At 42.8% G+C, this 72,089-nt stretch overlaps 1 protein-coding gene and 1 long non-coding RNA gene across 3 annotated transcripts; both read left to right on the top strand.

The window, feature by feature from the left end:
- Positions 1 to 26,885: 26,885 nt before the first annotated feature.
- TPBG (trophoblast glycoprotein) lies at positions 26,886 to 30,363 on the top strand. 2 transcript variants are annotated; one of them, XM_053602320.1, is made up of 2 exons: positions 26,886 to 27,304; positions 28,211 to 30,363. In XM_053602320.1, exon 2 carries the CDS (start codon positions 28,425 to 28,427, stop codon positions 29,697 to 29,699), a length of 1,275 nt encoding a protein of 424 aa, XP_053458295.1. In that variant the 5' UTR covers positions 26,886 to 27,304; positions 28,211 to 28,424; the 3' UTR covers positions 29,700 to 30,363. The 2 variants fall into 2 exon arrangements, with proteins under 2 accessions (XP_053458295.1, XP_053458296.1); XM_053602321.1 differs by lacking the exon at positions 26,886 to 27,304 and adding an exon at positions 27,842 to 27,903.
- Positions 30,364 to 43,456: 13,093 nt separating this feature from the next.
- On the top strand, positions 43,457 to 48,718 carry LOC128594081 (uncharacterized). The gene is made up of 3 exons (XR_008382488.1): positions 43,457 to 43,589; positions 45,551 to 45,995; positions 48,145 to 48,718. It is a non-coding gene; the product is annotated as an uncharacterized LOC128594081 (long non-coding RNA).
- The last annotated feature ends 23,371 nt before the right edge of the window (positions 48,719 to 72,089 follow it).

Below are 72,089 nucleotides of genomic sequence, written 5' to 3'. Positions count from 1 at the left end.
AACAAATTTAAAGACAAAACCACCAAAGACTTAGACACACTGAAGCAAGAACTTACAGCCCTCAAAGATATGAAAAATACAGTAGAATCCCTCAGTAACAGAATGGAGCAAGCAGAAGAAAGGATTTCTGACATTGAAGATAAAGTCTTCGAACACTCCCAATCTCTCAAAGAGGCAGAGAAATGGAGAGCAAAAACGGATCACTCACTCAGAGAACTCTCAGATAATTCGAAAAAAAGCAACATAAGGATTATAGGAATTTCTGAGAACGATGATGTGGCCTCCAAGGGCACAGAGGCCCTTCTGCATGAAATTATGAAAGAAAATTTTCCAGACATGCCTAGAGAATCTGAAATTCAGATAGCAGACAGCTTCAGAACCCCAGCACGATTCAACCCCAATAAGTCATCACCCAGACATATCATAATTAGTTTCACTAAAGTTAACATGAAAGAGAAGATTCTCAAAGCAGCCCGGCGAAAGAAAACTATAACGTACAAAGGTAAGAATATTAGAATAACTGCAGATCTCTCTGCTGAAACTTTTCAAGCCAGAAGAGGCTGGTAATCAACTTTTAATCTCCTAAAGCAAAAAAACTTTCGACCCAGGATCTTGTATCCAGCTAAACTGAGTTTCATCTATGATGGAGAAATTAAATACTTCAATGACATTCATATGTTGAAAAAATTTGCCATAAGTAAACCAGCTCTTCAGGATATTCTCAGACCTATCCTCCACAATGACCAACCCAATCCTATACCACAAAAGTAAACTCACTCATAAACTTCGGATCAAACTCCAACTTCCACACTGGCGAAAGGATTAAAAATGTCCACTGGACCTTTGAAAAACTCGATACCCAAAATTCCACCAGACTTATCAATACTCTCCATCAATGTGAATGGTTTAAACTGTCCTCTAAAGAGGCATAGGTTAGCTGACTGGATACAAAAACTCAAGCCAGATATTTGTTGCATACAAGAGTCACACCTCAACTTAAAAGACAAATACAGACTCAGGGTGAAAGGATGGTCATCCATATTTCAGGCAAATGGTAATCAGAAAAAAGCAGGTGTTGCAATTTTATTTGCAGATACAGTAGGCTTTAAACCATCAAAAGTAAGGAAGGACAAGAATGGTCACTTCATATTTGTTAAGGGTAATACTCAATATGATGAGATTTCAATTATTAATATCTATGCACCCAACCAGAATGCACCTCAATTTATAAGAGAAACTCTAACAGACATGAGCAACTTGATTTCCTCCAGCTCCATAATCGTCGGAGATTTCAACACTCCCTTGGCAGTGTTGGATCGATCCTCCAGAAAGAAGCTGAGCAAAGAAACCTTAGATTTAAACCTAACCATCCAATATTTAGATTTAGCAGACATCTACAGAACATTTCATCCCAACAAAACTGAATACACATACTTCTCATCAGCCCACGGAACTTCAAAATTGACCACATTTTAGGTCACAAGGCTAACCTCAGTAAATTTAAAGGAATAGAAATTATTCCATGCATCTTCTCGGACCATCATGGAATAAAACTTGAATTGAGTAACAACAGGAATCTGCATACCCATACAAAAACATGGAAGTTAAATAACCTTATGCTGAATGATAGCTGGGTCAGAGATGAGATTAAGAAAGAAATTGCCAATTTTTTGGAACAAAACGACAATGAAGACACAAACTATCAGAACCTCTGGGACACCGCAAAGGCAGTTCTAAGAGGGAAATTTATAGCACTGCAAGCCTTCCTCAAGAGAACGGAAAGAGAGGAAGTTAACAACTTAATGGGACATCTCACGCAACTGGAAAAGGAAGAACATTCCAACCCCAAACCCAGTAGAAGAAAAGAAATAACCAAAATTAGAGCAGAATTAAATGAAATTGAAAACAAAAGAATAATACAACAGATCAATAAATCAAAAAGCTGGTTTTTTGAAAAGGTCAATAAAATAGATAAACCTCTGGCCAACCTAATCAGGAAAAAAAGAGTAAAATCTCTAATATCATCAATCAGAAACAACAAAGACGAAATAACCACAGACTCATCAGAAATCCAAAAAATCCTTAATGAATATTACAAGAAACTTTATTCTCAGAAATATGAAAATCTGAAGGAAATAGACCGATACTTGGAAGCACGCCACCTTCCAAGACTTAGCCAGAATCAAGTGGAAATGTTGAACAGACCCATATCAAGTTCAGAAATAGCATCAACTATACAAAACCTCCCTAAAAAGAAAAGCCCGGGACCAGATGGTTTCACGTCAGAATTCTACCAAACCTTTAAAGAGGAATTAGTACCTATATTACTCAACCTGTTCCAAAATGTAGAAAAAGAAGGAAGACTACCCAACACGTTCTATGAAGCAAACATCACCCTGATCCCCAAACCAGGAAAAGACCCAACAAGAAAAGAAAATTATAGACCAATATCACTAATGAATATAGATGCAAAAATATTCAACAAGATCCTAACAAACAGAATCCAGCAACACATCAAACAAATTATACATCATGACCAAGTCGGTTTTATCCCAGGGTCTCAAGGCTGGTTCAATATACGTAAATCTATAAATGTAATTCAGCACATAAACAAATTAAAAAACAAAGACCATATGATTCTCTCAATTGATGCAGAAAAAGCTTTTGATAATATCCAGCATCCCTTCATGATCAGAACACTCAAGAAAATTGGTCTAGAAGGGACTTTTCTTAAACTGATAGAGGCTATCTACAGCAAACCCACAGCCAATATCATATTGAATGGAGTTAAATTGGAATCATTTCCACTCAGATCAGGAACCAGACAAGGCTGCCCATTGTCTCCATTGCTTTTCAACATTGTAATGGAAGTTTTAGCCACCGCAATTAGGGAAGAAAAGGCGATCAAGGGTATCCATATAGGGTCAGAAGAGATCAAACTTTCGCTCTTCGCAGATGATATGACTGTGTATCTGGGAAACACTAGGGACTCTACTACAAAACTCCTAGAAGTGATCAAGGAATACAGCAGCGTCTCAGGTTACAAAATCAACATTCATAAATCGGTAGCCTTTATATACACCAACAACAGTCAAATTGAAAAAGCAGTTAAGGACTCTATCCCATTCACAGTAGTACCAAAGAAGATGAAATATTTGGGAATTTACCTAACAAAAGACGTGAAAGATCTCTATAAAGAGAACTATGAAACTCTAAGAAAAGAAATAGCTGAAAATGTTAACAAATGGAAAAACATACCATGCTCATGGCTGGGAAGAATCAACATTATCAAAATGTCCATACTACCCAAAGCAATATATAATTTCAACGCACTCCCTATTAAAGCTCCACTGTCATATTTTAAAGATCTTGAAAAAACATTACTTCGTTTTATATGGAATCAGAAAAAACCTCGAATAGCCAAGACATTACTCAGAAATAAAAACAAAACAGGAGGAATCACACTACCAGACCTCAGACTTTACTACAAATCGATAGTGATCAAAACAGCATGGTATTGGCACAAAAACAGAGAAGTAGATATCTGGAACAGAATAGAGAACCAAGAGATAAATCCAGCTACTTACCGCTATTTGATTTTTGACAAGCCAATTAAAAACATTTAGTGGGGAAAAGATTCCCTATTTAACAAATGGTGCTGGCTGAACTGGCTGGCAACCTGCAGAAGACTGAAATTGGACCCACACCTTTCACCATTAACTAAGATAGACTCTCATTGGATTAAAGATTTAAACTTAAGACAAGAAACTATAAAAATACTAGAGGAGAATGCAGGGAAAACCCTTGAAGAAATTGGTCTGGGTGAGTATTTCATGAGGAGAACCCCCCGGGCAATTGAAGCAGCTTCAAAAATACACTACTGGGACTTGATCAAACTAAAAAGCTTCTGCACAGCTAAGAACACAGTAAGCAAAGCAAGCAGACAACCCTCAGAATGGGAGAAGATATTTGCAGGGTATATCTCTGACAAAGGTTTAATAACCAGAATCCACAGAGAACTCAAACGCATCAGCAAGAAAAAAACAAGGGATCCCATCGCAGGCTGGGCAAGGGACTTGAAGAGAAACTTCTCTGAAGAAGACAGGCGCACGGCCTTCAGACATATGAAAAAATGCTCATCATCTTTAATCACCAGAGAAATGCAAATCAAAACTACTTTGAGATATCATCTAACTCCAATGAGACTAGCCTATATCACAAAATCTCAAGACCAGAGATGTTGGCGTGGATGCGGAGAAAAGGGAACACTTTTGCACTGCTGGTGGGAATGCAAATTAATACATTCCTTTTGGAAAGATATATGGAGAACACTCAGAGATCTAAAAATAGATCTGCCATTCAATCCTGTAATTCCTCTGCTGGGCATATACCCAGAAGACCAAAAATCACAACATAACAAAGATATTTGTACCAGAATGTTTATTGCAGCCCAATTCATAATAGCTAAGTCATGGAAAAAGCCCAAGTGCCCATCGATCCACGAATGGATTAATAAATTGTGGTATATGTATACCATGGAATACTATGCAGCCTTAAAGAAAGATGGAGACTTTACCTCTTTCATGTTTACATGGATGGAGCTGGAACATATTCTTCTTAGTAAAGTATCTCAAGAATGGAAGAAAAAGTACCCAATGTACACAGCCCTACTATGAAACTAATTTGGGACTCTCACATGAAAGCTATAACCCAGCTACAACTTAACAATAGGGGGAAGTGGGAAAGGGAGGGGGGTGGGTAGAGGGAGGGGGATCGGTGGGATCACACCTGTGGTGCATCTTACAGGGGTATTTGCTGAGATAACTGAGATAACGCCGGAAAGGCTATGTTAACCACTGTGATAAAAATGTGTCAAATGGTTTATGAAGCGAGTGTATGATACCCCATGATCATATCAATGTATACAGTTATGATTTAATAAAAAAAAAAAAGAAAATCAAGCTCCTCAAAGCTCCATTTCATGTCCGCATGCCCAGCTGCTCTGTAATTTTCATATTAGGTGTGACCTGTAATCTGATAAGGGCATTTGTTTATTCTGTCCAGAGACACAAAAAACAATAATGACTTTTTTTCTGATAAAACCTATTTGTGAGACTGACCTACTGTCTCACATACTTAGAACATATATCAGACAACTCTTTAAACCATATTTCAGCAACAACCCTCAAATTAGTTATGTACACATTTTTTTCTTCATGTGAACTGTGCTAAGCTTTGTTTGACTTTCTAGGACTTCTGATAGCACTGAGCCCCTGTGGCGGTCCCAGGCTCAGCTCCAGTGCTCAGCACCAGGCCGCCCAGTCTCAAGCCTGCATCACAAAGTGCCTCATTCTCCTCTCAGCTTTTCTTTTGCAGAGAATGTTTGTTACAACCTTCAAAACTTCCTGTTTTCCTGCTGCCTCCACATCCCCCCAGAGAGTTTGCGAGTGCCCCACTCGGGCACGCTGGCCCCGGCTGTCCAGCTACCCTCCCGACTGTGACCTGGTGAGAAACGCCGGGGAACCCCCCTCATGCCTTTCCTTGTACTCCCGCTGAGCCCCAGGAAAGGCACTTGCCAGGGGTTCCCTTCCTCTCTCCTCCCCTCAGCTCTTCTTCCTGGGGACCCTCTTGCCCTTTGGCGCCTCTATCTCTGTGAGTGTGACAATCTTTGACTTCCCTGAGTCTCCTGTTTCTTCTTGTGGCCAAACTCAACTGATCATCTCGTAAAAGAAAAGCAAATAGAGTGATTCCCCCCGCCCCTTCTTTGGGAAAGAGAGTAAGAGAAAGACCACTTTCTATTAAACGGGCTAAACATTTGCTCAAACAGTTAAAAATTATTCTAAAATTATATTAACTAGGAAAGCATCAGATTGATTATTCAGGTATTTCAGTAGGATTGCAGTAGGATTACTCCATGTCCACATATTGAGCTGCTCTGAGCTGAGATTTTGTTGGCTAACTCATCGTTTATTCATCCATGCATCCATCCAGGTGTCCGGGTCTCCATCCAGGTATCCATGTCTCCATCCATGTATCTATGTCTCCATCCCTATATCCATGTATCCATCCATGTATCCGTGTATCCATCCCTGTATCCATGTCTCCATCCTTGTATCCATGTACCCATCTATGTATCCATCCCTATATCCGTGTATCCATCCCTGTATCCATGTATCCGTCCCTGTATCCATGCATCCGTCCCTGTATCCATGTACCCGTCCCTGTATCTGTGCCTCCGTCCCTGTATCTGTGTACCCGACCCTGTATCCATGTCTCCATCCCTGTATCCGTGTACCCATCCATGTATCCATGCATCCATCCCTGTATCCGTGTATCTGTCCCTGTATCCGTGTATCCATCCATGTATCTGTGTATCCATCCATGTATCCATCCCTGTATCCATGCATCCGTCCCTGTATCCGTGTATCTGTCCCTGTATCCGTGTATCCATCCCTGTATCCGTGTATCCATCTACCCCTGCACATCATCCTTCAGTAGATGCTTTCCTTGGCCCTGAAGACACAGAGAAGATGGAACACAAGGCGATGTGGAAGTCAGCCACGCAAACTAATAATCTCTGTACATGACAAGACCTCAGCAACGGAGGCTCACACCTCCCAACTCTTACTGGGAGGGCCGAGGGTAAAGTGGTGTTGGAGGTCAAGATCTTTCAAGAAAAGGTGAAGCTGAGCTGAGTATTATAGGTTGAATGTGAGGTTACCAGGCAAACAAAGAAGGCAGGTGCCTGGAAGGTGCTGAGCAAGGTGTTGAATGTACAGAAAACCCAAAGAACGAGAGAATTTGGCAGGTTTAGAGAACCACAGACTGCCCAGGACTGTGGCAGCAAAGTCAGGAGCAGCGGCGTGAGGCAGGTGCTGTGGGGCTGCGGACGTTATTCTGACAGGTCTGGGCCTTGTTCTGGAGGTGAGGAGCTGTGCTAGGCTTAAGGGGGAGAATTAACTGTTCAGAACTTTGTCTTTAGAAAGATCTCACAGTGACCATGTGGAGGGTGAATTAGAAAAAAGAGAGACTGGAATTACTGAGTTTAGCACGTATATTTTTATTCTCCACATGGAATGTCTTTGGTCCTTCCGTATCAGCCACTATGTGTATGAAGCTCTTTAATATGTGAGATTGAACATGTAATAGTTCCAGACAGCAACACCAGGACACTCAGAATTATGGTCACTTAGCTATCAAGTTAGTCCTTAACACTCATTTATTTTTGGTGTTTTTTAATATAATTTTTCTTTATTTTATCATTTCTATTGAAATATGATTCACATACCATATACGTCATCCATTTAAAGAATCCAATTTGATGGTTTTTGATTATATTCAGAGTTATGCAACTATCACCGTAATCAATTTTATAACATTTTTAACACACTTAAAAGAAATGTGTACCCAGGTACTCCCCCATTTCCCACCTCACCTGTTCCAGCCATAGGCAACTGCTACCCCCCTCTCTGTCTGTATAACTTTGCCTCTTCCTGATAATTCATATGAAGGGAATCATATAATCGGTGGCCTTTTTGACTGGCTTTGCATTTGTACTTCATTCCTTTTTGTTGTCAAAAAGCAAACTATTGCATAAATTTGCCACATCTGTTATTCCCTCATCACTTGATGAACATCTCAGTTGTTTCTGCTTTTTTGGCTAATCTGAATGATGCTGTGATGAGCACTGATTTACAAGTTTTATGTGAACATGTTTTCATTTCTCTTATATATACACATAAAAGAGTAATTGCTGGGTCTTCCTCTCCTCTCCTCTCCTCTCCCCTCCTTCCCTCCCTCCACTCCCCTCCCTTATCCCTCCAGCTACAGTGCTGTGGCCTCACCATAGCTCATTACAACCTCAAATTCCTGGGCTCAAGGAATTCTCCTGCCTCAGCCTCCCAAGTACCTGGGACCATAGGCACCGGCCACAATCCCAGCTAATTGTTTCTATTTTTAGTAGAGATAAGGGTCTTCAAGGACCTTGATCTTGCTCAGGTTGGTGTCAAACTCCTGAGCTCAAGGGATCCTCCCACCTCAGCCTCCCAGGTGAAGGGTTAAGATTACAGGCAGGAGCCTCTCCACACGTCCACCTTGCTGTAATGATCACATCTGGAGGAGCTGCCAGGCTGTTTTCCTAAGCAGCTGTGTCATTCACTGCTCCCTTCAGTAATGTATGAGCTTTCTGATTTCTGCACATCTTCACCGACACGTTTTATTGCTGTCTTTATTGCTACAGTCATTGGAGTTGGGGTGAGTGTTGTCTCATTGCCATTTTGATTCACACTTTCCTAACAGATGATGACACTGGGTATTTTTTCCAGGGTTTACCAGCTATTTGTGTATCTTCTGTGCAGCGATATCTATTTAGATATTTTGCCCATTTAAAAAATTGGTTTATTTGTCTTTTCATCATTGAGTTGTAGGAATTCCTTGTTTATTCTAGATTCAAATCCCTTATCAGATATATTACGTGTCAATGTTTCTCCTGTTGGCTGGGTTGTCTTTCTTTTCACCGTCTTGATGATGTTCTTCGAAGCATAAACATTTTCAATTTTGACAAAATCCAATTAGTATATTTTTGCTGTTGCTTGCACTTTTGGTGTCATATGTTAACAGGCTTTGCCTAATCCAGGGTCATTCAGATTTACTCCTATGCTTTTGTCCAAGAGTTTTATAGTTTTAGCTCTTCTATTTAAGTCTTTGATCCATTTGGAGTTAATTTTGTTTTGTGTGTATGAAAGGAAGGGTCCAATTTCATTTTGTTAGCACATTTCTTTCCCCATTGAATGGTCTTGGCACCCTTTTCAAAAACCACCTGAACATCAAGGTGATGGTTTATATTTAGACTCTCAGTTCTAGCCTGTTGATCCACACATCTGTCCTAAGCCAGCCCCACACGCTCTGGATCACTGCAGCGGCACAGCCAGCCGGTTTGAAACTGGGGAGGTGTGACTCCCCCTGGCTGTCCCTTTTCAGGACTGTTTGACTGTGCTAGCTCCCGGGCATTTCCACATCGATGTTAGGGTCAGTTTGTCAGTTTCTGTGAAAATCTTAACTGAAAACTCAATAGAGATTCTGTGAATCTGTAAATTAATTTGTGATTTATTGCCCATTGCCATCTTAGCAATCTTAGGTCTTCCACTCCTTGAACACAGAAGTCTATCCATTCATTTATTAAGGTCTTCTCAACTTCATCCAGAAATGCTTTTTCATTTTATAATTCTTGCACTTCTTTTGTTAAATTTATTCCTAGGTTTTTCTTTCCTTTTGATGCTACTTCAAATAGCCTTCATAATTTCATTTTTCCAATAGTTTATTGCTGGCGTATGGAGATAAAATTGGTTTCTGTATGCTGCGGACCTGCTGAACTCTTTTATGAGCACTCATAGTTTTGTTGTGGCTTCCTTGGGATTTTCTGCATGAGAAAAGATCATGTCATCAACCAACAGAGACAGCTTTATCTCTTCCTTCCTCATCTGATTGCCTTTCCTTTTCTTGCCTAATTGCCTTGAGCAGAACGTCCAGTACGGCTTGAAGAGAAGTGGGAGGGCAGCGTCCCTGTTGTGCTCCTGAGTGGGGGATCCGCCCAGTCTCTCAGCATTAAATGCGATGATGCTTGCAGAGAGGTTTTTGTTGTGATGGCTGCTGTTGCTCTCGTTTTGGTTTTGGTGCCTTTGCCAAGTTGAAGAAGTTCCCTTCTGTTCCTAGAGGATAGAATTTTTATTATGAAAGAGTGCTACATTATTTTATTTTATTTTTATTTATTTATTTTTATTAAACCATAGCTGTGTACATTAGTATGATCGTGGGGCACCATACACTTGGTTCATAGATCTTTTGACACATTTTCATCACATTAGTTAACATAGCTTTTGTAGCATTTTCTTAGTTATTTTGCTAAGACTTTTACATTCCGCATTTACTAGGATTCACATATACCCTTGTAAAGATGGAGACTTTACCTCTTTCATGTTTACATGGATGGAGCTGGAACATATTCTTCTTAGTAAAGTGTCTCAAGAATGGAAGAAAAAGTACCCAATGTACTCACCCTTATTATGAAACTAATGTAGGATCTTCACATGAAAGCTATAACCCAGTTGCTACATTTTTTAAAATGCTTTTCTACATCAATTGCAATGGTCATTTTTGTCTTTTTTTGTCTATTTGATACGGTGTATTACATCGACCAATTTTCATATTTTAAACCACTTTGCATTCCTGGATGCAAATCCCATCTGGGCACCTGTCTAATCCTTTTCATATATTGTTGGATTTTACTTGATAGTTTTTAGAAAGGATTTTCACATCTATATTCATAAGCAATAGTGGTCTATAGTTTTCTTACCTTGTCTTTCTCGGTATTTGGTATTAAGGTTAATACTGGCATCATTGAATGAGTTGAGAAATGTTCCCTCCTCTTCCATTTTTTGGAAAAGTTTAAGAATTGCAATTAATTCCTCTTTAAGTGACCAATTCACAGTCAAGTCATTTGGTCTTGGGCTTTTCTTTAAGAGTTTTGTGATTACTAACTCAGTCTCTTTACTTGTTACAGATCTATTCAGAGTTCCTATTTCTTTTCGAGCCAGTTTCAGTATCGTGTATTTTCACAGGAATTTGTCTGTCTCATCTGAAGTATCTAATTTGTTGGTACTATTGCCCACAATGTTCTTCCGTAATTCTTTTTTCCTTTCTGTAAGGTTGGTGATAATGTTTCTTCCTTTTTCATGCCTGACTTAAATAATTTGGGCCTTTCTACAATCTAAGTAAATTGTTGTTACTTTTGTTGATCTTTATGAATAAATGACTCTTAGTTTTACCAATTTTCTCTATTACTTTTATTGTATTCATTTAATTAATTTCTGTTCTTATATTTATTATTTTCACTCTTATGCTTGACTTGGGTTTGTTTCTCTCTCTCCAGTGTGTTAGGCTAAGGTTATATCCTCATTTGAGACTTTTCTTATTTTGCTTGGACAGGCACTTATAGCTATAAATTTCCCTCTCAATACTGCTTTAGCTGCATTTTGTAAGTTTTAGTATGTTACACCTTCATTTTCATTTATCCTGAAGTATTTTTTAATTTTTCTTTTGATTTCTTCTTTGACTTCTTGGTTATTTAAATAGTCATGCACCACATAAGATTTGAGTCCTTAACAGACCGTATATACAATATATCTGACATCAGTCCCATAAGATTATGATATAGTATTTTTACTGTAGTTTTTCTATGTATACAAGTCTGACAATTAAGTTTATAAATTCATCCTAGAAAAAGTGCTACCTACATCATCACTGAATATCACTACAGTCACCTTTAAAGCACTCCCTTTGGGAAGCTCTACACCAACCCCAGTGCCTAGTCCACACATTTTTTTTGAAACAGAGTCTCACTATGTCGCCCTCGGTAGAGTGCTGTGAAATCACAGCTCACAGCAACCTCAAAATCTTGGGCTTAAGCGATTCTCTTGCCTCAGCCACCCAAGTAGCTGGGACTACAGGCGCCCACCACAGCACCCAGCTATTTTTTGTTGCAGTTCTCATTGTTGGTTAGCCGGCCCAGGTCAGGCTTGAACCAAACAGCCTCGGTGCATGTGGCTGGCACCCTAACTACTGTGCTATGGGCACCGAGCCCCTAGTCCACATTTTAAAGAAATTTTGGAACTCTATTTCTGGATTGGCCATTACAACTGTCATTGCATGAGGCCTGACAATTAAGTTCACAGACCCATCCTGGAAAGGCTTAGCTTTTGCCTTCACTAATTCTTTTTTCTGTGAACTGGCCAACAGTTCAGCTAATTGTTCTTACTAAGGAAGAACTCTTGTTTTTGAGAGTACCCATAGGCTGAACTTTTCCATACCCTCTTTCAGATAAAGCCATTTCTTTTGGGAAGAGGTCCACGGCACTCTTTCCTATGGGTTGTCTCCCCCCAGGGACTGCCCTTGGCACTGTGGGGGTGAGTACATAGTGTCTGATCTTTGCAGCTTGCCTTTCTGGGTGGGAAACCTTGGTGCTATGAGTGAGTTCAGATGAGGGCGATTCAGACTCCAGTATTCTTGCCCTGCAGAGCTCCTATATCGGGGAGCAGATGGAGGAAGGGAGCTCCTGACCTCTCCACCACATTCACCAGGAATTTAGCCTCTTCAACTTGGAGTTAAGAGGATGAGAAGTGTTGGCCGCTCCTCCGCTCTGATGAGACATGGTCACAGGTGATTGGGGGCTGAGAGGGACAAGCATCCCATCTTCTTGGCCAGAAGCTTCTGCCTAGCTGAGCAAATGCCACAGACTTACTGTTCTTAAAGAATTTTAGTAGAATTTCTTTTTTTTTTTATTTATTTTTGTTAAACCATAGCTGTGTACATTAGTATGATCGTGGGGCACCATACACTTGGTTCATAGATCGTTTGACACATTTTCATCACATTAGTTAACATAGCTTTTGTAGCATTTTCTTAGTTATTTTGCTAAGACCTTTACATTCCACATTTACTAGGATTCACATATACCCTTGTAAGATGCACCGCAGGTGTAAGAATTTCTTGAATAAGTGTTTCATTTTTTGTATGCCCTTGGGACAAGATCCAGAGACTGTAAATGAATGTTGCACATGTTTTTTTCCAGCCCTACCTGTTTTTTGTGGGAGTGGTTTTACGGAGGTCCTCACTCACCCAACCCTCTCTCCAGTGTCCATCTGAACACAACTTTCACAGCAAGGCGGAGACACAAGTGGGCTTCCACTAGGTGTAGATAAATTCAACCCTTGGTAAAAGGGGTCAAGTTTAGAAATAGTAGTTGTGGAGAATCTGTTTTCTGGGAAGCCAGTACTAATTAGTAGTTTCCTTTAATTGTCATTTACAGATGAGCTGGGAGTATCCAAATTCACACAAATAGGAAAGACAAGACTGGGATCAAGCTCAAGGGAGTCCAACCTCACAGGCCTAAACCATATCCCATCACTCACTGAAGGGCTGAGGAATTTCCTGAGGATTATAGGGAAGGAGAAGCAAATACAAGATTAGAAGGAAAGAATAAAATATAGTTCAACCAAATTGGTCTTAATTTCCCTAGAGATTCCTCGTAACTGGGAAAGTCTCTTATTCAAAATCTGCTACTGGCCCGTGAAGGCACCAGCAGCTGCCACCTGACACGCGTGTTTCCATCAGCTGCACCACAAGGCCCTTCATGTGCTCTATTTATATTTAACGATAACTCCACCTCATTTAGAAATTATCACAAATAACCCTTTAAAGCTGGCATGCTTCCAGTGTTAGGAACTAATTCTCAAACTCAAATCTTCACTTCCATTTTCCTACAAGTTTTCATGGGCAAGGCATTTTATTAGATGACTTTCAAACATTTTTTGAGATAGTTACATGATTTTTCTCCTCTAATTTATACATATTATAAGTAATTTTAAATATTCTAATTTTTGAATACTATTTGAATTTCTGGGAAAAATGCTACTTGTCTATGGGATGATCTTTAATGTACTGTTGAGCTTCATTTACTAGTATTTTTGCATCTGAATTTATAAGTGTTACTTAGCTATGATTTGTGTGTGTGTGTGTGTGGTACTGACATTGTCAAACTTTGTTATTAGAGTGCCGTGCGAGGTAATTAGAACACAGCATTAACATCATCTGTACAGACGTGAGCTGGGGTTTAGGGGGTGGGGGATGAACGCCTAAAATCTCCTGAGTTCTCATCCCACAGTTCAGGCCAGAAAGAATCCCCTAAGGCCACTGTTGCTATGGAGAAGGCACCCAGCCAGTTATGTTAATGGTATTTGTAGGGGTAGGGAGGACTTCTAGGAGTCATGGGAGGCTCTGATCTGGAAAGAGGCCTTGTTGGAAAGATGGGAGTGGGGTCTTCAGAGCTTGCGGCTGTCAGGGGCTTCTTCTCCTTTCCACTGACTGTGCCTTGCGCAGCGGAGTCTCAATGGGGAGAGAACGAGCCCTGGAGGCCAACCAAACGGACTCATCCCACAGGAGTTTCTTGTCGTGATAGAACACTGGAATTCTTATCCTCTTTTCTAATTGTTATGAACTACTTTAAATACCATAAAAATTATAAACCTGTTCTTTGAAGTTTGATAAAGGTCATCAATGAAATTGTAAGGGCTTGATGCCATTGTAGTGGGACCTATAGGAAAGCTTTTTTACATTTTTCCATAATTTTGTATCTTTTCATTGGGCTAGTTTTCCTAATTTAAGCATTTATAAAAATTTTTAATATTCACATTTCCAAAATTATTACATACTATTTTCTTATAATTTGAAAAATTTATTTCATTTCTGTGGTTATATTTCTTTTGCCATTCTTAATACACTTCTGCTTTTTTCTTGAGTCATTTTAACAAAAATTCGTATATATTTTTTGGTCATTCCTCAATCATCTTTTGGTTTATTTGTCAATAATGTCATATTTTTGTTTTATTCACTTTGCTTATTACTTTATTCATTTCTTTTCTTTTCCATAGTTTTTCCTTATTTATTATCAAAATTTGACAGTTATAATTCAAAAGTTAGAATGAAAATAAAATAATTTATTATCACTTTTGTATTGTTCTGCGACAAAAATAGTTAAGAATGATTTATTTTACTTCTACTACTACTGCTAATTGCCAGCATTTATAAAGTTCTTCTAACAGGACATGTGCTCCTCAGAATAGACCTGCAATGCACTCCATCATTGTCCCTGTTGTTACGTCAGGGCAGAGCTTTGCAGTGGCCTGACCAGACTATACACCAAATTATTCTGGCTCTAGAAGCAGCTCTTAAACACTGCATAATATGGCTCTGGTTAAGTTTTACCAATAGGAAAATGTTTTACTCATAATTACCAACTCATCTATAATTTTTAAATGTCTTATTATTATTTTTTTTTTTTTTTGTAGAGACAGAGTCTCACTTTATGGCCCTCAGTAGAGTGCCATGGCCTCACACAGCTCACAGCAACCTCCAACTCCTGGGCTTAAGCGATTCTCTTGCCTCAGCCTCCCAAGCAGCTGGGACTACAGGCGCCCGCCACAACGCCCGGATATTTTTTGGTTGCAGTTTGGCCGGGGCCGGGTTTGAACCCGTCACCCTCAGTATATCAGGCCCGCGCCTTACCGACTGAGCCACAGGCGCTGCCCGTCTTATTTGTTATTGAAAATTATTTTTTCAAATTTCCAAATGGTAAATCTTTCATTATTAATTTTAATTTTATTGCATTGTGATAAGAAAATACGGCCTATTTCATTTCAACTTTTTGAAATTTACTTAAGTTCAATTTTACCTCATAAGGAATCAAGTTTTGAATTTATTAATAAACACTAAAAAATGAAAGTATGATGCGTACATATACAATGTAATCGTAACCTGAATGACATAATGATTCTTCATTTTTTATCTGTATAATTTATTAAATACCATCTAAAAGTCTTACACTACAAATTTCTTTCCATAATTCTTATATTTTCTCTATATATTTTTATGTTCCTCATTACATAAAACTTCACAAATGTTACATCTTCATAGTGTTTGCAACTTCATTTTCTTAATAAAATTACCCTCTTTGTACTGTTTATTTCCTTTAAGTTGGATTTTGTCTTATATCAATAATTTGCCCCCACTTTTTTTGCTGTTCCTTACATTATTAATGAACTTTTACCCACACTTAAGCTTCTAATCTGTCAATCATTCTTATAAACAATGTATAGTTTGTTTCTTGACTCAGCCTCTGAGTCCATAATTGATAGGGGGTTTAAACGATTTCATTTAATGCCATAACTGACAGGGTTTTTTTTTTTTTTTTAGTTTTTGGCTGGGGCCAGGTTTGAACCCACCACCTCCGGTATATGGGTCCAGTGCCCTACTCCTTGAGCCACAGGTGCCGCCCAGATTTTATTTCGTTTTTTAAAAAACGCTTTTTGGTTTGAGTTCTTTTTTCTATTTCTTTTTAAACAATTATTTTATTTTTACTCTTGGTGATGCAGTGATTCCAGTAATTTGGAATAGCATGCCCTATGTTATCTATTAAACTTTACCTCCCCCCCAGATAGACCTCTATTAAAGGATCTTAAAAACAGTGGGATTTACCATGAAAAAAGAAAGAAGCCCAGAAGATACTGTTGATGTAGATTTAAAAAAAGAAAAAAGAAAAGAAAGAAAGAGTACATTTCTGGAAGGCGAGGCACATACCTTGAGCTAGAAAACATCCCTCCTGTACTCAGGCAGAAGACATAAGGGCTGCTGGCTTCAGCTTCCTGGGAACTGGGGTCCTCGGACGTGGAGAAGTCAAGGGGACATCAGGATTCCCACAGATCAGCCATATTTGTAAGAAGCTGTCAGCGCCTGTGGCACAGCGGGAAAGAGGGGATGGGCATTGTGAAAACTTCCGCATCCAATTATTTCATTCAGTTGGAAAAACATACAGGTTAAAGTGACTCATATACAAAATCCTGAGTCCTATGGAAGATTCTGGTTTCTTGGAACACAGCCACAATCCCTCTCACTTCATGAACCTTAGGCAAATCGCTGGTCAAGGAAACAGCTGACCTCTTTGAAAGATGAGCAAACAAAAAGGAAAGAGGGCACGAATAGAAAACCAAATGGGACACAAAAAAACCCCAAAACATGATGCATTAAGCCAGACGAAAATAGTAATCATGTATTTTGACTTAAAATTTGTATAAAAGACAAAACTTCAAGTCTCTATAAAACAAGAATAAAAAGAAGAGATACTGGACTCAACAAGTGCTGAAAAAATATATCCAGATTATAAAAGATGTAAATATAGGGGCGGTGCCTGTGGCTCAGTGGGTAGGGCACCGGCCCCACATACCGGGGGTAGCGGGTTCAAACCCGGCCCCGGCCCAACTGCAAACAAAAAATAGCCAGGTGTTGTGGAGGGCACCTGTAGTCCCAGCTACCCGGGTGGCTGAGGCAAGAGAATCGCCTAAGCCCAAGAACTGGAGGTTGCTGTGAGCTGTGACACCACTGTACTCTACTGAGGGTGACATAGTGAAACTATGTCTCTAAAAACAAACAACAACAACAAAAAAACAAAAGATGTAAATGTAAAACATGAAATATTATAATTTTAAAATGAATGCCTTCCTAAGAAAGACACAAAATTTGGAATCCATAAAAAAGGATGCTAAATTAAACTATATTAAGATGAAAGAAAATGCCACAAAAGACTTTTATGACCAAAGTCAAAACAAATGAAGAAATATTTGTTAACTAATTTAATAAAGTACTAATTTCCCTAATATTTACAAATAAATCGAGGAAAATAAATTTAACACATACCTATATAGTCCCAGCTACTCAGAACCTAAGGTATGAGGGTCACTTGTGTTCAGGGACTGTCAGGCACCGTGATGACATCTGTGCCCACCACACTCCAACTGGGGCAACATAGTGAGACCCCATCTTTTTTTTTTTTTTCCGAGACAGAGTCTCGTTTTGTCACCCTCAGCAGAGTGCTGTGGTGTCGCAGCTCACAGCAACCTTCAGCTCTTGGGCTTAGGTGATTCTCCTGCCTCAGCCTCCCGAGTAGCTGGAACTACAGGTGCCCCCCACAATGCCCGGCTATGTTTTGTTGCAGTTTGGCGGGGCCAGGTTTGAAACCACCACCCTCGGTATATGGGGCCGGCACCCTACTCACTGAGTCACAAGCACTGCCCGAGACCCCATCTTTTAAAAAAATAAGAGGCATCCCCCCCACCCCCACTGGACGAAAATGGGCAAAATATATGAATAGGTGGATTCAAAAAAGAAAATATAAAGAGATTTTAAACATAAAAAGATTGCCAACCTAATTTATAACAATAAAAATACAAATAAGATCCACATAAAGACCACCTTTCATGGGTGGGAGCGGCGGGCATTTTTTTTTAAGAGTGGCCATGTCTGAATGATGGGATTTTAATTATTCCTTTTAATTATCTCTATTTTCTAACTTAAAAAAATTTTTTTTTCATTATTGTTTGGGATTCATTGAGGGTACAAAGAATTAGATTACACTGATTGCATTTGTTAGATAAAGTCCCTCTTATAATTGTGCCCACCCCAGAAGGGCGCCACACACCGTGACCGCACCCCCTCCTGCACCCCTCTCCCCACCTGCTCCATCCTTATCCACCCCTCACGTTAGCTCTTCTGCTGCCTTCATATTAGAATTGAGGACATTGGATTCTTGCTTCTCCACTCTGGTGATGCTTTACTAAGAAGAAGGTATTCTACCTCCATTTGGGTTAATACAAAAGATGTAAAGTCTCCATCTTTTTTAGTGTCTGAATTGTATTCCATGGTAACCAAACATACTCTCAACTATTTAGAAATATAAATTGTAACAATCATCCTTCAACAGGGCTTCAAGGGGTGATACCTGTCAAAATTACAAAAACCCGTATCCCTTCACCAGGAATTTCACTTGCAAGGATTTATCCTGGAGATTTACTGGCATGTGTGACAGATGACACAAACACTCCATTATGACTGCTGTGAGGTTTATAATAGCAAAAGTTTGAAAACGTCCTAACGAAAAAAAAAAAGAAAACGTCCTAACGAGGGTCTGTTTAATGAACTGTGACACTTGGGTTTGTGGCAGATTGCGTCAATCACCCTCCAGCTCCTCTGTTACCCAGGCCTGTGCCGTGTCACTGTGCAGGGCTCTGCCATCTGGGTGGGGAGTGTTCCCTTCCCCTTGGCTGTAGTGCGTGATCTGCTCTGGGTTACATCATGCTGACAGATGTGATGCAAGTGGTCTGCTAAAAAGGACCCACGTGGATTAGGCTTGAACAGTCGTCATGAGAATAATGTGCTTATGCTGTTGCACCTGCCTTGGGAGGAAGGTCAGAGCCACTAGGAGCAGAACTGGCCCTTATCTATACCATGAAATACTACTCAGCCAAAAAAATAAAGAACAGTGAATTACTGACACTCGTAACAACATGGATGAGTTTCAAATTAATTATACAGAGCGAGGGAAGACAGATAAAAAAGAGCACATACTGTATGATTCCACGTGTATGAAATTCTAGAAAATTCAAATCAACCTATAGTAACAGAAATCAAATTAATGGCTGCCTAGGGACAAGATGGTTAGATGTGGTACATGAGTACAGATTATGAAAGGATGTGAGGAAACTTCTGAGGGTGGTGGATATGTTTATTCTCTTGATTGTAATGATGTTTTCAAGGGCAAACTTAAGTCCAACATAAGTTTGCCATTGGTTAAACGTAACTCAAAACATATCAAATTATACACTTTAATTATACCCAAAAAGGGGAGAAATAATGTTGGGATCTGTAAGAATGGATAACAGGTGCACAGGTTTTTATGCCGTTCTGTTGTTGAGTACGTGTTTGCTATACTTAATGCAAAATATGCTAATGCAATTTTAGAAAAGAAAACTAGATTTCCACACTTGAGTTAATTGATTTGACAAAGCAGTGGAAACAGTGTGGGGCACACAGAGCCCTGTCTGTTTACTCACCGTGGCTGCCTCAGTGATCAGGGCCTAGAAGCGTTCATCACATGCTCCAAAATATTTATTTCATAAATAATGAATAAACTCAATTTATTCATAGCTACTTGTTATTTTCTCATTTTAAAGACACTTCAATGCCTTTCCACAAAGCGTGGAGTTTATCACGATTTTGGAGTGGCAGCCCACACTGGGGAGGATGGTTTGGGGATGAACAGAAGCGGTAAAGTGTCTTCATTTTTTTAGGAAGATGCAGAGCTGTGCTCAGGGAGCAGCAGCCGAGCTCTATCAGCTGCTTACCGGGCACCTTCTCTGATTATCTAGAGCTGATTGGTCAGTGTCTGTGCCATGCGGGTTGTAAATTATTTCAAATATTATGCCCTGTAAATGTCACCACCTTAATGTTTTGGGGGTTGATGTCGCACATTCCTCCAGCAGTATGGGCATCCTTTGGAATTAGTTCTGCACCCAACTCTTTCATTGTGTCCTCACCCACACTGCGTCCCTGGGTAGGGCTTGTAAGGTAGATTACAGAGCTGCAGGTCATGTATCTAAACTTTGGCCTGAGTCTCTCTGCTGAACCCCTGCCACGGACATGCACTAGATGGCTTGTCAGTGAGCCAGGATTACACATTTTGTTAAGGGAAACCGCTGGCTTCAGAGGTGGCTCTGTTTGGAAGACAAAGTGAGCACTACAGAAAAAAAAAAAAGCACTTCAATAAACATTCACTGAACTGTATTAAATTTAATTGAAATTAGTTGAATTTGGATGGTGGCTACTGCTCCCATTTCTTGACTCAATTCCAGTTTGGGTTTAGAACCCATCTTGGGCAAGAACTGGAGAAAATGGAAAATCTTCAAGGTCACCTTCAAAGTTGAATTAATTTACATTAAAAATTTATTAGGTAACACTGCTGATAAAAATTTTACCTCAACTTCCTTTTAAAAGACAATAATTTCAACCATTGAAGACAAGCTCTTTTTGTTTTCTTAGAGACAGGGTCTTGATGTTACCCAGGCTGGAGGGCAGATCAAGGCTACCTGGAATTCCTGGACTCAAGCGAGCCTCTAGGGATCCGCTGGCCTCAGCCTCCTGGTACACAGGACCACAGGGGCCTGCCACCACACCCAAATGTCTGTTCTTAATTGTTAGAGATAGGGTCTCACCGTGTTGCCCAGGCTGGTCTCAAACTCAAGCAATCCTCCAGCCGCAGCCTCCCAAAGCCCTGGGGCTATTGGCTTGAGCCTCCTGCCTTCTTTAAAAAGGGAAGTTTATTGTTTTGTCCTTTCTCTAGGTGTTTTTCAGTTTCTTCACAATCAGACGTTACTCTTCAATGTAAACGTTATTATACTTATAAAAGTAAGAGTGTTTCCAACACTTTTCCAGGGTTTTTGTAGTTTCGTGTCTTACATTTAAATCTTTTATCCATCTTGAGTTAGTTTTTCTAACGTGTGAGAGGTGTGGGTCCAGCTTTATTCTGTTACATGGGTCCAACCAGTTCTCCAGCACCATTTACTGAACAGACAAGGATTCTTTTCTTCAGGTATGCTTTGCTTTGGTCTGTGAAAGGTCTGACAACCATGTAAGGCTGGTTTTATCCCAGATCCTTCCTCTGTTCTGCTCCACAGATGTGTGTCTCTATTTGTGAATGGATGAATAAATGTGGAGGCGGGACGCTGGGACCCTCAAGACAGAAGACAAGGGCAATTGGAGAGACTCGTGGGGCAGAGTGAATGCAAAAACCTGAACGTGAAGTTCACAACCGTGTCAACAGCAGGACGTGCTGCCGGAGCTCATCGGCCACCACTGCCACTGACATTGCAGAGGGTGTGACCGTCAGAAGCACTGCCCACCCAAGGATGCCTGCTCACTGAAGATGAAATTAGTTGAATTTGGATGGTGGTTACTGAGATAGTCCCCTTCCTGCTTCTGGAAGCCTCCCCCCTCACATCCTTCCACTATAAAAATGTATTTCAACCTTAAAAAATCACTAGAGTTTCTCTTGGTCATTATTTAAAAGATAGAAGTTCTCTGTAAAGTTACAATATTTAGAACTATAAATGTCTGCATTTTACCTCCATAATGAATAAATAAGAGATTTACAGATTCCCTTACAAATGCATAGAAGTTATTTTCAAACTTTCTAAAAACCAATGTTTCCTTTTTAGAACAAATATTTCATAAGCCCCCTCTTAGTGTATGAGATGTACCTTCACATGTAATTTTTAAAATATAAATTATATTTACCAAGATGTTGAAGGACAATAATCATCATTAAATGTTAAATAATATTCAGCACAACATGTTGGGCCAATTGTATGAGAAGGCCCAATGAAGTGGGAATAGTCTTCTACCTACTTATAAATAAACTAGGATTTAAGGAAGGGAGACCCATATTCAAATGAATATGGAAATAGCTTTTTTTGATATTAGACATTTTGGAATAAAAATCACTGCAATGCAGCAAATGTAAACTGTTGCAAGTAGGTAGAGTCAGAGATGTTTCAAACAAAACCACATACAATATATTCTTTCTTTAACAAACAACGTAGCTGTTTTCCTTGAAAATACAGTGTATAGTAAAACCATACTGTAAGCATTGGACTTTAAATATAAAATGGAGTTGTCTCTAGGCTGGGAACTTCAGATTTCCCTCTACAGAATGTCTACATGGATACTTTAAAGTCACATGGGAGGCACAGTTAGTCTCCATGGTAGAGATGGTCCCTGTGATAGTCCCGGCCTCCACCCAGTAAATCCAAGTAGCTCTGTCTGGTTACTGTGACCACAGAAATACCCCAAGTGCTTGCTGGGGCTTGTGCCTCCTTGTTGAGAAGCCCTGGTCTATGTGACCCCTGCCGCTGCACTGACCTCACCTCTGCTCTAGCCTCAGTCTCCATCATCCCTCCCTGGGACCTTCTACTGCACTCTCTGTTCTCAGCCTTCTCTGCCTCACCCTTCAGGTAACAAATGTGATGTTTCTAAAACACACTGGTGATCACGGCATTTCTTTCTTTTTTTTTTTTTTTATTAATACGATTTTTCTTTCTTTCTTTTTTTTTTTGTAGAGACAGAGTCTCACTTTATGGCCCTCGGTAGAGTGCCGTGGCATCACACAGCTCACAGCAACCTCCAACTCCTGGGCTTAAGCTATTCTCTTGCCTCAGCTTCCCGAGTAGCTGGGACTACAGGTGCCCGCCACAACGCCCAGCTATTTTTTGGTTGCAGTTCAGCTGGGACTGGGTTTGAACCCGCCACCCTCGGTATATGGGGCCGGCGCCTTACCGACTGAGCCACAGGCGCCGCCCGATCACGGCATTTCTTTGCTGAAAACCTTCATTGGGCTCCCCAGCCCTGTGGATAAGGCCAACTTTTTAGACTGGAGGTTAGTAATCCCATCCCACCACATTTCCAAATCTGACCCTGTACCACTCCCTCTAATGGGGACTGTATTTTTCCCCATGTGGTCTCTAGAACTAAACAAATTCTGAGGGTTTTTATTTGTACTTTTTATTTTTTTTTACCAACTTGTAATCTTTTGTCTTTCAAGTTCTTACTAATATATTTGCCCCTCAGTATCTGTGGGGCATCAGTCCCAGGAGACCTGTGGGACTGAACTCTACAGATGGTTAAGTCCCTCACGAGATGGGACGTCTCTGCACATAGTCTACCCACATCTCCTGTAGGCATGGACGTTACATCATGCCCAGATGACTGCATCCCTGAATGGCTGCTTTAATGTACTTTTTATTTGTATCATTTTTTATTGTCACATTGTTATTTTTTATTGGTTTGTTTCCAAATATTTTCAACCTGAAATTGGTTGAATTCATGGGCATGGAACCCGAGGATATGGTCTGACTGTTCTTCAAAATGCAGCTGGAGCAGCGCTGCCCAGTGAGCCATTCTGCCAGATTCCACCTGCAGCTGGAGCATCACTGCCTAGTGAGCCGTTCTGCTAGACTCCACCCTGCAGCTCGAGCATCGCTACCCCAGTGAACCATTCTGCCAGACCCCAGCCTGCCAGGTAACTGTGAGTCTGTTCTCCCATTAGACTGTGAGTCACCTGAGGGCAGGAATTTTTATCCCATCTTGTATCCCACATGCGTCAAATGGGGGATGGCACAGAGCAAGGTCTTAAAAAGCGTTTATTGAATCGAAGTAGAGTGATCATGTAACGTTAGCTATTTGGAGAGCTCTACAGATTACTATATACAGTCATCCCTCAGCTCTGTCAAGGGATTGGTTCCCGGATTCCCATGGATACCAAAATCTAAGGATGCTCAAGTCCCCTTATGTAAAAGGCTTCATACTGCACAGAACATACAGACATCCTCCTGTATACTTCAAATCATCTCCAGATTACTTATAATACCTAAAACAATGCAAATGCTACAGAATTAGGTGTATCGTTTAGGAAAATGACAATAATTGTCTGTACATGTTCACATGTTCAGTACAGATGCAGCCATCCTTCTTTTTTTCCTTTTGAATATTTTCCATCTGTGGTTGGTTGAATCTGGGGATACAGAATCCATGGACACCAAGGGCTAACTGCGGCTGTTTTTGGTGTCTTTCTAATATTTTCTCCTCCTTGAAGAATCACACATTTTCAGCCACTTTGTTCCACTCACTCGACCACAGACCTTTAGCTTATTATTTCTTCAATATTTATTGACTCTCTAATGAATTTTGAAACATCTTTATTATATTTCATTTTACTAGTTCTAATCCTCATTGTACTGAAAAGACAAATATATTCTTTTGGACCCATTTCGTAGCTGATATAATACTTCATTTAGTTTATGTATCTCAGACAAGAAGCCTATTCTTTCCAAAGTGATTTGAAAGCAGCCCCTGAGAAGTTTTTAATAATTTACAATTTTAAAAAATTATTTCCCCCATGAATATAACTACATATGTATTTAGAATTGGGAGGAGCTGTTTGTTTATTTTTGGTTGAATTGTTCCTCAAGTTGATGGTTCCGGTTTAAGTGTTGGTTTATGGTTTTGTGACATATGTGTTTAATGTTCAGCAACACTTGACTTTTTTTTTTTTTCCAAAATTTCAAGATGTCAGAAGTAAAAAAAGTATGACAATTTGGGATAATTAAATGCTTAAGATAGTCAAATCAGAACCGATCCCAGTAAGTTTTTCTCATTTGAAGAAAACTTCTTTAAAAAGTAGTCCTACATGTCTTTTGGTAGGACTGTTAAAAAAAATTGCACTATAAAAATCCACAGTTTGAAATATTTTGCAGTCTTTCAAAAAGAAGAAAGCACCCCTGTGTGTACACACAGAGAAAGATGCATACGGTAGTTGTTTTAAAAAGAATAAAACTTGGGCAGCGCCTGTGGCTCAAAGGAGTAGGGCGCCGACCCCACATGCCGGAGGTGGCGGGTTCAAACCCAGCCCTGGCCAAAATCTGCAAAAACTAAAAATAAAAATAAAACTTGTGCATGATTCATATACTATGATCCCATTTATATAAAAACAGCAGAAACAGATGTACAAAGAGGGAGGGCACCGGAAATGTGATTTTGCTTTTGTGTCTGTTTCTCCCCAGATTATATACTGATTTCTTGCCAGATCAAATATAGGACAGACAAAGAAATTTGAATTTCAACTGTAAACAACAATGTTTAAGTGTTTTTCCCAAATACTGTGCAGGATATATTTATACTAAAAACTTTATTCACTGTTCCCTTGAAATTCAAATTTGACTCAGTGCCTTGTATTTTTATTTCCCAAATCTGGCGAGTACTTTAGGAAGACTTAAATTATTCATCTTTGTAATTGTATCGATAACCTAGTGACAGAGATGTAACAGGTCACAGGAGATAGGAGGGGGGAGAGTAATTAATAAGAAGATGGTATTGGCAGGCGATTTGCCAAGTGTAGAACGTGCGTTGTCTCAGTTTTCACGGAAATGCTTTGACATTTTACCAGGGGGGTTTATTTTACACACTAAGAAACAGAAGTCGCACAGCCAGCAAATATCGGAGTGAGAAATTACCTTAAGTTTCTAGGTCCCTGTTCAACAGCTATCACCAATTTTCAGCTGCAGGAAAATGGAGAGGGATAAGAAGTAGCAAGAGAAAGAATGAGGGGAGAGGGCTGCACCGGCCAAAGCAGCGCCGAGCAGAGCTCCGCAGGCTGCGGGCGACGTGCTACCTGGGAGGAAGGCGCATCTGGACCCACTTCCCACTTCCATCACTCATTTGAACAAGTTATATAATTCATTTTTTACATCAATTTCCTCATCTGTGAAACTGGAGTGACAGGACCTAACCTGGGTACTGATGTGGAGAATAAATGAGATAATTTCTGCAAAAAGTGATCAGCACAGGGGTGGGAAGGAGAAAATACTGAGTCAGTGCTGGTTATCAGCGATAGGCCCCAGTTTATTCGTTTGAAAACAGAGTAACAACAACAATGACAAGAAAATAATACTAATGGTATCTATTTTGCCTCTGAGTTGTTTGGGGGATAGAATAAGAATTGATATTAATTATCTTTCTAGATTTCTAAAGTAGTAGCGAGATCACCCTCATAAGGGTGCAACTGTTCTCTTGGGTCAGAACCAGAGTTAGCCTTACACTAGAACATCACTACACTTGGTTCCGATAAATAATAATCACACAGTAAAATGGACTCTTTCTGGTGTATAAAGTTCTACAAGTTTTAACAAACGTATAGATTTATATAACCATTGCCACATCGGGATACAGAACATTACTACAGCTTCAGAGATTCCTTTTTTGAAGTGTTTCACATTTATATTTCAAAATACTTTTAAAAATAAGAAAAGAAGGCGCAGAGCAATGAAACCGCACAGGTCTCCACGGCCTCCAGGCCCCGCCAGCTTCTGCCTGGGCCCTGTTTTGCTGTGGGCTCCGCGCACTGTTTCTGCCAGTGACCAGGCCTCCGCTGGAGGGCCGGGGACTCTCTTCACACTGATGTCCCAGGTCGGGACACAAACTGCAGCAATCCTCACTTAAGACCCTGCTTATATGACGGATCTCAATATTCCTAACCGTGTTTTCCCTAATCGCTATTTTATCTCCAAAATGAAGCAGCCTGAAATAACAAGCCCCTTCTTTCCCTTTCAGGGAAATTATTTGATTGGGACAAAGGGGATACGGAGATACCGAGAGAGCAAGGGTGAGGTCCTGTCCAGGCTAACAACAGATCCTTGTGGGAGTCAATCGCTCGAGCCGTGTCTGTCTCCAGCGGCAACTCCCCACCCGGCCCTGGACCGCGCCGGGATGCTGGCCTGGGAGCCACCCCTGTCCCCAGGGTCCCCCCCTCCCCGGGGTCCCACCCCCGCCCCGCTGCTCTGCAGCGGCTGCACATCTGGCGGGGCGGGGCTGCGTCCCGTGACTCACGGCGTCGCTATCCGCCTTTTGTTTCTAGGACGCTTTGGCTGCAGTCGTCTGCCCTCTGCTTTTAATTTGCGGAGGAGAAAAGCCAATGAATCGAGAATGCCTCTGCTCTCCGCTCATCTTTATTTTTTTCTTAAAGTTGGTTCTGCCTTTACAAGTTCCCTAACTACCCGGGAGGCGCGGGGGCGGGAGAGGCGGGGACGCATCACCTGCGCCCCAGTCTGAAGTTTGCAGCCCCGGGTCCCAGTCTGCCCGGGGACTCAGGAGCTCCCGGACGCGGCGTTGGGGTCCGCGGGGTCCGCGCTGAGCCCCGGCGCAGTCCCTGCTGGGCAGCTTCGCACTGTGGTCGCTCCAGACCCGTCTCGTCCCTGCAAAGCTGCCCGAATCAGGCTGAATTCCACGAGATTCGCCGGCGGTTTCGTTCCGGTCCGAGGTAAGTGCAGCCTGCAAAGCGCGGACCGACCAAAGCGCGGCCGCGCAGGGGGGAGCGGCAGGGACTCCCGCGCCTTTTCCGGCAAGTTCCCCCCGAATTTCCTCCCGGGGGCGGCGCGCGGCCCAGCGCCCCAGCCCAGACCCCGGCCCAGGCCCCTCCCCGGGCTGGCGCGCGCGGAATGGCGACCGCAGTCCCCGCGGCAGTGCGGCCTCCCCCGGGTCCGGCTTGGTTCTTGCCGGCGGCGGAGGCCGGGCCGGGCTGGGAGCGGAGAGGCGCCCGCCGCGCGCGGCCGGGAAGTTGTCGCCACGCGGGTGGGACCAGGAGGCGGCTCGGGGGCGCGGGGCGCCGAGGTGAGCGGCGGGGGCGCGGGCGCGGGCTGCCGGCTGGCCCGGGCGGGCGCCTTTGTTGGCTCGGCCCGCCCGGGTGGAGACGACCCAAACCCTTCTGGGATCCAGGGGCTGGCGGGACCCGGGCTGGGGGGCGACAGCTGCAGGGCCCTCCGCTTCCTGCTGAGGCGAGCCGAATCCCGAGGAGACCGAACGATTCCCGTAACCCGAAACTTCCCTCTCGTCCCCGGGGACCCGAGGAGCGGTCTGGGGGTGCGGAGATCCCGGGTCCCCTGCGGGGGTGGTGGCGGAAGGACGGGAGAAGTTCGGCCGGAGGCGCGGGGAGTAGAGCGACAAGTTAGGCGCGGGGGCGGCTGTGACCCGGAGGAAGAGGGCGGCAGCTGGACGGTCGGTGGCCAGGGACCAGGGACGCGCGCCCCTCTCCTGAGCAGGGATGCGCGGAGGGCTGGGGACCCCGGGCGCTCTCGGAGGGAGGGTTCAGGGGCGCGGGGAGACCGATTCCTGAACTCGGGGAACCGCCGCGGCCGCCGCTCCTCACGCTTCTCTCTCGCCTGTCCAGGTCGCCCAGAGGATCCAGCGAGGGGCGCCGACGCCACGGAGGAGGAGGAAGGAGGAGGCGCGAGCCGAGCGTCCCGGGCAGCTGTGCGTACTTTCTGGAGGGCAGGGCCGGGGAGTCGGCGGGAGGGGGCGGCCCGGCTGCCGGGGACCGGCCGAGTCGCGGCGGCGTTGTCCCTCGTCCGGCCCAGCCCAGCCCCGGGGACACGCGCGCCGTGATGCCTGGGGAGTGCGCCCGGAGCCCGGCGGCCGGGGCCGCGCGGCTGCGGCTGGCGCGGCTAGCGCTGGTTCTTCTGGGCTGGGTGTCCTCGTCCGCCCCCGCCCCCTCGGCACCCTGGTCCCCGACCGCCGCGCCCCTCCCTGCCCACGCCGCGTCCCCGCGTCCCCCTGGGCCGTGCCCCGCGCCGTGCGAGTGTTCCGAGGCGGCGCGCACCGTCAAGTGCGTGAACCGCAACCTGAGCGAGGTGCCCGCCGACCTGCCCACCTACGTGCGCACCCTCTTTCTCACCGGCAACCGGCTGGCCGTGCTCCCCGCCGGTGCCTTCGCCCGCCGGCCGCCGCTGGCCGAGCTGGCCGCGCTCAACCTCAGCGGCAGCGGCCTGCGGGAGGTGCGCGCCGGCGCCTTCGCGCACCTGCCTGGCCTGCGCCAGCTTGACCTCAGCCGCAACCCGCTGGCTATCCTCAGCCCCTGGGCGTTTTCGGGCCCCAACGCCAGCGCCGCGGCCCCCAGCACCCTGGCTGAGCTGATCCTGAACCACCGCGTCGCGCCGCGGGTGGACGAGCGCGACAACCGGACCTTCCAGAACCAGAGCTTCGAGGGCACGGTGGCCGCCGCCCTGCGCGCCGGCCGGGCGCTGCGCGGGCTCCGCAGCCTGGAGCTGGCCAGCAACAACCTGCTCTACCTGCCCCGGGGCGCGCTGACCCACTTGCCTGGCCTCCGCCACCTGGACTTGAGCAACAACTCTCTGGTGGGCCTGACCCACGTGTCCTTCCGCAACCTGACGCACCTGGAGAGCCTCCACCTGGAGGACAACGCGCTCAAGGTCCTGCACAACGGTACCCTGGAGCAGCTGCAGGGCCTGCCCCGCGTTAGGGTCTTCCTGGACAACAACCCCTGGGTCTGCGACTGCGGCCTGGTGGACATGGTGGCCTGGCTCAAGGAGACGGAGATCGTGCAGGGCAAAGCCAGCCTCACCTGCGCGTTCCCAGAGAGAATGAGGAATCGGGTGCTCCTACAGCTCAGCGCCGCTGACCTGGACTGCGACCCGATCCTTCCCCAGTCGCTGCAGACTTCTTACGTCTTTCTGGGCATTGTCCTGGCCCTGATAGGCGCTATTTTCCTCCTGGTCTTGTATCTGAACCGCAAGGGGATAAAAAAGTGGATGCATAACATCCGGGACGCGTGCCGGGACCACATGGAGGGCTATCACTACAGGTACGAGATCAACGCGGACCCCAGGCTCACCAACCTCAGTTCGAACTCGGACGTCTGAGGGACATTGGGGACAGAACGAGGACTGGTCTGCATGAGGCATAGACGACGCTTTGTCCCTTCCCGGTCTTGCTCCACCTGCCCCCTTGCTCTGGACACCCGGACCTTGCTGAGTGCAGTAGAGGGATTAGCTTCCTTGGGTAGCGTTTCTCGAACAGCTGTTGAGGGCCCCACAGTCCCCTGGCCACTGTGATCGGCGGGCGTGGTGGTTGACCCTCACCTTTCCGGGGACTCTACGACGTGCATGGAGGGATTTTCCAAGTCTCAGCAGGGACGTGGACTCCCCGTGGCCTCCCTCCTAGTACAGTCCGGGGTGTAGCCAGTGTACCCACACAGGTAGCATTCCACAAAAGCTGCCTCAACTTTTTTGAGAAAAAATACTTTATTCATAAATATCAGTTTTATTCTCATGTACTTAAATTGTGGAGAAAACAATTGCATCCCATAAACTGCCTGCAGATCTTAGCAAGCTCTTGAGAATAACTCCGTAGTACACAGGAGTGCGCCTGCATCCGGGAGCATGCTTCCCTTCCATTGTTCTGCATACTACAACGTCAGATGACTTCTATGACAAAATAAATTGTCTTTTTGATTGCAGTTTATATGAAACCGTATGGAAGTTTTTTTATAAACTGCATCGAGAGCCAACACTCTGAATTGTTAAAAAAAAAATCAATAAACATTCTTAAAAGAATTATACTGTGTTCAAGTTTGCTATTTCAGAAAAAGGATTAAGGGTGATGATATCTAATGGTTTGTGTTTAGTTAATATAGCTGAGAGTCAAACTGTAGCCATGTCTTACAGTATAATACACTTTGAAGATAGTTTTGAAATAGTAAATCCTGTTGGGATTTAAGTAGAGAGTTTGAATATAGCATGACTTGACTTCTCATGGTCTCAGAATTAATACTGTTTATGGAACAATTCTGTTACAGCATAAAGAGATCGGTAAAAGTGAAGAGTTCTGTACTATAAACAACTCACAGTTCAGAGCGATTGAAGTTCTTTTTAGCATAGAAAAGTATTAGTAATAAAACTCCCCATATGAAACCTTTCCACAGAATTCTAGAACAGTGTGAAAAAAATGCAAATAAATGTATGAAAATAAAATGTGTTAAAAGACATGTAATATTCTTATATAAAAGATTTTAAAATATAAATTAAAAAATATCTCCTAAAATTATAAGGTAAATTAGAAGTTGAGACTATGTTTTGAAAAGCATTTAAGATGGAACATAAATGGCTAATAGTTTAACAGAGACCCAGCCAATGTGTTCAGAAAGTTGACGTGATTCACCACGAACTTGAGGAAATAGCCAGATAATTATCTAGATAATGTCTCAGTTAATCATAGGTTCTTAAACTCAGTCCAGTATTTGGTAATTTGAGGATATTTTGGTTTTAGCTAAGCTCTAAACACCTTTGTGAAGAATAAATCTCTTGGAGGTATAAATAAAAGCAATTGTGATAATCAATTGATATCATCAGTAATAGAAAAGGTTCCCCCGCCCCCAGTCTATTATCTGCCATTTAAACTGAAAAGTACATTCTCTTTCTACATCAAGTGACTTAAATTTAACCACTGCTGTTCAACCTTAGTGAGTAAACTTGCAGCTGCAATTCTTGGCCTGCTTTCCCTTTAAACTAGTTATGTTCTGCAGTGCTCTATATTTGAAATAAAATATGCATTACCATATTTTTATAAATAATATAGGATTTGATAGTACTTCAGGTTTTAAAATCTTTGCTGATTCCTTCTTTGAATTAAATTCAGAAGTTTGCAAAATAGGGCTAAAATATGTAAATCTGTTCCTTTCATAGATTGGCTTATACTGTCAGAATACGAAGCTTTAATTCCTTAAACATCATAAGGCTAACTTTGTGAAATATATTCATCATTGATGGGTTATATTCCGGATGCTATAATTACCTGAGAAAAGGCTCAATATTTGGCACTTAATATTCCATTAAACATTTTAAGTATTCACTAGGAATTCATAAACTGGTGAATTTTATTTATTTCCTAAAATTGGTGAGAGATTAGCCTGCCAAAAATAGTGAACACATTTACTAAATAATAACACACTATCTTAGCAAACTGCTGATCTTAGTAAGTCTGCTGATACTGTAGAAAACAAGTTCCGAAGAATGGTTTTTTCATCACGTGATAATCTAATGGTTAAAAATTGAGGTCTGCCTAAGGTCCAGGAAAACGGTAGATTCATTCATCTGGCTTTTCTCGTGAGCTCCTGAAGCCCTGGTGAGTCTGGCCCAGGGACGCTGAGTCCTCCTGCTCGGAGGACAGCTCTGGACGGTTCACATTCCCTGCTGCTCTCTCGGCCCTCTTTCTTCTTTTGTGTGGACTTCCCAATTTGCCACTGCTTTCTTTTCCATGATACCACTCCTTGCCATTCTCCAAAATATGGCAGTAGAAGATTCTTCAGGTAAGAAATAGGAATTGTGTGACAACTGATCAATACTGTGCAGTCCTGTTACTCGAAGGCTGTAAGCCCACGAGGCCGTGTTCAGTTCCTTGGGAGACAGATGCTGTATAAATCGAGTAAGTATAAGGGAATGTGGGAAGATGAAATACAAATATAACTTCATTTAACAATAAAACAAGTCTACTTGTTTTAAACACTTTTCTTTGGAATCATTATGCATTATTGATCCAGAAACTGACAAGTATCCATTTTTAAAAACTTATTTTGGTTGGTAATATGTTTTACTGAGCTTAACAACTTTCAGCAGAAAATATCCTTCATTTATCCTTTACAAGTTTCATCTGAAGAAAGCTAGAATGAAATACTTAAAAACACTTGATAAATCCCTTCATTTAAGAAGCTATTAAAATGCCCAGTGAACAACTGTTTAAAGTAGCTCAGATTTTAGGGTGACAGTTGAGCTGAATTGTCCCCCTTCATTGTCCCCGTTCAGTTCGCAGCATTAGCTGTTGTAATACCAGGGTTGCAGCCCACGTGTGATTCAGTGGTGGCCTATGTGGTAACTCTGTACAGGAGTGGATAGATGTTTCTTGCAAAATAAAGAGAAACTGAAGCACATTGATAGTTTTTTAAAGGAAATGGAGTAGGCTTTGAGGGGAAGACTGGGTCAAAATAGCAGATCACAAATAGTAAATCCTTTTAAAGAATCTAAGATTGGCAGCAAGTGTGGATTATGTTCATCTCAACATTTAATTAGAAATACATGTCTTAGTTTCCTGTTCTTTAAAGTGGCTGTAAAAAAAAAAGGTCCGAATGAACTGAAAGTGCTTCCTAAGAATTCTGTTTCACTCTTGTCTCCATGGTCTGGTGTTCCACGATGGGGTGTACCTTGCTGAGGATGTTTGAGCTTTGCAACTCTTAGTTTGCAAGTCTGTCCTGTCATTTCTGCACCCAGGACTGTTCTAAGGGTGACACCAGGAGGATCAGAAGCACTGTGAAGGTTAACATTTTGCACGTGCCTCCTTTTGCTCCCAACTCCCGTCATCCAGCCATCAGAGAAGCCACAGAGTGAAGACAGACGTTTTTTAGATGAAACACGTTTCACTTTTACACCTGTGCTAGGATTTTAACAGGAAAGGAGAGGAAAGGGAGGAAGATAAATTTCTAGATAATATATGAAAATCACCTCGACAGTGTCTGTTAAAAACCTTTCAGCAACACTACGGTGCCACGCTAGAAATAATAGTTTAAGAATATATACTCTGTGCTGTCCAATGATCCTATCTATTAGGGAAGGAAAAACAGTTTCTTGAGGATATTTGTACAGCTATTTTTCCATTCTTACCCTTTTGATTGAAAAAGTCAGGCCTGTTCTATTTTATTTTAGAACATTTTAGCAGCTCCTTGCTTTGCATGAGTTAAAAGCATAGATTTTTTTTTTTAAATGTTTACGTTTATATAACTTTGACAAGAACAGAATTCTTAGTATTTCAAAATCGGAAGGGCTTGTAGACTTCCCATTCTACAAATGAAGAAACTGACAGCTGGGACTCTGTTACAGAACGGCCCTGCTGCAGGTCCTGGAGGCCCTTTCTGCCAGACGATGGCACTTCTAATTGCCTACCTGAGGCCTTTTGAAATCCCCATGTCTAATAAAAAAGAGGCAATTGCTTTGGTAAATTTATTTTTACCGTTCTTGCTTTGAGTGAATGTTCCAGTTTGCTCTAGACTTTACTTCCCGATTGTTAAAAATCACTGTTTCAACCCCCTGAATATACCTACGTGTTTATGAAGTGACATTTTTCATAGCAATCTTATTGCTATTATAAAGCTCCTCTGAGAGCTGTGACATGGAAGGAAAATATTTTGGAAATTTAAATAATGAAGTCCTGTGCTAACCTGTATAATTCTACCTTAAAGATCAGCTCGCTCAGCTGGGGAGAACCCTAAACAAATGAGACCAAGTTCATGGCCGTGAAGTCCATCCGTTACCAGGTGAGCCGGCTGTTTTGCATCCATTCTCTGCTGTCCTAGCTCATGCCCGCTGCAGGTGCATGCTGCCCTCCTCCGGGGCCTGGCCAGGCAGGGACGTTAAGCCAAGGCAAATCCATCATCGCCCTGGAAAGCCAGCAGCACTGGCCAGCCAAAGCCTGTCCGCCCTGCTGCTGGCGGGCCAGCCACTGTCTTCTCAGATGCAGGGCTGCATGTAACGGTCCCAATTCCCTCACACCATAGTATTTATGCCATAGATTGCCAAAGTTTTAACATTATGTGATCTTTCAGAAAAGTCTAGCATGGGACCCTTTTAATGTATCACAGGAGAAATTAATTAGGATTGCCTTATCATTTAAAATAAAAATGTGATTTAAGATGAAGGGTCATGATTACTTTATCACAAACTTACACATGACTATTTATAAAAAACAGAAATGCAGTTTATGTTTAGCTGACATTTTATAATAATAGAATTTATTTGTCATTGAGTTTCACTTAGTTAATTTAAGGAAACATTTGTTCTCAAGAAATAAAAGCTTGAAATATGACCACCTATAATAACTTCTGCTGAAAATCAATATTTAATAATATGTTTGAAAGAACCAGAAGATGTTATCAAGATAAAGCTTCAAAAAGACTGGAAGTCTATAGCCTTCCCTACCCACTTTTTCCCTTACAGTCCTGTTTTTACTGCTATTTGATTTCCTCCAAAGAGAACTGTGCCACACAATATTGGAGGTGATTGCTTGTACATGGGGAAGCTGGAATGACCAAAACATGGGTGGGTCAATTTGCAAATATCCGTGACTCTGTGGGACAGTTCCCCTCTATTTGACAGAAGTAAATTGCATCGAGAGAGGACTTTATTTTCCAAATACACACATTCTGTGTTTATTCTTACAGGTAATTCAAACATCACTATAAAACATAAATATATTATCTTTAAATTAACTCTGCTTTTGTAGAAAGTTAAAAAATACAGAAGGGGTAAAATGCCAGGAATAATCCTAAGTGGGAAAAATGCCCTAATATTGAGATCAACTGCTTTCTCTTTATGACACACGCATCCTGGTTTTCACTTAGTGTTTTGAACATTGTTCACAGCGGAAACATGGCATTGCACGCCTGGTTTTAGCATGTTGCAGACAATTGTGGGCTTTGCACATATCGGATGTTCCTGCAATTTTATCTGCTGTTCTAAAGAGCACCATTTACCTACCTATGTTTCTACAGCTTGCATTTTTCCCCTTAAGGTAGATCCTTGAAGGAGAATTGCTGCATCACAGGAGATAAGCTCTTTTTTAACATCTAAAAATATTTCGATGCCTAGTTGAGTCAGGATTATTAAATATAGATCATGGTTCACTCTATGTTTTAAGAGTTTCACAGGAAACTCGGACCAAGTTGCCAACTAACCTCCACTGTTTTAGGTCTGTGAACGTATATTCTTTGTGAAAATAAATTTAGAAGGTAGCTGAGCCCATCGCCCAGTTATGAGCTGGTGCGTTGCAGCATGGGGAGGTGTGGAGGGACACTTGGGAATTAATTTAGCAAGTTACAGGTTAGGAAGCAGTTTCCAAGACAGCCCTACCCCTTTGCCTGGATTCTCTGTCTTGTACCTGGCCAGTAACTGACATCTTTTTTTTTTTTTTTAAATAGATGATTTGTGTATGTATACTTAGAATTAACTTAAATTCCATGCAAGTGATTTAATTTTGCTAATCTTCCTATTAATTTGCTTTAAAATTTCAGTGAGATCTCATGAACCATTTATTCAATTCATCCAACAGATACCGTGCTTATCAAATGCTTTCTGTGTCCCAGGCTCTCTTCTTGCAATGGATTATAAAAATGAGTGTCTGACATAAACTTGATTCGGATCTAGGCGTAAGTTAAGTAATGATAATAAGTACATTTTATCAAATACTTGCTATGGGTGAGACCCTAGGCCAAGGCCTTCATGCGTGAGAGCTCAGGTATTCTAATATGAAGAGGAAATGGAGGTTTGGGGAGGACAGGTGACTTGCCTAACAACAACGAAGTTGTAACAATCAGATGTGGGATGGAACTGCTGAAGTTTTGTTTGGGAGGTGGGTCTCCATGATCCGTGCGCTCAGCATCTGAGCTTTAGGAGATGTTCAGGGCAGAGCATGACCAGCACTACCAGAGATTCAAACAGGGAGATACAAAGTTTAGAGAAGGGAGAAATCTTGTGTGGTTGGGAGAATTCCAAATGGACTGACAGGGGAGTTAGCTTTTAAGATGATCTCCAACAAGAGGTAAGATGAGACGGTGGGTGGAAGAGCGTCCTGGGACAGAGGGTTGGCAGCAGCAGAGAGAATGGAGGCAGCTGAAGACCAGGTGTTTCCTGGGACAGCAGCACTCGAGCACGATGTTTACACAGGGGAATGGTGAAGAGTGGGATGGAACGGTGAACCTGTGCCTGGCAAATAGCCTCTGTGTAGTTCTGTGGACAGTGGGGGAACTATTAGAAGTCCGTGAGCACAAGGGTGAAATTCAGGGCGGTGGCTATGCCCACCAAGGGTGAAACCGACCAGCCTTTCCCAAGTCTGTTTGGCTGTCAAGACTGCCGACACCACACAGCACACCCAGAGGGAGTGGACAGGGGTGTTTTAATCTTGTAAGGAACTTTCTGGGGAGAACAGGACTTGGCTTTGGTTTTCATTGTGATTGGTGTTGGGGCCAGAGTGAGGCTTCAGGTTGACGTGGTCTTAACATCCCAGCAGGTGCCGAGGGATGAAGTCCATGGGCTCTCGTCAAGGTCTGTCCAGAGCTGGGGTAAAAAGCAGGAGGATGAGGCACGGGGCCCCAAAGCTGTAAGCACCCACACTTCACAGAGGGAGTCAGACCCTGATGAAACTCACCAGTGGGGTTTGATGGAGGACTGAGGTGCCAGCTCTCATTACCTGACCGTCAGCACATCTGAACATCTGAATAAGTGTCACATCTCGTAGTGAGTGCTCTGTGAGGCTCACAGCATGAGGCAGCAGGGAGGTAAAAGGTCCACTGTCTTCTTCAAGAGCCCGTGATACTGATCCTGAGAAGTTAAATGCTGTGGTCACCATTAGCAACTGGATTTCTGTGGGGGAGAGGAAGTGTCTTGGTGAGGCCTTTTACTTTTTAGCTTTAGCTTGGCTCATGCACATATTTGGGGTGTCTATGAGGCAAGAAATACCTAGAATTTTTTAGCTCAAGGTGACCTTGGATAAGGCACTGTTGTTATTATCATAGATCAGACTCAGACCAGATACTTGATAGCATCCTCAAGTCTGTGCAGATATGGGCCACCTGCTGGTGAGCATCTGTGCATGAGGTTTGGCCGGTAGTGCTAGCTCACAAGTCCCAGCCTTGACCAGTAATGTCCTCGTCAGGGGTGGTCAGCAGCAGCCCCCTGGGCTCCATCACATGTGCTGCTCACCTTACTATCAGTGCAGTGCGTGAACTCCCTTTTCTGAGTGCTCAGTTCTTCCCCAGGGACTCTCTGGGCGGCCAGTGGGGCTGGGAGAATGGTGGCCTGCATCACCCCTGTGTCTGGCAAGAGACCGAGGACAGGAGAAGCCACTTCCTCCTGTAGAATGGATTTGCCAGAAGACCCAGTTTGCTTCTATTCTATAAGTACCATTCCCATTTTAATAAGGCTTCCGTAAGTGTTCTGAGTCTGCAGAGTGCCGTGTCCATGGTCCAGGTTGTGAGGGGGAACTGGGTATGGAGATGGCCATGGTCTCCAGAGAGGCCCAGTGTGTGCCCAGCAGCTGATACTCAAGTGATGAAAGATGTGGGACTGAGGTGGGTGGTTCCTTGTATCAGAAGCCCATGGGCAACTTGTTGCCATCAAGGGTGGTCCCGAGACTCCAGGAGACGTGAGGGGGTTGGCAGCCCTCTACCCTGAAGGTATCTCTGGGGGACATTGATGAGAGAACCTATTGTGGGGCAACTGAGACCGGTGCTAGAGCCTTTTGTTAGAAGGTCCTCATTCAAGGTGGACCAGTTTGTAAGTAACAGGCATAAGTGAACTTTAGTAAAATCTGTCAGTGAGGAGTATGTTGCCTTCAGAATCCCACAAGTCCCCAAAAGATTGTTAACTTGGCTTAGCATTGTGGATGCTGGGCACCTGCTGGGATGTTAACCACTAATTGCTTCCTGACAGCTGATTGTTTTCAAGGACAGAGCAGCTCTTGACTAGCAACATAATTCCTAGGAATTTAACTGATGCAGCAGGGTCTTGGAGTTTTTATTGGTCAATGGCCTGTTTCTTTTTGTGAACTCCTTTGTGACAACTTCTACCTCTTGAGTCCTGTGAGAGGAGGGTACAGCACCAGGCTCATGCTGCACCTGTGTTCCCGGAGGATGGGAGTGTGGTGAAGATCTTCGCTGCGGAGACTGAGTGGCAGGGCTGCACGCACGGCAGGTAAAACCATATCGTGTCCCTCCCAAGGTGAAGGAAAACTGGGGCTGAGAGGCTGTTGAGAGAAACCTAATAGAACGTATTTTTAAATGTATAATAGCAAATATTTTCCAGTTCCTGATTGCATAATCAGTTACATTGGGTAGGAGCGCCGTAATCAGGGTGCCATGGCAGTAAGGCTGTGATCATCCACTATTAGATGCCATCATTTTATCAGGTTTGAGCTTGACCAAATTGGACAATTAAAGGGAAGAAAAGCAGGAATGATGGCTCCTTCCTTTCAGGTTTCTTATATGGTGGATTTGAGTTCTTGGAGGCCTTCTTTTAATCTATATTGGCCTCAATGTACTGTTTTAGCTCCTCCAGGGAGCCTTGTCTTGTTCTGCCAACTTTAAGTGCCAAAGACTTAATTATATTTCCATTTATTACTAGTTGGGTCAAAACACTCAGGCCCACTATGGGATATGCTAGGTCAAAGAGCACTGTGACCCTAGGGAATTTGGACTAGTTCAATGTTAAGGTGAGGAGTGCCTGTTTGTTATCAGGAAGGAGCAGGTCAAAGGCTCCTGGGTGGGGCAACCACCCAGACAGCACTGCTCTGCCCTCCACTGATGTCGAGATTAGCACCTGCCCTACCCCAAAATTGGTTTGGATTTTAAGGTGAGGACAACACAAACACACATGCACACACACCCCTGGAGGCTCTGGAAGGACTTATCACTCCCAGTGGGACTCCTGAAGACAGCAGGGCAGATGTGCAAGCTGGTCTAGAGCGGCTCCAGCAGAGGGGAGGCTGGCTCTGCTTGTTGCTGAGGTCATGGGCTGGGCCAGGACACGTGCATGTTCCCAGGGTTATTGTGCTTAAATCCCCTCCCTGCTCCTGCCGCTCACCTCCCACCACCCAGGGAGAGGGTGGCTGCCCACCCTTCTAGTTTACCCAGATGTGGGGGGAGAGGGGAAGAGGGAGGGGTGGGGCTGGAAAGCCTCAAGAGGTCAGACACCAAAACTAGAATGAAACTCGTCTGATACTGATTACGGGAGAGGCAGGAGACTTTTGTCTAAAGTGGTTAAGTAGTTGAGATAAGATGATCCTTCAGATTTGCTTCTAATAAATAATTTTTAATAAAGGCTTCTCTGGTCAAATCTCAAGATGCTGCCCCTATTTGGCAAGTCAGTTCTGAGGAACAGGTAGTCAGTTCTGAGGGCCAAGAAGTCGGTTATGAGGGCCAGGCGGTTTTGGCCACTGAATGAATGAATGGAGGAGCTGGGCTATCTCAGACATCCGAGGATGTCATATGCTATTTTCCAGTCTTGATAGGTGCAATGATGAGAAATAAGTTCACCAGAGAGCTTGCTTGAACACATCCACAGTCTAATAAGTTAATACCGGCTAAGAAAGTTAAACACCAGGTCACATCGGTTCTCAGTTCATAGAGTAAGTTGGTCACATAAAGGTAGATTTGTCTTAAATGAGCTTTATACTGCGTGCCTGTGAATGTATATAGCTTTATACTACATTTTATTATCACGTAGTATGTATGCTTGCTTAATACTACATATATAATACTGCCTTGAAATAGGAGGTCATTTTGGGAGGGAATACTTCATAGATGGGAAACTGAGGTGCCCTGGAGGTTAAGTAGCCTGACCAAATTCATAGTGGTAGAGCGAGGATTTGAATCCCAGGGTCCATTTCCTGTCTGCTTCTGGCATGTTCCATGGTAAGCACAATGCTACAGACGCTTAGAGAAATTAAGAATAAATGTAGAACAGGCTTCTCTTCTACAAGTGTAATGTACGGGATTACAGGCCAAGTGACCCAAATCAAATGATTCAATTTCAACTTTAAAGTTTTAAAACAAATTTTTGATGTTTAATTATAAACAAAATCACTACATTTCCATGGCATTTAACACATATGAAGAAAGGTTATAAAATAATAAAAGGCCCTGATAAGCTATTAAGTATGGAGAAGTGGACCATCAGAAGGCCATTTGCAAGTCGGAAGTTAAGAAACAATTAGCTCAAAAATGAAGCTTTTTCCTAAAAAGTAATGACGGCATTTTACTTTGACTAGTGAGTTCGAAGATTTCCTTTGTGACATTCATGCTATTGGCTGCATCCACTTTGGGGAAGACTCTTTCGCACAAAGTGCAGCTCTGTTTTGAACATGGGTGTAAGGCCACCGTAGGTTCTCTTGATGTTTTGACCTTAATCATTAGGTCTGAGTTCTCCTGTAGAGTTTAGAAAACTTTGTCCTGTCTTTGCAGCTTAATCTTGGCTGGACAGTTGTCTTCTGGGAGGAGAAACGGGAAACAAACATCCTGCCCTTCTCCTGTCCGCCAGAAGGTTAATCCCTCGGCCTCCCGGTGCCCAGCCTCGGGGTCCCTCTGCTACTTTTATAAACTGTGCTCTGCAGTCAAGGTATTTGTCAAATGACCTGCGTCTCCATGTACGAGTGACCTTCATCTTATGTTAACTGACTCCTGGCCGTATCAGTGAAATTCCCTTTCAGTCCAAGGAAACAAACTCTTTTCAATCAACTTGACCTTTAGAGTAAGATACCAAATGCCTTTGTAGATTGACTTGACTTTTCTTCTACTCTTGACTGTTGCACACCTGCAGGCTGCACAGCTCATCTGAGGACCATTGGTGAGAGATGGAGCAACATAAATACAAAGAGTCATCGAGTCGGATTCCTCCCTGTGTCTCATCTAAGCCGTAGTGGGAGGTGAGGGGCCATGGTGGGAGGAGGTGAGGGGCCTGGTGGGAGGTGAGGCACCGTGGTGGGAGGAGGTGAGGGTCCATGGTGGAATGTGAGGCATTGTGGTGGAGGTGAGGCACCGTGGTGGGAGGTGAGGCACCGTGGTGGGAGGTGAGGTGCCATGGTGGGAGGTGAGGTGCCGTGGTGGGAGGAGGTGAGGGTCCATGGTGGAATGTGAGGCATTGTGGTGGGAGGTGAGGCACCGTGGTGGGAGGTGAGGGGCCGTGAAGGGAGGAAGTGAGGGTCTGTGGTGGAATGTGAGGCACTGTGGTGAGAGGTGAGGGGCTGTGGCCTTGAGAAGACCTGACCCAGTTCTGTGACCCTGGCAGGAGAAGTGTGGCATTTACGTAAACACAATCAGTAATGTTGATTGTTTGAGATATTTGGCTACTCCTTACTGTTCTTCATTTTGCTTGAGAAATTCAGTGTGCAGCCAGCACTTTGCCAACAAAACTGAGTGTGGATAGTTGATGGTACTTGACAAGATAGAACTAGTTTTGGCCGATCCTCAAGTTGGTTTGAGTTACGAGCCAGATTCAAGTTGCCTGGAGGATGTTCTTACTCTCAGTGGTTTCTGAAGGGTCCATGTTCTGCACTAGAGCACTGTGGGCTCCAGCGACTACTCGTGCCTGGATTAGGATTTAGGTTCACTAGGGCAGGCAGAAAACCCGGAGTTGTGGTAAATTTATTTCTCATATGTAAAGAGAGGAGACTTGGAGTCAAGAAGTGATAAGGCAGCTTTGCCCTGTAAAATTCTTGGGGACACAGCATGTTTCCAGCTTACTGCTCCTCTGTACCTAGAGGGCAGCCCTAATGCTTTTGGTCTAAATTGACGGGAGTGTGGAACCGCTTGAGGATAAGCCCTTGGGAGCCTCACTTCATTCTCCAGGACCAGGTGGACCAGTCTTTCCTGGATGCCGTGTGTGTGTGTGTGTGTGTGTGTGTGTGTGTGTGTGCGCACTTGCACATGCATGTGCAGAGGAAATATGCTCAGCTTCTTTGTATCCTTAATTTTGTTTCTGACTTTCAACCATGCAGTTTGCATACTGTAAAGCAAAATGTCTATTAATTGCAAATATGGTGAAAGTTCTAAGTGTCCTTTTGGGCTAAGTGTTGTTTTCCCCCTATACTAAAATGAATCATCCAACTGTGGTTCAGATTATTGAAGTTTTCAGTTTGGGAAATATTTACTCAAGACTTTCTAAGGGTCAAGGATTGTGGCAGGGCAGGGCAGCGAGAATAAAAGTGAGTAAGGTGCAGTTGGTGTGTTCTGCACCGGGCTTGGGCAGGTGCACAGAGGACTGCCCTGCAGAGGGGATGCAGTTGGTGCGTTCTGCACCGGGCTTGGGCAGGTGCACAGAGGGCTACACTGCAGAGGGGATGGGTTCTCATCGTAGAACCTGGGCAGATACACAGACACACAGATACACACAGAGAAGAACACGAACAGGGAAGGCACACAGGGTTGTGCAAACCCAGAGGAGAGATTCTTTTTACCCGGATGACTCGAAGACGACTTTATGGAGTCAGTGCTACTAGATTTGGGCTCTGGAGGAGTAGGGAACTAGATGGCTATCCCCACCCCACCCCCATGCTCTTTCTGGATAGCACATGTAGACACTGTGCATTTTAGAGGCTGAAAATGGGAGGTGCTCACCTCCCCTCTTTTGAAGCTAGAGAAAAGAGTGTGCATGGTTTCTTTAAAATTGCACCTTAGGGCTTGGCAGCTGTAGCACAGTGGTTATGGCACCAGCCACATACACCAAGGGTGGCGGTTTTAAAACAGGCCCAGGCCAGCTAAACAACTACAACCAAAAAATAGCCAGGTGTTGTGGCGGGCACCTGTAATCCCAGCTACTCAGGAGGCTGAGGCAAGAGAATCGCTTAAGCCCAAGAGTTTGAGGCTGCTGTGAGCTGTGACACCACGGCACTCTACCAAGGGTGACATAGTGGGACTCTGTCTCAAAAAAATAAATAAATAAATAAATAAAAAATATAAAATAAAATTGCACCTTAGCGGAGGTCTGCCAAGGACATGCTGGAAAATATTTTCCTTCTCTTATATAAAAAAGGTATCTGAGAGTAACTTCCTGCCCCTCTGCTTTTGATATAGATGTGTGAGGATGTGATGCCTGGAGCAGTGGCAGCTGTATTGTGGCTATAAAGAAACAGGTCCAAAGACAATAGTCAACGTGCAGAAGATGGTGACATAAAATGGGGGAAAGCACGTGGGCTCCTTGTATCTCAGATGTCTATGTAAGGTAATAAATGTCTGTATTATTTAAGGCACAATTAGTTGAATATTCTGTTAGAAGAAGCTATGACATTCTAACTGGCAGAGTTAGCTTTTTCTAGGTAGTGTGGGGTCATGGTGAGGGTTGGAGCAGGGGGAGGTGGTGTTGGAGAGAGATTATCCCAATCCACAGAAACTGTGTAAACAGAAATGTAGAATGGAAAAAAAACCACACTGATTTGGTTGGAATATAGAGAGTGTAACAATTCATGGGGGATGCCTGTAACTGGTGAGACTTGGGTCAAGACTGTGGAAACTGAGAGTTTAGAGTTAGTCAGAGATAGTGGGCAGTGGGATGTTTATGGGTAGAGAAATCTATAATCAAAACTATACATTCTTTTTTTTTTTTTTTTTGAGACAGAGTCTCACTGTGTCACCCTCGGTAGAGTGCTGTGGTGTCACAGCTCACAGCAACCTCCAACTCTTGGGCTTAAGCAATTCTCTTGCCTCTGCCTCCCAAGTAGCTGGGACTATAGGCACCTGCCACAGTGCCCGGCTCTTTTTTTGGTTGCAGTTGACATTGTTGTTTGGTGGCCCGGGCTGGGCTCCAACCCGCCAGCTCTCGTGTATGTGGCTGGCGCCCTAGCTGCTGAGCTACAGGTGCTGATTCTATGCATTCTTTTTTAAACAATACCTTAAAAAAAAAAAAAACATATTACATATTTCCACACGGTTATACTTCTACTTTTGCCTTTTCTCCATCCTGTTATCAAGAACATGTAATTTACAGAGTCCTAAAGAGGATCAGACTGTTATACCAGTTATACCACTGCTGCCCAAACTGATGCAAAAGGCTGTTTTTCTCTAATTAACTAACTGATTTAAGCATCTCTAGACTCAAATCATTTGATTCTGTGGACAGTAGGATATAAGAAAACCCTTAACAGAGATGTTCATTCTGTTTTCATATGGAATTATTTTATACTTCGACCCAGAGGAAAATAAATTTTTTGTTCTTTTTTTTAAAAATTGAAGTTTTTAAAAATTATAATAAATTCTTCATGATTAAACATTTGGGAAATTTATTAAAAATGGGAATGAGAAATAAATTCATAATTTCTTTACCTGCAAACCACTATCGTCCTTTAAGGTTTCCTTTCCTGAAAGAAATTTGTCATTAAAGAATTTAAGATGATGCGTTAAAATATTTAAGTAGAGAATCTGTCATTGGCACCAATAAATCTGATTTCATGATTTGACAGTAAAATGTGGCTCCTCGTCATCACCTGGGTAATGTATTCCTCAAGAGACAAGCACATTATTCGTTAAGACCTTCCGTTTATTTCAGAAAGTAAAGGCAGATTATCTCAGAGTGGACAATGCAGCTGCTCGTCTCCACGTAAACAGGGCAGATGTGCAATCTCGGTTTGGATTTCCAGAAAGGTAGTCACACTCCAGCCCAGGTTACCATTGTTCTGAAGGAAGCTTTTTTTATAATTTTGCTGGAGGATTTGCAGCATGGTTCTGTTATCACAAATTCTGAATATACTGTGTACAAGACACAAAGTATTTGATGTGGGCAAAATAATAAACCTGGCCCATTTAAAATATTCTGTAAGGGTGGCACCTGTGGCTCAAGGAGTAGGGCACCGGCCCCATGTGCTGGAGGTGGTGGGTTCAAACCTGGCCTCAGCCAAAAAAACTGCAAAAAATAAAATTCCTTTAAAATATTCTATAAGACAAAATTAGCCATTGCTGTTCCGTCATCAGGAATTATCCTTTTGTCTACTATACATTGGGGTGATTACAATGAGCCTCCAACTAGGGGAAATTGGTAGGAAAGTTTAATTAGAGTCATGTTAAAAATCTGTAAGGCTCATTATATTGAACTGATTTAAATATGAAAAATTTTAGAATTTTTAAAAACATTTTTGGTTGAACTTTAATAATTAGTTCTAAAAATTAAAAAAGCCGCTCTCTTCTGTACAGGAAAGAGGCATGGCTGTATTTTAGAACAGTGCTTCTGGGACTCCAGGGTGCCGGGAATCATCCCAACCCCTCTTAAGACGCAATTTCTGATTGAGAAGGTTTGCAGGGTGGAGCCTGACATCAGGCATTCCTAACAAACTCAGTGCCAAAGCTGTTGGTCCAGGGACTTTGAATAACAAGATTTTGGAGGAAGAGAAGAAAGAATCTCTTCTGTTTTGAAATGAGAAAATGCACGTGGAAGACGGCAGATGCTGTGACCAGAAAGGGCCATCATTCAATACAAATCAATTCACAGCTGCAAGATTGTATGGGATTAAACCCAGTTACATTTTCTCATACTTTTCTCTGGTGTGCTACTCCACGGCTCTGTCATTCTGAAACAAGTTTAAGCTAGAATCCACTGCACACATCAAACACGAAGTCCAAGTTCACTTTTTGGATTGGCGTAAGTAAACTTGGAGTGGGTCTTTTCCAAGTCTTGGAAGGTATTTAAATGTAGTCATTTTCATTAATTGCTCTTAAAAACTAATTAGCACTGTGTTTGGAGCTTCCAGCTCAGGTCTTGAAAGGCACGTTGTGTTTATACTTGACACCATTTCCAGATGTCCAGGCAGGCTGGTTCCCTCCTGGCCTTGCCTAAACTCTCGGCTGTGAGCAGGGCAGACCCGGAAGCAAAACTGTGTAACTAATAGCAGATGAGATGTTCGTTATGTGGAGGGGTTTTTATCTGTTGATTTGTTTTCTTTTTCCTCCCCAAACGTTAAATTTTGAGGATTTAACAGAAAATGTCAGGATATTTCTGCAAAGCAGATTTTTTTCCCCCTCCCTTGAGTAAAATCATGTAACACAAGTAAAGGTTAAGGAAAGTAAATATTTATCTCCTCGGTTACAAACAGTGTGTTTCAACAAGGGAGGAGCAGACTCTTCTAGCCCATTGTGTTGGCTCCAGATAGATGGTGCAGCACCCGGGGCGAGAGCTGGGCTCACCCCCCAGGGCTCCTCCGCTTGCAGGGACAGACCCTTGAGGCAAGTTCTGATGGAGAGCTGGATGTAAATTAGATTTTTTTGGAGACCAGGCAGCTTTTCTGCCTTACCTCTGGGTGTCAGCAGACTAGTCATTAAATATATTTCTGTCAGAGTCCATTTGTCATGTTTAAAGTTGTTTAAAGATCAAGTTGGAGGTCAGCAATGAGGATCCCAGATCTTAACTGGAAGCGACTCCTTTATCATAAGCTACAAGGACACCCAGCTCTGTGAGTCACTTACAGGCCTGAAGAGATTTTTATTTCACTTCAAATCCTCAGATTTCATTGTTTCCTCATTAGCATGTAGAGCTCGGTTTCCATAGTTGGAAATAGTCCTAAGCACCAAGTATAAGTCATTAAAAAGAAACCTTAAAGGAAGAAAAAACAAACGCAGTTGTACATAGGCCACACAGCATGCAGGGACGTTATGGTCTAAGTCAGGTGGCCTCAGATCCGCAGCTGAGAGAAAGTATGTTTAGTGAGACTTGAGAACTGAGCGTCTTCAACTCCAGCTCTCTCTCTCGCCCTCCTTCCCCTCCCCTACTCCCCAGAGCAAACTGATTTAACCTAAGTTGAACCCAATGTCACTTTACACCAGGCATTGTCCAAAGTAGCGCCTCACTGAGCTTTCAGATGCCCCACCCACCCACCCAGTGCAGACTGCACAGCTCACCTCCCCTTCCGGTGCTGTGGCTTTGCACCTGGGAAGATGAGCCAGCTTTTGGTGACTGATGCTGTATAGATACCAGGGGATGGTCTTCAGCCAGAGGACTTCAGTCATCGGCATCATTGAGGCATTTGTCTGGAAACAAACACTCTCAGAAAGCTGGAAGGCAGGTGGAGGGGTGCCAGATGTGCCTTACACCTGTGCAGTGGCTGAGCAGTTTTGTACACCTAGGTATTCAAGATTATTTCCGTTATGGAGCTGCCTCAAGATAAAAGTACAAAACTTAAAGCGTTAATTAAAATGCAAAAGACAGCAGCAATACTGAAGATAGTTTCAAAACCTCCTAGAGCAGTGGTTCTCAGCCTTCCTCATGCTGCAATGTATTTTCATTGTTAAAAAGGGCTCTCGACCCACAGGTTAAGGACTACTGTCCTAGAGCAAGCAAAAGGAAAGGAAAAGCACTTAGGGATACTGAAATTGTGCGTATGAAGAAGATTTAATTTTCAATTAATGTATCTTTCAGTCTCCATGGTATTAATCCAGGGATCCAGACTGTGTTGAGAATGGTACTGACTTTTTCATCTGCTGATTTTCTGAGCTGTTAATACCTCTAAGAACATCTTGTACTCCTGGGCCTGCCCAGGCGACCACGTCGCAGTTAGGGGGGCTGTCAGTAGATGCTGAGTAAAATAGCAGGGAAGGTTTGGGACGGCAACCCCACCTCATTTGGAGAAAGAGTCACAGACTCCAGAGGGCTACGGGATGCACCCTCCTGGCATGAGTGTGCAGGACAACCTCGCGCTGAGCTACAGCAGGCTTCCAGTATCAGCCAGGAGAGGCACTGGCCTCCCGTCCTGCTTCTCGCTGACCGCACCTGATCTAACCACGTTTCCGTGTGGCAGCCTCTTCTAACGTGCTTCCAGACAACACCAGGGAGAGCTGCTGGCTGGTATCTTCTGTGAACGTGTGTCCCTGTGTGCGTGCCTGTGCTCACAAGCCTGGTTGGCATCTCGACTCTCCTCCTCCAGAACCACCGAGTGATGCTGGGGCTGTGAGATTTGCTGCCTGCCTAGGTCCCTCCCGTGCCACCGCACTCTGTTTGGCCTTTGTTGCGCTTTATCCTGGACGACTCTTTCAGAAGTCCTTAGAAAGAACTGGAAAACTGTAGGATTTCTTAACATTCACAAGTTCATTTGAAGTGATATTTTTCTGATGAAAGCAAATAAAAGTGAATGTTTTTTCATTTTCTTGAGTTGTCAGTTGCAGCTTGAGATAGAACGGAGAAGAGAAATTAGAATAATGGAAAACAACTTCTGTAGCTGTTAAAGCAGTTTTTCAGTTAGAAGACGCCAAGTACATTCTTTAGTACTTTTTTTTTTTTTTTTCGCAAATGAACAAAATGCTTACAGACAAGGCAGCAGGAGACTTAATACGTTTGTGAATTCTTCAATATTCTTGATATATCACCACTGTTAATTTACAATAAAAGAGGAAAACATCTGGCAGCCTGGAAAATAGTTCTTTCTGAAGATTGTTTTTATGTAGAATGAAGCTTTATATGGTGTATTTTTTCTTAATGTTCTAGTGTTTTTGCAAGAGAGTAAATACAAATTGAATACAGTGGGGTTTTTTTCCATAGAAATAACAGTTATTGGGCATTTTTATGTTACTGCTTAGCATTGGAAAAATTGTACCTCCTGGAGGTAAAGTGTTAATAACAATGGTAAATGTCTACTTTTAGTGAAAGAAGTTTATTTACATTACACTCCCACTTAGATGAGGGTTTTACATAAGGTGGGTGTTTCTCAATAATTTGGTTTCTTCCTGGTGTTGAAGTAGTTCTCCATTCTGCTAAGAATCTCAAAAGTGGGTTGCACCCACTGTGACACTCACTGTTTACAATATATATCTTTAAGGAAAAATACATATTTCAGAAGAACAAAACTAATCTATCCTGTGCTGGGTGGCTCAAATATTTTAAGTATAATGTACTTTTGGAAAAATTACTGCTTTTTCCTAATGAAAGCCATAGCAATCATATTATTACAACTTTTAAAATTTCTTTTTTCTAACTATATTAAATAAACACAAATATGCATTCTTCCTTTAAGAAAAATCAGTATTTTAAAATGACCAGTTTTTTATTCTTCCCTATATTGAGTGTATATTACTTTCATTTTTCTAAAAATCAATTTAATTTACATAGTTTCCTCAAAAATAATGTATAGAAAAATTACCAAAATTAAAATATTTAGTCAGCTAAAACTATACTAAGTTCTGGTGAGGTCAGTGAATAGTTATTTATTTTACTTATTTTATACAGGTTATTTCTAATCCTTATGCATCTAATATATCATTTTTCTGGACCACAATAACATTTTTTGACATGGAAGAGGTGAAAATATCTAATAAGATTCTTTAAATGAAAAAATCTTGCAAATAATGTATGTAAATAACCAGCCTGAGTGTGGAGGGCAGTCACAGACTATGTGGCTAAGAGCTTAGGCTCTGGAATTAAACAGGACTAGTTCAAATCTTGATCCCTCCACTCCCGAGTCTCATGAACTTCAACAAGGCTTCTATGAGGCCATTCTTCCCATTGACAAAGCAGGTCTCCCTGGAGTATGTAACGTACGTAACTTACGTACGTATGGAATGATGTCACACGTGTAAAGTGCTTCGCACACAGAATATGGTCAACAAATAGGTTCTGCTGTGTCTGTTCCTCTCCTGGCCACCTGAGCAGCTCACTGATGACTTAAATCACAGACTACATTTTATCTATTCAGAAAATTACACTGTTTTGCTCAGTTGTAATAATTAAATATCTACGGGAGTGTTAATGGCTTTACTTTATATAACACCTTTATTTTATTATATAACAAGTTTGCTGTGCTCAGTTTAACTTAACCCTGTAAAATACAATAAAACTAGATCACGACCCTCATTGTTCAGTTGGGAAACCAAAGCAAAGAAAAATTAATGAACTTGACCAGAGTTGCACATTTCATAGCATAATAAGGAATGTTTAAACTAAAATTCCAAAAATTTTGTATTTCCATCTGAGCAACAACAAAAAAACAATACATTTATATCATGAAGCAGTTGATGTAACTGATTCTCTTTATAAAAGACCATTGGAAAAAAAAAAAAGACCATTGAACACATTGTTTTGGAAAGCAGGAAGTTTTCCTTGACAGTTGTTTTCTATGCTAATAATAGTACAAAGTTTTTTATATACCTTAACTGCTTTCCAAATTTATTTCTAGAATACTAGCAGGAAAAGAAAAAAGCCTTTACTTACGAGTCATAAAAAAGTCTTTCAAAATATCATGCCAGAGGGGGAAAAAAATCTTCTCTTGTGGACTTAGCGTGGACTTAGTGCTTAGCTTCTGATACACTTTGGTGCTTCTCGACTGCTCTGGCGCTGCAGTAGTTATGTATTTTCTTGTATGGACATCACACTCTGTTTTGCATAAAATTCTACACTCTGGCCATATGTACAGGGTGTCCATAAAGTTCATGTGCAATTTTAGATTTCACGATATTTTAAACTGCACACAAACTTTATAGCCCCCTTGTATATTTTCACTTTGCTATTTACAATTTTGTTCTATATAATTACTCAGCTTTGATTTTACCAAGATAATGGTTTATTTGCCATTTCCCTGAAATATACCCCGCGGGACAAAGTATTCTTTCTGTTAATAAGTTTCTGACAGATTAAAACAATCAGTTTGGTGGTGTAATTCCCTGATCTGTTATTTAAAGATCTTTTCACCTGATTAACCACCTACATCTGCAAACCTATGGGAAGAGTTTTTCCCATCTTATTCCATCTTCATTTGCAATAGAGAAAGGAATGCTAATCTTACCAAATCATTTTTAAAGAGTTTAGAGATTTTTATCGAAAGAGAACCATTAATCCTGCAGTGTGATGAGCCTATTTAGGCCTTACCCCTAGGTCTCCTGTGCCCACATATGCCATTTCAGATTTCCAAGGCCAGGAAAAGAGCTTCACAAAAGAAGAGCTTTTACATTATTTAAACAGTGCTATGTCCATGAAATTAACTATGTGCTGTTTTTGGTTCACCAAGCAAGCATTTTTTCACCCTCCCCGGGTCCCCAGTGAGCTGTGACTCATTAAACTCAGATCCATTTAGACATCAGACCCCATGTCTAATGAGGAAAGGGGTCACGGCAAGGAGGAACGCAGACCTGCTGGTCTGAGCCGTCTCCACCAGAAACCTGCTCTAATGAGCACGTTCCTGCTTCCCGGGCCGTCCTCACACTCCCCCAAGCTCACAGTGAGAACACCTGGGATTCCATAGCCTTGCCATGAACAGCCCAAAAATAGGCCTGCTGAGACTTCCGAGATGGATTGCTAGGCTCTGTGAGTCACCTCTGAAACCCGGCGCTCCGTGCTTTCTGATTTTTGTTTGCATCATTAGGATGAGAAATTTCAGCAAAGCTAGCCACAGAGACTTGTGACTAATCTTAGCAGTTATAAAAGCAAGCATTTTTGTCTTTCAAATTCATATACATATACAAAAGGCAAATAAAATCTTGAATTAGATAATCTTTTCCCAGTTACTCACCTAAACTAAATGCTCAGGTATGAAAACTTTGCAATATAAATATGGTATTCTACTAAGAACAAGAGATGTTTTTGAACTTGACGCAGCTTTCGAAATTTACCTTTACATTCAATGCTAGTAAACAATAATTAGATGTAGAACCTGAAGCATGCAGATTTCACACTGGGCCTTCACAACCACAGTGGGGAGGTAGGTCAGGTCTAGAAGAATGCAGGGCAGCCCGGCCGTCTCATGAGACTAACACGTGAACCAAACGGGCCCCAACAGAGCACAGAGAAAGATTTGTTGTGCAAAGGTTTTGCGTTCCCAGAGTGAACTCCTGTCCCCGTGTTCTGTGTTCTCCCCATGTTTTAGGATTAAAGAGACACATGTTAGGAGGGCTGTGTTTTGGTAGTACACACCCATGGCAAGGTGGGAGTTAGAATCTAGCAATAACCTGGAAACATAAAAAGTATGATGTAATATGATGGCTTGATAATTACAGATGCAATGATCACAGAATCCAAGTTGCCTCTTATTTAATAGAGAATCACACATAAAAGCTTTACAGTATAAATGTGGTATTTTATACATAACCATACATTGTTATGTAATTCATGCCTCTTGCTGATTCTAAGGTCACACCAGGCTGAAATACTGAATGTACACGTACTCTGGCAAGGAAGAGTAAAGGAGAGTGAAAAGAAAAAAGAGAACGGGAAGTGTAGAGCGAGAAAAGATGGGCACAGAACGGAGAGACAGAAATGATGGCCCTGGTAACCAGGAATACCCGTGCCAGGCGTGTGTGCACACGCACAGGTCCATATAAATTAAGCCATCATCTCTCAATCACTTACAGCACACGGAGAAAGTGAGGATGTGGCTGAAGGAAATGCAGATAAAAATTGAAAAGCTAATTTCAGCCAGTAGTTTCGATTTGCCTTAACAATCGAAGTACATTTTTCAAAGCCTAAAGTGTTTTTGTCAGGTTCATGGAATTACAGTCTTTAATGCCTCCTATTCATGTCCGGATGATGGACGGTGAACTACGTTTCCAGCCCCCTGTTAGCCCCGTTCTCAGGTCCCTCGAGCAATGTTGGCCCTCACAAGCTCTGCAAATATGAAGCACCAGCACCACCCTTACTGTGTAGCATGGAGGAAATAGAGACAGATTAATAAAAATAAACAAGTGAGTCCTATGTAGGGCTAAGCTGAAATACAGACCCTGATTTTTCTCACATGTGCTATCTCACACCATCTCACTGTCTCCCCAAAGTTACTGGTTCTCAGACTAGGCAAGGCTATAACTTTAGAAACTTCTAAAGAGTATTCAAATTCTTTCAGACCGAATGTGACTCACTATACAAACACATGAGCAATTGTTTAGTTCTGCAGGTTCCAGGAGACGGCAGGTTTGGTCAGGAATTTAATTACCCAAGGGCCCGACTGGCTGAACAGTGACTGGAAGAGGAGGTGGCTTCAGAGAAATCAGGTTAGGCGGAAGCAGGGTACACACCCAGAAACAGGTTTTTATCTCTTTCGGAAGAAACTATCTTGGTGAAGTTTGAAAGGAGACAAGGGTCTCATCTCTGAGGGGACTGGCGGGAGACAGGCATCTAGAACCATGGGGTTGCCAACACGGGCCCACACTGGCTCGCGAGAGCCCATTGTCACATGTTCAGAAATTTTCTGAGGCTGTTTTTAATCGTGGCCCTTAACAAATTTAAATTGTATTAACTTAATATTAAATATATTAAAAACAAAATAAATTCTTAAAATTTATCACTCTCTAATTAAACTGAGCTTTATTTATGTCTATGCCCCCGGTGGGGACGCTGTAGACAGCTCCACTGCAGTACCTTGCCGTCTGCCTGTGTAGACAGAACATCACGTGTAACACGGTAACGTCACATGTAACCTGCGCTCGGCCATGGTGGGAGTATTTACACAGGGAAACTGGGAAGCAGCAGGTCCTGATTTATTGTTGTGTTGACCATCTAGACCAGGATTTGGCAAACCAGGGTCTGCTTGCCACCTGCTCTTATGCATAAAGCTTCACTGGGACGCGTCCGTGTCCGCTCACCTGTGTGTTCCCCATGACTGCTTTCCTGCTGCGTTGGCAGAGCTGAGTCGTTTGGACAGACATTATGACCCACAAAGCCTAAAATATTTACTATCTGGCCCATTATAGAGAAAGCTTTCCTACCTCCTACCTAGATGTAAAACAGCATTTAAAATGTAAATTAAACTTAAAAAACGTGTTCTGTGAGTAGCTGTTGTGAATTGCATAAAAACTGAGGGATTGTTTTTTTCAGCCTTGGAACACTATTGTCCGATTCAGCGTGGTCATCTCTCACTTCATTATTGTGTTTGCACATAAGTGCGCTGAACCCAAAACCAGTTTCAGTTTAATGCATATAACTTAGAAATATTTTAACGGTGGATCACATGTCAAACTGAACGTTAGCAACTTTACTAGGTAAAAGTTAGTAGATTACCTCACCATTAGAATGGGCACTATCAATAAAAGCAGAAAAAAAAGTGTTGTCAGGGACAGAAGGAGGTGGGGAAACTGGAACTCTTGTGCCCTTTTGGTGGGAATGTGAAACGGTGCAGCCCTTCTGAACAGCAGCATGGTAACTCCTCGAGAAATTAAAAATAGGACTACCATATGATCCTGCAATTCCACTTTGGGGATTATATCTGAAAGAATTGAAAGCACAGTCTTAAAGAGATATTTGTACCCCTGTTCATAGCAGGGTTCTTCACGGTAGCAACCCAAGACGTGGCAGCCACCCGAGTACCCGTCCACATCCACAGATGAGCAGACACACAGGCGTGGTGGATGCAGACAGTGGGATATTACCATGGTTTTAAAAGGAAAATCTTGGGACATGTTACAACAGGGATGAATCTTGAGAATCTCACACTAAGTGAGATAAGACAGTCACAGAAAGACAAATACTTCATTCCACTTATTGGAAGTATTCAGTCAAGGTCATAGAAATAGGAAGAGTGGTGATTTCTAGGGGAGGAGAGAAAGGGCAACCGCCACTTAGTGTGTACAGAGTTGTTCAAGATGATCAAGTTCTGGAGACTTCTACCACAATTTAAAAAAAGTTAGTGGATTGAGCTACAACTCCATTTGTTAAATCATAGTTTAATAGCAACCGTAGGTTGGCCATAGATATGAGAACTGAGCAAAAAATCAACTAAAGCATCTATGATAATCAGTGGGTCATGTGGAATTTTTAATGAATTATATTGTACCTTTTCTTATCATTTGCAAACTGTGTGCTACAGATCCTTTACATCAGGAAGTTTAGAATAAACTTACAAACATATATGCATACATCTTCACAACAAAGAGCACACCACTGTCAGTACTGGGGGTCTCTTCCCCAGAAACAGGAACCCACTCTGGAGGAGGGGCACTGGCCTGGTTCAGGCTCTTGGCTCCCACTTGTGATTCTGGGAGAACTGGTCGGTTCCCTCATCTGTTAAATGAGGGTAGGCTGAGTAATCTGTGAGGTTTCTGACCATATCAGATCATAGACCCCATGAAACTTGAAACTGTTTTTCCTCTTTGCGTTTCCAAAAGCACTTAAAATCATTCTTTGCATGCTCAATGATTGTCAAATTGAGGAGCATTTTTCACAAAAGGTGGATGGATTCTTATTGATAACAGCTGATGTTTCCTATATTACTATGCACCAGTTGCTTTATCTCTTTTAATTCTATGCAGTAGGCACAGTTATTAACTCCAATTATGCAAAGTAAATGAGGTTCCCGAGACCTCACAGCTAATAGATGTTGAGCTGGGCTCAGCACGTGGGTCCGTCTCACTGGTGGAAACTCTCTTCACCAGTATATTGTGCTGCTTCTTATTAAGCATTAAGGTCTTTCCCGAAATGCAGTCATGGAAAAGCCGTCTGCAGTGGGAGCAGCAGAAATGATCCGCAGTCCTTCACATCTGTCCACGTCTGTGCCCCAGACTTAGAACAAATTGGGAGTGGCCACAGCTATCCCATGAACTTTCTGGATGCCCAGACCTATTAAATTGGAACTGGGCATTGGGGCCAGGAAACCACATTTCTGTCTGGACCATGATTTTGATGTAGGAAGCCCTGAACCCTACTTAGGAGAAGCACCAGCCCAGATCAGGAACCTTCAAACATTTTCAACCCTAACCTGTAGAGTTAATAAAACACTTTATACTGTGCCCACAAAAATGTGTGCGTCCTGGGAATTTTCTACCCTAACCTATTCTATTTTCTTTTTTAAAAATACCAGTCAAGATTCAGATGTTGATTTTGTGGCCCACGAATGGCTCACAGCTTGCAGTTTAGAAAATAATTGATTTCAAAGGTGTATACCTATGCCAGACGCCTTTCCCACCCCCTGATTTAGAAGTTTCCACATCAGTAAGACAAAAAGTCTGCTGTCACTCTGGCTGCTGACCGTTCAGTGAGCTCACTCCCTTATTGTGGGAAAGGCTGGATTTACTCCGCGCCCTCTGTTGCCCTAAATTAAGGGATGAAGATTTTTCAGTGCTATTCAAGTAGTGCTTTCCGCTTGTGCCATCCCACCGGGATTAGCCCTGCAGCTGGACGGCGGCCCGTGCCCAAGCCCTTTCCCTTCGGCTCTGGGCCAGGCTGCAGGCCCCGCACGGGATTCAGTTAGCATTTGGCCTCTGCTCTGACCGCTGTTCCAGAATTTGCTGCCATTCCTGTTGTAGGTATGAATCTCTTTCCAGGTCTAAGCTTGTGACCTCTTTTTTGGTTCTTGAGATTCAAGGGGAATTCCAAATGATTTTGTGTTAGATTTAGCTAAGCAATGAGTCTTATTTTTCTGAAGCTGCTGAAACAACCTCAGAGATCTTCATTCTCCCAAGTTCTTTACATTTCATTCAGGAATTAAGATATGGAAGCTCTTTTCAGAGCTATTTTTGTGGGACGAGTACGTAAGCCAAAAATAGGAAGTACAGTTTGGTTATGAGGAGCTAAATTTGGAGTGATCAGGCACAGACTCCTAATTCATGTTAGCAAGGAGTGTCTGTCTTTTTTCCCTTCCCCTTCCTCTCCTTTTAGTCTTTTCTTCATTCATTCCCATCACCTGTCTAACACAGGTTTATTGGGAACCTACCCTGTACCAAGCACTAGAGAAGCGTCCTGACACTCAGGGCCTACAGTCAGATGGGGGAGACTCTGGGGGACCCACAATGCTATCATATTGAAAAAGGTATCCAGTGGTGGTCAGGTGGAACCGTGCTGAGGAGGGGACATGGAGCTAAGTCTCCAAGGGTGAGTAAAAGTAAGAAGACGCGAGAGGAGGGAGCAGGGAGCTTGTCTCAGTTTGGGTGTGAGGCCTGTGATAAGGACTCAGATGCAAGGACTTAGTTCAGGGAGTCCAAGTGAGAGCCCAGGAGGCAACACAGACAAAGTCGCAGTGTGACTGAGCTCACTATGCCTGGGACAGCTGGGGCTTTGCTCCACCGGGGCCCTTGGACAGATGTGCCAAGAGTGACATGGGTGTGAGCACCTGGCGTTCACTCCTCCCCGTGTTGGAAGGCAGGTGTGTGAGGCAGGTGCCCATGCATGTGTGGTGTGTACGAGTGCGTGTGGGGGTGTGCATACATGTATGGGGGGTGTACACACATGTGTACGTGTGGTGTGCGTGCGTATGTGTGTGCATGTGGAGGTGTGAGTGCACAGGCATGCGAGGTGCGTGTACATGCCTGTGAAAGCCGGGCTGCAGGAAACCTGGAGAATTTGCTGCCTGATTTTCCAATTGCTGAGTGTCCTCATTCTTAGTGACCAGTGACATGGGGTGGAAAAGAGGCTTCCAATACCTTGCTCTTCATGTCCCAGGAGAGCTGATGCCTGACCAAGTTTCCCTCAGTCCAGCTCATCACTCCTGACCATGTGGACAGTCCTTCTGCAGTCCAATGCAGGTGTTAAGGCCCAATCTCAGTTCTCCACGTGGGGAATGTTCATTTGCTCTGTGTCTCAGTGGAAAGTTAAAATAGTTCTGGAGGGACGGCTCTCCTGAAGGCATTTTGAGGCCCTGTGTGGTATTGATGTGGCAGGTTACATGCCAGGCTCCAGGCTGTGAAAACAGGCCCTGCGTCATCTCTGATGGGAACATCTGTGGAAACCAACTTTTGCTTGATAAAAACATTTTTAGAACTGCTGCTTGGGTTCCTGTTATTTCCAGCTTTGATGGGTGCAAGAAACTAATCAGAAGAATTAGATTAATTTATTCGTGATCAGCAAGCAATAGAGACCAAACTGAGTCTCCTGATTATAATGTTAAAAAGAACACTGTGCCCTAACATGAGAAAAATGTGGGTAGGAATACGACTTACTAATTTAAAAGAAAAATATAAAACTTATGAATAAAATTTATTAATAAAATATGACTTTTTCATAATTTCCCCTTAAATTACATAATCAGGTTAGGATAACTATTCTCATAATAAAGTGATTTGTATAGGGATTAGTCTTGTCTAACTAAAATGAATTTTAATATATGAGAGATAAAAATCATTGCTGGAAATGTTAATCAAAGGTTAACTTGTTCTTTATTCCTTATATTTTCCAGTTTCTACTTTCAAATTGGCTAATGTATAGTATTTCCTCAAAACATTACGTAGGACTATTTTATTCTTTCAAAGTTGTCCTGGCAAGATTCCTTTTTTTTTTTTGCAGTTTTTGGCCGGGGCTGGGTTTGAACCTGCCACATCCGGCATATGGGGCGTGCCCTACCCCTCTGAGCCACAGACGCCACCCCCAAGCTTCCTTTTTTATTTTAATGGCAGATTCAACCTTTCAACCTTTACTTCTAAATGAAAAAGAGTTTAGCTGTACACAGCTGGTTCGAGGTAGAGGCTTATGAGATTTAAGAGCTTTTTTAACAGTACTAACAAAAAAAAAATACTTCAAATAATAACTAGAAAAAATATAGAGATATCTCATCACTAGGATGTGTTTTGTGGTCCATATTCAGTTTTTTCTTTTCTTAGAACTTTGGGGTAAATAACCCATTCTTTGTGGATAACATGGTCTTAAATAATTAAATGTATTTGGGGGGTAAAAATCTTTGACTCGCTTTGAGCACTGGCCTTTCAGAATTGGGTTTCCAGGTTGTGAGCACACAGAAAGACTCTTACAAAGTGCACGAACCTCTTCACTAAGTACCTTAAAAATGCGCGTTATAACACCATAAAAAAATAGATGTGCGAGTATGGTCATGTCTATTCACAAGTGGAAGTGCTGAGTTACAGGTCATAATTAGAACGAGAGACTAAATGTATTTAGGGCCATATGTAATGCCTACTTCCTGAACCACATGCCTGCCAAATGCTTATGGTCACATTTTTAATGTTTATTTGAAACCAAGGATCTCATCATTTTTTCTACCAATCTTTAGGACCAACTATCCCCAGGCTACAGTCTATTGGCCATTAACTACTGATATTTCTGTGACCACTAACAGCATCCACCGCTCTTACTGTACACTATCAGCAGGAAATTAGAGGAATATTGGAATTTCAAACTCAGAAGGAACTTCTAATATGTGCATAGAGTGCTTTTCCATTTCAAAATCAGTCAGGTATGTAGGACATTCGTAAATGTTTAGCAACCAACTCTCTAGAGAAAAAAAGCCCCGACTTGAAGCATTTGACAGCGTCTGTGGCATAAATACTCCCATCGTGACCAATTTCAAGTCTCCAGTATAATGGCTTCGCTGAATGTGGCCTGTATTTCCACCACACAGATACAATATGCGTAAATAACCCCACAGGCTTAGATAACAGGAAAATGTCGTAAAATAATTCAGAAGTGATGAGTTCTGAATGTTGATTGCCATTGTTTTCAATATAATTTACTTAAATGTAAGTTTATTTACTCCTTTTTTGAGACAGAGTCTCACTCTGTTACCCTGGATACAGTCCTGTGGCATCACAGCTCACAACTGCAAACTCTTGGGCTTAAGCAATCCACTTGCTCAGCCTCCTGAGTAGCTATGACTACAAGTGCCTGCCACACTGCCCAGCTAGTTTTTCTATTTTTAGTAAAGACAGGGTCTTACTCTTGCCCAGGCTAGCCTTGAACTGTTGAGCTCAAGCAATCCACCTGCCTTGGCCTCCCTGAGTGCCAGGATTACAGGCTTCTGTTACCACGCCCGGCTTAATTGTAAGTTTATATATTTAATTGTTATTGTTCACTGTGTTTTGAAACAGGCTTGAAAAGTTGAAATCTAATAATCAGCTTCCAGGGGCGTACAAGCCAGCTGCAGTGTACCACTGGACTATATGCATTACGGCACACTGAATGATAAGTAAGCCGGTCCTCAAAAGAAGGGAAGGAAAGTAACATTCAGTGACCACCTCCCGAGGCTTTGATGGTTTTAGACCGTAAGTCACAACTCACATCACCCGCAAAACAACTCAGAAAGACAAGATTATTCCAGTTTTACAGATGGAAAAACAGAATTTTCCAAATGTCACCATACTACTGTGACAATTCTGAATTAGACCCCAGGTCCCTGGCGCTCAGGAGCTTCCTTTTGTTTACAGCAATATCTCTCGCCTTCTAGTTTCCACATAAGCTTTGGCAAAACGCCACAGATGACACCATCAGACACAGCAAGGTAGGGCCACAGGCTCCATGCCTTTACAAACACTCTTTTTTGGTGGTCAGTAGAGTAAGTGGGAAGAGCAGAGAGGGGCTCCTCAGAGAGTTGACACTGTCGGCGTTCCCCGTGCAACACGGGAGTCACAGCGTCCCAAAAATGACTGGGAGCGGATACAAAGACATAGCAATTATGAGCTATACACAACTGCTTTCTGAGAACTCAGTGCTGTTAGGACCAGGAGCTCAGAACGGAGCTGAGACGGAAGAGACTGGTTCAGTAAGACGGCATCTAAGGGGGTCACGCGGACGGCTGAGTAACTGGCTCACTTTTTTGTCGGATGTTGCTTTTAGTTGGACGACAACAAAAAGGAATCAACATAAAACAAGGTAATCTCCATCACCTCCACAGATTCTCTCTAATCACCTTGAAGATTAAAGTAAAGTGATATCAACATATTATATAAAAAAGGTCTAGTCCAAATGCTGTAAGAGAATAAAGATATTCAATAACAACAAAAGGTCCTAATTCCAGTCAAGGCCCCCTCTAAGAACAATGAAAACAGATATAAAAGCAGAAGATCCATCTTTTAGAAAGTCTCAGTGTAAGTACACCATTCATTCAAATTAATATTTTAAAATGCTCTCCAAGCAATTTAATTGTGAGAAATTTCTGTCTAAACATTAAGGTTTACACAAATAATTTAATGTGTGTGTGTGTGTGTGTGTTTAACAAGTATTTCAACATTTGAATACTTTATCTGTACACATTGTGCATGTGTTTGTAAATCAGGTACTGTGTATTTTACTTAGCATGATTAAAATTAAAAAGTGCAGTCTTTTACAGGTCGCCAGCCAGTTCACCCAGCACCATTTGTTAAATACGGAATCTTTTCCCCACTGAATGTTTTTAATTGGCTTGTCAAAGATCAAATAACGGTAAGTAGCTGGATTCATTGGTTCTCTATTCTGTTCCAGACATCTACTTCTCTGTTTTTGTGCCAGTACCATGCTGTTTTGATCACTATCGATTTATAGTACACTCTCAGGTCTGGTAGAGTGATTCCTCCTGCTGTGTTTTTATTTCTGCGTAATGTTTTGGCTATTCAAGGTTTTTTCTGATTCCATATAAAAAGAAGTATTATTTTTTCAAGATCTTTAAAATATGACAATGGAGCTTTAATAGGAATCCCATTAAAATTATATATTGCTTTGGGTCGTATAGACATTTTAACAATGTTGATTCTTCCCAGCCATGAGAATGGTATGTTTTTCCATTTGTTAACATCTTCAGCTATTTCTTTTCTTAAAGTTTCATAGTTCTCTTTGTAGAGATCTTTCACATACTTTGTTAGGCATACTCCCAAATATTTCATCTTCTTTGGCACTACTGTGAAAGGAATAGAGTCCTTGGCTGTTTTTTTGGCTTGGTTATTGTTGGTATATATAAAGGCTACAGATTTATGGGTGTTGATTTTGTAGCCCGAGACATTGCTGTATTCCTTGATCACTTCTAGGAGTTTTGTAGTAGAATCCCTAGTGTTTTCCAGATATATGATCACATCATCTGCGAAGAGTGAAAGTTTGATCTCTTCTGACCCTATGTGGATACCCTTGATTGGCTTTTCTTCCCTAATTGCAATGGATAAAATTTCCATTACAATGTTAAAGAGCAATGGAGACAATGGGCAACCTTGCCTGGTTCCTGATCTAAGTGGAAATGATTCCACTTTAACTCCATTCAATACGATATTGGCTGTGGGTTTGCTGTAGATGGCTTCTATTAGTTTAAGAAATGTCCCTTCTATGCCAATTTTCTTAAGTGTTCTGATCATGAAGGGATGCTGGATATTATCAAAAGCTTTTTCTGCATCAACTGAGAGAATCATATGATCTTTATTTTTTAGTTTATGTGCTGAATTACATTTATAGATTTACGTATATTGAACCAGCCTTGAGACCCTGGGATAAATCCCACTTGATCATGGTGTATAATTGTTTTGATGTGTTATTGGATTCTGTTTGTTAGGACATTACTGAGTATTTTTGCATCAATACTCATTAGTGATATTGGTCTATAATTTTCTTGTTGGGTCTTTCCCTGGTTTAGGGATCAAGGTGATGTTTGCTTCGTAGAATGTGTTGGGTAGTATTCCTTCGTTTTCTATATTTTGGAAGAGGTTTAGTAATATAGGTACTAGTTCTTCTTTAAAGGTTTGGTAGAATTCTGACGTAAAGCCATCTGGTCCTGGGCTTTTCTTTTTAGGGAGATTTTGTATAGTTGATGCTATTTCAGAACTTGATATCTGGACCCACACCTTTTACCATTAACTAAGATAGACTCTCACTGGATAAAAGATTTAAACTTAAGACATGAAACTATAAAAATACTTGAAGAAAGTGCAGGGAAAACTCTTGAAGGAATCTACGTGGGTGAATATTTTATGAGGAGGACTCCCCAGGCAATTGAAGCAGTATCAAAAATACATTACTGGGACCTGATCAAACTAAAAAGCTTCTACACAGCCAAGAACATAGTAAGTAAAGCAAGCAGACATCCCTCAGAATGGGAGAAAATATTTGCAGATTATACCTCTGATAAAGGTTTAATAACCAGAATCCACAGAGAACTCAAACGTATTAGCAAGAAAAGAACAAATGATCCCATCTCAGGGTGGGCAAGGGACTTGAAGAGAAACTTCTCTAAAGAAGACAGATGCACGATTTACAGACACATGAAAAAAAGCTCATCATCCTTAATCATCAGAGAAATGCAAATCAAAACTACTTTGAGATATCACCTAACCCCAGTGAGAGTAGCCCACACAACAAAATCCCAAAACCAGAGATGTTGGCATGGATGTGGAGAAAAGGGCACACTTCTACACTGCTGGTGGGAATGCACACTAATACGTTCCTTCTGGAAGGATGTTTGGAGAATACTTAGAGATCTAAAAATAGACCTGCCATTTGATCCTATAATTCCTTTGCTAGGTTTATACCCAGAAGACCAAAAATCACAATATAACAAAGATATCTGTACCAGAATGTTTATTGCAGCCCAATTCATAATTGCAAAGTGATGAAAGAAGCCCAAGTGCCCATCTACCCATGAATGGACTAGCAAATTGTGGTACATGTATACCATGGAATATTATGCAGCCTTAAAGAAAGATGGAGAGTTTACCTCTTTCATGTTTACATGGATGGAGCTGGAACCTATTCTTCTTAGCAAAGTATCTCAAGAATGGAAGAAAAAGTATCCAGTGTATTCAGCCCTACTATGAAGCTAATTTATAGCTTTCACATGCAGGCTATAACCCAACTATAGCACAAGACTATGGGGAAAGGGCCAAGGCAGAGGAAGGGAGGGGGGAGGTTGAGGTGGAGGGAAGGTAATAGGTGGGGCCACACCTACGGTGCATCTCAGAATGGGTACAGGTGAAACTTACTAAAGGCAGAATACAAATGTCTACATACAATAACTAAGAAGATGCCATGAAGGCTACATTGAACAGTTTGATGAGAATATTTCAGAGTGTATGTGAAACCAGCACATTGTACCCCTTGATTGCACTAATGTACACAGCTATGATTTAACAACAAAAAAAAAATTAAAAGGTGTAGAACTAGAAAGCCACAAATCTGTCTCTGGTCAGTAAGAATTGTACTCATTTGAAGACCAAAAAGTGCTTTAAATTCTGAACCTAAGAGGTGTTTTGGAAATAGAAATGATTGCACTTTTTTTATGATCTCCTGTCTTCTAAGTTATTGAATTCCATCATAATGAAATTTCTCCCTTCAAAATTATATCACCGAAAGTGACATCTGGAACAAAATTGAATTTTAACACATTTCCTTGTTTCCTATCTGCACTCTTGGCTTAAGCCACAGGGAGAAGAACGGCCTTTGGGGTGACCCGGGAGTTGTTTCTAAATGGGAAGCTCCAGGCTTTCCCCCAGAACACCAGCAGCTCTGTGCACATCGCCCCCAGCACTCGCTACAGTCTCAGAAGGGTCTTGAAAGGCTGGGTTTTGTCACTTGTCCTCCCCCTCTGCCTGCTGACTTGAAGCCTGACAGTGGAAAGAATGACAAATGGCTGTTACCTGCCATCCCCAGAGAATTCCCAGGGGACAAAGGCACCGCTTCACCCTCCACCCTGCAGAAACACAGCCCAGTAAAACTAAAAGGGCCTTGTTATTTGCAAGTGAGCAGTGAAGGGCAGCGCTCCCACAGAGAGTGTGAGAACGCGGGGATGCAGACTCAGATTTCCCCAGCAGTTTATCTTAACATGTTTCTAATATCTTTATACAAGGCATTTTGTTTCACTAATAATTTACACTAACAGTGCCTAATACGGAAACAACTTAGCCTATTGCTCCAAGACTGTTCTAATTGTCCCATATTGTAGTGTTTATTACATGGCAGTGTCGCTGAATGTCTTATCCAGGGGCACTTGTTATCAGAAGTATAAGAAAGTCTAATTGAATTGACACTTGAATAATTCGACATAGTCCCACCGCACCAATCTGTGACACGGCCCGGATCAGATGTATTTCACGTGGTTTATACAGCACTGCCGTGTTGTCCCCTCGGGGATCTGTACCTCCAGTGGGTGCCTGGATCCTCAGATAGCACCGAACTCTGCATATAATGTATTCTATGTTTTTTGCTAGGTGTTCATACATACTTGTGATCATGTTTATGAACTAGACACCGTAAAAGCTTACCAGTAAGTAGCAATCAAACAATGGTAACAGTACACTAGCATCACTAGGCGTGTGCTTTGGGGCCACTATTACATAAAGGAAGGGTTACTTGAACACATCCCAGGACTGTTGATCTGATCACTGACATGGCTATTGAGTGACTAACGGGTGGATGGCACCACAGTGTGAATTCTGTGGACAAAGGGATGAATTCACATCTCAGATGGGATGGAGTGGGGCAACCCAGGATTTCATCAGGCTTCTCAGAATGACATGCAATTTAAAACTTATGAGTTGTTCATTTTCCATTTAATATTTTCAGATCAAAGTTGACCACAGGTAACTGAAACCTGGGAAGATGAAGCCGCAGATGGGGGGACGCCTGGACTATGGCCTCTCACTGTTACCGTTACTTCTCCTTATGGCCCAAGGTTCAGGAATTTAGGACAGGACAGCCCAGGTATGAGCTACTGTCTGGAGATTTAGCCAAAAAACATCAAAGAAAATTTTTCCCCAAACTCCTTGCCTTGCTCCATTATCTGTCTTTTGCATGATTCTCCACACTATTAAGATGTCATGGAAACCAGGGGAGCATTTATCTTTCTCTTGTTAAGCGCGTCTTGTATATTTGTCTGAGTGCACAGGCACTGTAATTACAGACGCTTCCCAAGAACACGGGGATAAAAGGAGGCCTCTAAATCAGTATCAGTGTCCTTAACACCAGCACCATTGTTACCTATGTGAGACACAGGAACAGTTATGGTTTTGAACATTTGTCTCAGGATTTAAAAAATGGAAGGAAAAACTCTTATTTTTTGGCAAGTACGAAGAGAAAGCAGCAAATTGTTCTGAGAAGAAGGCAGGTTTAGGTGAGTGTGGGGAGAAGATAGTAGCAGGGCTTTGAACCAGACCTCGTGGGGTCAAGCCCCTGTAACTTCTGCTTGTGTCTGTCGCCTTGGGTGAGCTCCTTAACTCCCTGCCTCAGCTTGCTCATCTTTAAAATGGGGACAATGGTACCTGCCCCCTTTAAGCCTTATTAAGATTAAATAAGTTGATACAACTAAAGCAATTTATGAAGTAAACAATAAATGTTAACTATTATTATGTAATATACCATATTTAGAATATTTCCTTTTTGCTAAATGTATAGACAACAGGAATATATAGTTCATATCAAATTATTATGAGAATTAAACATTTGTCAATTAATTGAAGTGGATACCCAATCAGATGATTGTGACATTATACAGCTGTGATTAATAATAACAGTACCTTGTTGGATGTTAGAATGTAAGGCTTTGGTAGACATGTTAGAAATAGAGGATTTTATTAATTTTATTTGTGAGTCTCTGATATGAATTTGCCAAAATTTTATTTATTCCAGTTCAGTAATAGTTATATGTATTGAAACATATGAAATGTACTTCCTTCTTGAAAAATTCTGTTCCCTCTTAAAAATAAGCCATTTGTCTTCAAACCAAAAATATGAAATAAATCAGGAAGGACAAATGAAAAAGAATTTCCAGTATAAATTGCTGAAGAGTTTTTTTTTTATGCCCCGTTGGTCCCCAGTTTGAGTGCAATACATTTAAGTAACCAAAAGAATCACTTATTAAAAATTCTCAGTAAGATCTCTAATGATAACAGCATTCTGTTTTCTATGTTACATGAAAGAAATCTCCCTGAAAAGAATAATTAGCTCTGTATAGTTAAATTTTACATTCTCTAGCACAGAGCAGGCAGATATTTGGTATATTTTAAAAAGTGAACGAGAGTATTTACAAAGAGATGGGATTTTAGCCCTGGTTCCAGATTCAACAATTATGTTACAGTCGTTTAAAATGTCAATTTTAATTCATTATGCAGTGTTAATAGATGAACATGGACAATACCAACAATTTATAAAATGGTATTAGGTCCTTTTTAAAGAACATGTAGTTCTCAGACTGTTTTTTAAGAACTACATTAGATTCTGAGCTTTGTAAGAGCCAAGACTTTCTCTCCTGTTCACAATGCTTTTCCGCCAGTTCACAATGCTGTTCCACCAAGTCCCCTGAACAGTGAAAGCACGGAGTCAGGGCACAGTAAATTTATAAGCTGCCACTGCTGTCCTTGAATTAGACTAGAGAAAATAAGCCATTTGTCTTCAAACCAAAAATATGAAATAAATCAGGAAGGACAAATGAAAATAATCTGAGATCTACTGCTCCTCTCTCTTCTCTTCCCTTTTTGTGAGAATACGGATTTTTGAGAGGGCATTGAATTCACGTAATGGATACATTTTTTTTCTTAATCCTGGAATTCTCTTGATTTTTTGTATATTAGAGTTTTCAACGTATTTAAGCCATTGTAAGGTGTGATTGTTACCTGCTAAAAATATACAAGGTAAATACAAATATTTTGTTTTGAAGATTTATTTTCCAAAAAATATTTTAGGACTATTTTAAAAATGTTAATAGACTTTATTTTTAGAACGATTTTAGCTTCACAGCAAAATTGGTTGCAATGTTCAGAGATTTCCCACCTAAACGCCTGCCAGGCAGCACCTCCCCCACTCTCAGTATCCCCCACCAGGATGGACTGTTTGTTTGATGAGCCTATCTTGACACATTATCACCGCCCGAAGTCCACAGTTTACAATAGAGTTTACCCTTTTTGTTTCGCATTCTGTGGGCTTGGATAAATGTATAATGACATGTGTCTACCAGTTAGTATCATACAGAGCAATTGCACTGCACTAAAAATCTTCTGAGCTCTGCCTACATATCCCTTCATCTCCCAGCCCTTGACAACCACTTATCTTTTTACTAAGACTATTTTTACTTCATATTTAAGATGATTTATTCATCATTTGATTGGATTTTTTTTTAAGATTTTGACTCATTTCTTTTAGCTTCAGGAAAACCAGCATAATAGCTGCCTCAGTTCATTTTGTGTTGATATGACAGAGTACCTGAGACTGGGTAATTCATAAAGAAAAGGGTGGATTTTTTTTTTTTTAGCTTGCAGGTCTGCAGGTTGTGAAGTTCAAGGTCACGGCTGCGGCTTTAGGGGAGTGCTTTTGAGAAGCAGTGGAGAAGCACAAGGGGAAATAGACGTGTCCAAAGACTCAGACTGCAGGCATCCTGGCCCTACAGCTTTATCACAACCCACTCGCAGGGAGCTGGTCCATTTCCACAGGAGCTGATCTGATCTATCAGAGACAGAACTAGTCACTCCCAGGAGAGAGCACCCCGCCGTCCAGGACCCAAATACCACCCCGCCTCCCAACACTGACATGTTAGGGATCAAATTCCCACCCGAGTTTTTTTGGTGGGGGACACACAAAAAGAAAACATATCCAAACCATAAAAATAGCAAGAAAGTGACGGTATTCTTTTACATTTGCATACAGCAGCAGCTCACCAGCCACTCACAGATGATGGTGCCATACAGGTGGGGTGTGTCTCGAGACTTGTCAGAACAGCCACGTGGCTGGCACTGAAACTACCTCCATGTTATAGGTGGAGAAATGGGCAGAGGGAAATCACGTGACTCGCTCAAGTTCATACAACAAGCAAGTCACAAAGACAAGCTGTGAGCCCAGGCAGTCTGTCTTCGACCCTCGTTATCTGATAAAACCCGAGCCGTTAAATCTATAAATCACAGGATGTGAATTGCAGATGAGTTATCCCCACGTTCGCATGGTATAGAATTAGCTCTCTAACTCAATGGCTGCTTGTTCAAACACCACGTACAAACAGTCTTCTCGGAGGAAGAGTAATCACAGGAAGGGTCTGCCAAGAATTCAGAGAAAAACGTACATATGCTTTGACTCTTGTGTCAGCCATGGGAACAGAAACCCCTCTAGATGCCATGTATTCTAAACAGAGGTCATTGATATAGCAAACTAGTTATGAAATGTTGGAAAGGCCAGAGATAACACGAAGAGGGTGTTGCAGTTACCCAGAGGTTAGTGACTGCGTGCAGTCCCTGCCACAGAAGTCTGGGGTGAAGGGGGCTCCTGGGCTACCCACTGATGCCGTGGGACCATTAGGACCACAACAGCTACCAGCCTGCAGGGAGCCAGGCGTCCAGAGCCCACAGGCACCTGCTGCCACCACAGTTTCCATTGGACCAAAGCCCAGGCTGTCAGGGTTTGTGTTGTTTCCGCCACCTCTCAACCCACACTTCTAGGGCAACAAGTCTGAAACTCACACACACACCTGCTGCTGCCGCCGCTGCCTGAAATGTTGCCAGGAACAGAGAAGGAAAGGAAGAGCGGCTTATGCTTTTACCACCTGACATCTTTCACCGGTGCCTCCCAAGGACAGGACTAACCTTCAGCTACCCGGCAAGGTAGACTGACAGGCGGCAGAGCTCCAGCCCTGGATGCGCAAGTCAGCACCCACAGGCCGTCTGTTTAAGCACTTTGTTTCAGAAGCAACAGAAACCATTTAAAAGTGAACACACATAGATAAACGTATTGCTCAGTAATGAAGTCACAGCCAAGTTGACAGAGGTCAGCAGTAGATCCCCCAGGTTAGTTTAAGGTTGCCTTGTGGGTGCCCAGCCAGGTTGTGTGCCTGGACCGCACGGCAGGGCTGCCCCAGCAGAGACCCCACTGCCGCCTCTGGGCACAGGCACCGAGCTGACACGGGCACTAAACCCCAGAACCTCCTTCACTACGAAAGCCAAGTTCCTTCCACGGTCCATCCGCGTCAGAAAGTGGGTTCTGCACGTGCCTGCGTCCCCTCCTCACTCCCTTTAGAATCAGTCTTGCGTGATATTTTTATCACCTGCCGAGGCTCCCGGGAGGCCAGGTGGGGGTGGGAGGAAGCGTCTCTCTACCATGAGAAGATGAAGCGGGGGATGTCTTTCCATCCTGGAGATAAATCACAGGACATGATGACCGCATAGCCCTGGACACTGTTGGACACTGACTGCAAGCCCGGTGGGAATCTTCACCATGGGCCCTTGATCCCACAGCTACTAAGTGCAGATCTAGGATTTGAACTTAGGCTTTGTGGCAAGTCGGCTGAGTAAATAAATAGTAACTACTTCTGTTCATCACATTTGCTGGCACTTAGGGAATAAAGAGGGGACAGGTCAGAGGGTGGTGGGGAGGCCCCCACAAGCTAGGTCATGTGAGAGCTTGGAAGCACAGGGAACAGTGAGTCTCATCAGAGTGGGTCCCCAACCCAGCATCCCGGAGCCTCACCCGGGCAGGAGCCCAGGCGGTGGGAGTCAGACTCATGACCAGGGGACACGGCAGGAGCACACAGAGGGGAAGGGAAGGAACCCAATTGTAGAGTTCTGCCTGCTCTACTCAGTGCTTAACAGTTTTTAGCATGGGATGGCGGAAGGGTCCAGGGAGCAGGCTGAGAAGACCCGTCTGAGACTAAGAGGTGAAACCGGGGAGCCTGATGCTCTAGAGCCCAGGAGGGAGCTCTGGCAGGGTGGGAGCGGCCAGGAGCCACTGCGGGGCTCGCGTGAGAGGACAGAACACCGGCCTTTACACTTAGAAACCTGGAGATCAGTGAAATTATCTCACTACAGAAATTTCAGAAGGGCGCGGGGATAGGAAGCACAGTTGACTTTTACGGGACAAGGAGCTGAGGAGGAAAGGAGTAAGGATGGGATGAGGGTGGCTTCTTTTTTTAATATGGGGGAAAATTAAAAATGTTCCCCAGTGACAAAGGAAGCATCACATTGAGAGCAAGTAAAGGGAAGGGAAGAGACAATTAGGAGTAAGCCCCTGAGACACAGTCTGAAGAGCAGCTACAGGGCCAGAAGGAAGGCCCCCCTCACACAGGACCTGAGGAAAGGACGGCACCGTTATAAAGTCTGTCTCCGTGGGGAGTCTGAGAAAGACCTCAGCTAAAAAACGCCATTTTCCCCCATGAAATAGTAGGAAATACAATCTGCTGAGGAGGAGGAGTCTAGGGATGGTGTCTCAAGAGAGTGGTGGAGGTGAGGAACAGCCACTGACGGGAACAGGAAGGACGGTAACCCCAGGGGGGCTCTGGGCCCCTAGGAGCTCAGCTGAGGTGAGAAGCAGACACTTGTGGCGTGGTTTTCTGCGTTAGTCTTTAGGTGTCTGAGCGTGAGAGTGTGGGGGGCAAACGGTAGATGTAAGCAGGGCTGGAACAGAGCCGAGGAAGAGATTCTGACAAGACATGTTGAAGCAAAATGCTGCTAAGTCGAGGCCAGATCAGAAGGAAGCTGGACGGGGCGGTGGCTGGGCCTAGGCGGGGGAGTGCGTGCCGACCTGCGGTCAGAGCATTGGCGACATTCATGAGTTCAAAAATAAAATGCACCAGCAGCAATGGAGAGAGAGTTCTGGGAGGACAACGCCTGTGATCACAGTGGGGTACTGAAGCTATTTCCGGCGGTGGTAGCTCCGGGTAGGACCAGGAGGATGGATCAAAGGCAAAGGCACGGTGGAAAGCAGCTCAGGGTCGGGCTGTGTCAGGGACACTTGGAGCTGAGACGTACGGAACTGAAACGACTTTTAAACTGGAGGTTTCATTTCTCTCCAGCCATGAGGGTTTGTTTCTTCCCACGAGGCTGACGCGATGGTGTCATCACCTTAGTGCAGGTTTCCTGCCCCAGACCTGCGGGCGTTCTCGGGTCGCGCGTGCTGCTGTGCGGAGACGCTGTGGCTGTTCCTCAGAGGGCAGGCTTGCAGAGAAACGAATAAAGCCACGTACGTGATGGCCCAGCCACGACGGAAGGAAGACGCAGGCTCTGCTGCAGCCCAAGAATCAGCCAGACGTTAGACTGGAGCTTTTACATTTTTAAAAAAGAAGATGGAGTAAATAGAGTAGTAAGGAGAGACGATGCTCGCTGAAACCAGAGTGCAGCGGCCCCAGATGCCCACACTGCAGTGGGCACCTCGTCCTCCACTCACCCACTGAAGCCCTGGGTGCTTCTCACACCCTCC

This window comes from Nycticebus coucang, chromosome 9 (assembly GCF_027406575.1).
Source record: "Nycticebus coucang isolate mNycCou1 chromosome 9, mNycCou1.pri, whole genome shotgun sequence".
NCBI lineage: Eukaryota > Metazoa > Chordata > Mammalia > Primates > Lorisidae > Nycticebus > Nycticebus coucang.
Note: the sequence above shows the minus strand (reverse complement) of the source record. Positions and strands in the feature narration are given on the sequence as shown.

Excerpts from the sequence above, each read along its gene's own strand:
- TPBG (XM_053602320.1), top strand. The coding sequence starts at position 28,425 with ATGCCTGGGGAGTGCGCCCGGAGCCCGGCGGCCGGGGCCGCGCGGCTG.